This window comes from Mangifera indica, chromosome 8, assembly GCF_011075055.1.
Source record: "Mangifera indica cultivar Alphonso chromosome 8, CATAS_Mindica_2.1, whole genome shotgun sequence".
NCBI classification, from domain to species: Eukaryota; Viridiplantae; Streptophyta; class Magnoliopsida; order Sapindales; family Anacardiaceae; genus Mangifera; species Mangifera indica.
In genome coordinates this window covers 12511243-12583331 of record NC_058144.1, presented here as the reverse complement: position 1 = coordinate 12583331, position 72089 = coordinate 12511243, and the positions used below count along the sequence as shown (strand labels likewise).

At 33.1% G+C, this 72089-nt stretch overlaps 2 protein-coding genes and 1 pseudogene across 2 annotated transcripts; 1 reads left to right on the top strand and 2 right to left on the bottom strand.

The window, feature by feature from the left end:
• Positions 1–4335: 4335 nt before the first annotated feature.
• LOC123224330 (protein FANTASTIC FOUR 2-like) lies at positions 4336–5761 on the bottom strand. Its single transcript, XM_044647964.1, has one exon. The coding sequence runs from the start codon at positions 5480–5482 to the stop codon at positions 4532–4534; it is 951 nt and encodes a 316-aa protein (XP_044503899.1). The 5' UTR covers positions 5483–5761; the 3' UTR covers positions 4336–4531.
• A 12596-nt stretch (positions 5762–18357) lies between these two features.
• LOC123223990 lies at positions 18358–29519 on the bottom strand (annotated as a pseudogene).
• An 11755-nt stretch (positions 29520–41274) lies between these two features.
• LOC123222680 (NAC domain-containing protein 71-like) lies at positions 41275–44143 on the top strand. Its single transcript, XM_044645580.1, has 4 exons — positions 41275–42199; positions 42569–42849; positions 42946–43269; positions 43353–44143. The coding sequence occupies exons 1-4, from the start codon at positions 42049–42051 to the stop codon at positions 43626–43628; spliced, it is 1032 nt and encodes a 343-aa protein (XP_044501515.1). The 5' UTR covers positions 41275–42048; the 3' UTR covers positions 43629–44143.
• The last annotated feature ends 27946 nt before the right edge of the window (positions 44144–72089 follow it).

The window sequence follows — 72089 nt, the reverse complement described above, 5'->3', positions numbered from 1 at the left end:
AATTAATTCAAATTGAATTATGAATTTACTCTAAGCTAAACTTATGTGTATCTAGTGCCTTAATTATTTATGGGGATTTGAGAAGTTTTCCATTGACATAATGATAACAATATCTGTAGAATCAAAATTACTTTTTTTGTATTGTTTTTTTAATTTTGATAAAAAGAATAAAGAAACTCATTTTTTATTTTAATCGAACTTAAACCAACCTTAATTTTAGTTCAATAAACTTAAACTGAATTCAAATTGGATAATTTTTTATTCGAAACAAACTCAAACTAGAGATATTCGGGTTCAACCTGATATTGCCACATCATTTATTCATATTAATTAAAGTATTTTATGAAGTTGTAAATTTGGACAAAATCATTCATTCATTGTGAAACATCCAATAACCAGATGAGTAATTGTATTCATACGCAACTCCACCAGTCGAAATCTTCAAACTCAACCTATATTGACTAAAGCAACCATGGAGGTGAGTTCTGGTTGGTGAATAATTACAACTAGATTGAATACCAGAAACTTTACAAATCATTCTTTCAAAAAATCATACACACTCAACTAGATATATATTAATATTTAATTCTACAGATTATCCCAATTTAGGGTTCAAACTTGATTTTAAAAAAGAAATACAAGTAAGATGATTCTATATTTAAGTTTTACGTTACATGGGCGGGCAGCCATTACTAGCCATCAAGAATCCAGTAAAAGTATTAATCTTCGCTAGTTCGTGGCCATGTAGGTGCCAAGTTGAAAGAGATCTAATTCTATGAATTGTCTAAGATAATCAGTGAATTGATAGACATCCGTAAGAGATAAAGACATTACAGTATTATATATGTACCGGATTATCGAAAAGTGGTTCCCTTGAAAAGGATTGTTCCTGATATTTTCCAATTTCCTACCAATCACAAGGCTCTGTTAACCAAACCAAATTGCAAAAATAAACTTTACACCTCCAAATCGTTGGCAGTTGTACCCAACTCAGGATATTCCTCAGACAAAACGACACTTAACTACCCTACTGCATGTATCAACATCTTCTTTAATATTGAATCTCATCGATTTTCATTAGAATAAAATCTAAAGAGAGCATTTTAATTAAGTTGATGTGAATGTGTTGGCGAAGAAGTTTTCATGTAGTCGGTATTGTGTCATGGTGTCGGTTGTCAATCACCTTTTTATTATGTTGGTGTAAATATAATGAGACTTTTTCCTTCGTTTGTAAATGATGAACCAAAATAAAGTTTATTGGAATATATGTTATGCGTATAAGTATGAAAATTAAAAATTCATATTATATAAAACTAATTGACTTTGTATAATTTGAGTTTCGATTTTCACATTTATAAATCAATATATTTCGATATGGTATCAAAACACAAGCTAGACAGTATGTCTACTAACCTAAAGTATTTCTGGATACAAGTAACAATACACCGGTCTAAGAACAAACTTAGCCAAGCAACAAGTCTAACAATCTATAATAGTTACACTTGAAGGAGGGTGTTAGAAATTAAAAAGAAAAGAGTCATACACTACATCTAATAAAAATGAATAAAATGAGTGGTATATAAGTATGGTGGATTGGACCTTAACATAAGTTAATTGATTTTCTATAATATGAGTTTCAATCTCCACACTTTAAGGAGATAAAACTCTTATTCCAATTGTGATACAATTGAGATAGCTGTATGACACATCATACAATCAATCATTCCAAGTGCATGAATGGTTGTTGATGCAATATTCTATCAATTAACATTAACTCTGTGATTTATGTTTGAGATATTGGATAAGATATTGAATATGTTCAACAAAGGATAAAGTTAATCTCTTTCATATCACTCCATCATATTCTTTTTATAGGTAACAACTTGGGCCCTAAAAGAGATTAAATCTCACTTAAGTCTAACAATCTAATAGAGCTTGAAATCGTTGTCTCAAAGTTTTGATAGATTCGTCTTTATAACCCAATGTCTTTAGATTTCGTAATTAACCACTTTTGGGTATGACCCATAGTTTCTCCACTAATTGGTAATTATTAAATTAATGACAAATCTCGAATCCGTTCGTCATCCACATATAGACCAAAATCGGTTTCTAACAAGATATTATGACTATCTAAATGATAAAGTGTTAACAACAGAGAAGAACTTGTCAATAATATGGTTATGATACTATTGGATTTGAATGATAATCTAATCCCACTATAATTACAAATTTAAGTAATCGATGACATCTATACATAAACCTAAAAAAGATATATACTCTCGTACATGAGAGTAATGATTCATTTATTTATCCATCATAGTTTTGTTACATCTATTAATATAGTCAATCATAACATTTATTCTCCCCTTACAATTTACCATTTTAAAAATATTTATTTAATTATAAACATAAAACAACTATGAAAAATTGTCATTTTATTGGTATAAACATATACATATGCAAATGAATAAAGATACATCAACTAAATGATTAGTTTTAGAACACTTTATCAATATTAGATGTAGAGAATTCACATGATATGATGCATATGTTAGGATATTGCCTGTTGACATTTATAAACAAACCTTAAATGTATGGACACCCAATCTCCCCGATTGGACATTGTCCTCCTCTTTTCAAGTAATGTTTTACTACTGTTATTAATTTTATTTCGTTTCATTCCAACCCTATTTCTTTAATCTCTCTCTTGTGTTTATGGGTATTTTTCATTGATCACCAATTTTATTATAATCCTTAATATCTATATCCCTACCAATCTCACCAAATGGAGTTCCGAGAATTACTTCCACTTGTCTATTGTATCTAGGGTTGGACTCAAGCCGAACCGGCTCGAGCTGGTTCGGGTTGGCTCGGTAGATTTTTTTTAAAAATTTTTTATACAAAACGACGTCGTTTTGATCAATATATATTAAAAACAATATCGTTTTGATAATGAAAAATGAGCTAAATCGAGCCGAATCAAGCTGAACCGAAAACGAGTCAAACTCGAGTCGAGCTCGAGCCGAACTCGAGCTGTCCATATATGAACCGAGCCGAGCCCGAGCTGGCTGCGAGCTGAGCTCGGCTCGGCTCGAATCCAGCCCTAATTGTATCCATATATATTGTATTCAGACCTCACTCTGCTATGTGAGGTGGAAGGGGATGATATTACACAGACCCACATCAAAATTTACTCCAAACTTCACCATCTAGTGCAATGAGAGTTATTTGGTAATTGTGATGAAAGATGGGGCTTGGTCTTGCCTGCCCTGGGGACAAGGACCATTCATACCTATGAGTGAATGGATGATAAATTGGTTAGAATATGATGATGAGAGAAGAACAAAAGCACATGGATGATCATATGTGATGAGAGTAGAACAAAAGCACATGGATGGTCATGTGTGATCAACTCAGTAATGTTGCTCTCTTGGGACCCCGTCTTCATTGTTACGAGGCATTCGTACTCTGATAGTACCCCCCAACTTGCAACCCTGTTTGCCATTGCAGCACTTTTACTACCAAAAAGCCCACCTGATATATATCAGAACTTTCATCATAAAGTAAAAAGCGATAAACGGAAATTGATTTTCTGTACGTTCCTGTTGTGGGTTGTGGCGGTGGATTAACGTACACATATATTCTGCTACCAATCTCAACCACGAGTGAAGAAGGAAAATGCTACTACTCTTTACTTGGTTCACTCAAATATTGTTGAGGACTTAAATAAAGTAGAGTCTCACATCTAATAAATTTAAGTAAAATGAGTGATATATAAGTGTTGTGGATTGGACCTTAACATAAGCCAATTGGTTTTGTGTAACATGGGTTTCAATCTACACACTTGTAAGTTCAATATATATTTCTGATATGGTATCAGAGTGCGAGCCAAACGGCGGGTTTAATAGCCTAAATGTTCCTAGATACAAGTGACAATACACCCAGCTAAAAATCGGCTGAACCGAAAGACAGGTCTAATAGCCTAGGTGTTTGCATTTAAGCCGGGGTGTTGAAGACTCAAATAAAATAGAGTCCCACATCTAATAAATTTAAGTAAAATGAGTGGTATATAAGTGTTGTGGATTAGACCTTAACATAAACCAATTGGTTTTGTGTAATATAGGTTTCAATCTACACATTTGTAAGCCCAATATATATTTCTGACAAATATTCAAACTGTTCTCTCATCTTAACTTTTGCAGCTCAGGTGCATAAAAAGTGCTAATACTATATAATGTTATAAAGATATGTTTTTAAGGGTAGTTTAGGAGAATGATAAAAAATAGAAAAAATGAAAACATAAAAGCACATGCACAGCACGGAAGAAAAAGGAGCTGAGGGAGAGAAACAGGACCAAGTCCAATAACTATAATAACTACCATTAACATATTTTTAGGAAATTCATGGTACGGAATCTCCTAGGCTAAAATTATTTAAAAAAAAAAAGAGAGGAAAAAAAAAAACTAAAATGGGCAATGAGCAGCTCCATTTGGTGATGAAGGAGAGAGAGCCATAGGGTAGCTTTGAGAGTTCAAGTAGCCACCCAATATGGCTCCCAAGTCAGCAACCCTTTGTTTCCACGTTCGTCTTCCTTGCATCCGCTAGGCCTCCGTAGATTTTCACCTCCATTTTCATCCTTAATCTTTTTATTGTTTTCTTCGATGTCCTCACACAGGTCAGCTTCTTCTGCTTCTTCATAATCATAGTGTTCTTCTTCATCGTCAACTTCTTCCTCGCCGAAATCTTCTTCTTCTTCTTCTTCCTCTTCATCTAATTTGTCTCTTATCAAGCTGAGCCTGAGCCTTCCAGCTCTGCGTTCTGCATGAAAATAAGTGTGAGAAGAAGAGACGGCGACGGCTTCTAAAACTAGACGCCCTCCTTCACGATGAGGCCTCACTTGAAACCCAGACACAGATGTCAGAGGAGGAGGAAAACTGACACAACGATTAGTTCTTTTCCTCTCAAAGCTTAAACTCTGAGGCAGTTTTGGAGGTTCTTCTTTTGAAATGCAAATCTCAGGTTCTGCTTCTGTTAAAAACATGGAAATATCATCACCGTTTTGACTAATTTGATCACTACCTGTCTCGCTGCACAGACTCTCAGTGCACATTTCGAGACTCTTTGAACTAAGAGATAAAGCCGAAAGTTTGACAAGAGGATGAACATAAACTTTGTCAGTCTCAGGATTAGAAGAAACATTGTTGATACACTGGAGGAAACTCCAGCCGCCTAAGTCAACAATTTCTTCACTCAGGTCACAATCATGGCTGTTTGTATTTGCTGGGATGTAGGCGTTGTTATCTTCAGTGTGGGACTCATTTTTGAGGGTGTCAATTGGAATGAAAGAAGAAGAATTAGGTGGAGAATCTGATCGAGAAAAAATGGAATTTCTTGGAGCCAAATTGAGCCCCAAAACACGTGGTTCTTTGAAGCAAGGCTCAAGACATGATTGTAACCCTTGACAGAAACTTAAGGAGGACATTTTTGTTATCCAAAGAGAAAAAAAATTGCTTTCTATTTCGTGGAACAGAGAGAAACAGGGGAGAACAGGGGAGTTAGAATGTAAAAATACAATAAAACTTGGAAACTAAACAAGGGTTCAAAAAAAACCCATGAATTTAGCTTCTTTGTAAACGAAAATAAGTAGACTGAGATGAAGAGAATGGGAAAGAAGAAAGTAGAAAAGAGTTGGCACGAAAGAGAAGTGAAGGATTGGCTGCAAATTTATAGTTGAAAGAGGCCCCAAACAGTTCAATATGAGAGAGGAGAATTTTTTATGCCCACTAAAGTTGTATAAATTTAACTCTGCCACACATTATAAAGCCAAAACAAATATGAGCAAAGGCACATTTTTTTTTTTTTGTTTATTAAATTTAGTAAAAATGAAAAAAGTTTGGTTGGATTTAGGGTTTTCTGATCAGTTTCAATTCCTTGCTAAAAGAAAACCAAACAAACAGACAAGAAAAATCAAAAATTGATCTCTTTGATGATCTTCCATTAGTGGGGTTTGGCTTTTTATTTTTTACTTTGGTTACTTTGTTCTTTCTGAATTCAATAAAACTATTTGTATATATATTTGTGTATACACATTTCAATATACAACTAATGTGTCATTATATAATTAAGTAATTTTAAACTAAGAAAGAAATAACATTACTCATATGATGATACATCAATTATATATTCAAAAGTGTATATGCATAGTATTGCTTGAATTCAATAAAAGTGAATTGAACCCAAACTCAAGCAAATTGCACTAGAAAACCTACCATGCTTGCCCTGGTATATGATAAAATTGCCATAATTACTTAAAGAGTCTTTCTGTTCAACAAAGTGACTGATCCTTATTTCTCCTGTTTCTTTAAGATTACACATTTAACTTAGATGATTGTGTTTTACAAAGGATGAAGTGGAAACAAGTTACATAAACTAAACAAAATTACCCAGTAGACCATTTTCCAGTTAGCATCTCAGCAATTTTATATTGAGAAGGTCAACTTATATAATAATGTTGAGTGATGTAGGCAAAGGTTCCATTTCTAATTTAATATCAAAATGGAGGCACCCAAAGAAGCAATGATCCTCTAAATTAAATTATGAAGTTTTCAAACCGACCACAAATGAGGAGAACTCATTGGCTAACACTAGAATAAATTAAGTTTGGCTTCAATGTCTTCAAAGGCAAGAGGTCTCCCAACTTTTCTTTAATTCAACAATCATGAAGATAAATTATTTTATAATGAATTAAGTAATACAAATATATATATAAAGCATTCAACTTCATAGTTCAATGGTTTTCAAAGTGGAGAAGAAGCAGAAGAAGAAAGCAACATCTACTGAGTTATAGCTAGCTTTGTTTTTTCATTTCAAGTAAATGCCAAAATTGTACGGACATGCTTTGTTTGATTTAGAGCACTCTAATTTGACTGGTAAAATAAAAATGAACTGAAAACCCCTCTTCAAATTAAAGCAAATAATCATCTCCCACTAAATATTGTTGGTCACTGAATTACAATCTTTCTGTCAATTTTATTAAACATGAAAACCAAAAGCTCTGGAATGTTTGTATTGCACAGAAAAACAAAATTAGGGCAAAAGAAATTTTAAGAAAGACAAGTTTAGACGGTGACTTTAAATTAAAGATAAATTAACATCTAATTTCAATAATGACATATACAAGTATGTATCTGTTGTGTATTACTCAATTTAACAAATGCAGAGTATTATAACGTTAAAGGAACATGAGTGAGCGTGTGAGCATGACCTACACAAGCATCTTGTAATTGGTAAATGAATCCATTCAAACCACAAAAGACCACACTATTTCAGATCCAACTGTGTTGTATTGCATTTTTCAGAAAGTGAGACTGTAAACCACTTGCAGTTTCAAAGGACATCAAGTTGTTTAATGAAAATAATGGAAGCATAGTACTAATGAACTCTGTAGTGTGTCACTGAGCATATAACGTTCACTACTTTGCATTATTTCTCATTTATGCGCTATTGAGAGCTTATTGGAGAGCCCATGTTCATTGTACTATCTTACAAATATGTAACACGGGAATGCCGAAACACAGAAACGAAAATGACGAAACACATTTTCTAAAATATATAAGAGACAAAAACGCGGAGAAACATATAAATATTAAAAATATAGAGATTATTATATATTAAAAAAAAATACAAGGATGACATACTTTTCCACTTCTTTTAAGAATTATTTACAAACCTAAATTAATATAAATAAAATTCAAACCAATTAACATTACAAAATATATTCAACTTTTAAATTGAAAAAGAAAAATAAACTGCTTCAAATTAAATAAATAAAATTATAAACCCAAAAGAGACGTTTGACTTGGATAATGTTTTATTTCCAAAATAAGAAGATTATCTTGTAGATAGATTACTGAGAAGATTACTAAATATAAATTATTACTACGCTTGATAAAATTTGGTAAAAATGGATGGTATAAATAATTAATGTGTTTGGTTAACAGTAATAAAAGAATACTAGTAAATTATTTTACTTAAATGTCCTTGAATATAATTATTTTTAAATATTTTTTATATTTTTTTGTTATATTAATTAAAAATAAATTTATTTTTGTCTTAAAAAATTAATAAATAATAATATAATTATAATAAAATCAAGATTACCTTGGTAATATTTTAATACCTAAGATAAAAGTGGTAAATAGATTACTATCTATATTTCTTATCATATTAGCATTTATTAGATCTAGGTCCACCCATGACGAGTTGACCTGATCCGGTTTAATATAACTACCAAGGGCAATTATGAGAGGGAGTTGGAGGGCAGTTGAACATATATATAAATTGTTCAAACTGTCTCCTCATGACATAACACAATTTTTATCAAAAAAAAAAAAAAGATCTCTCCCCTCTTCTCCTACCAATGAAATGCACAGTTAACTTGTCTCCTAAATGAAAATCAATACGTAGGCAAATGGAGTCGTGGAAATACACTAACGTCAACATCTAGCGTAGTATTCGAAGACGCTTCATCGAAAATTGAAACGGGTACGTAAATCCTTATTTACAGAATTTATAGAATTTGATCTTGACATGTTTAATTATCCCCAACATTGGTATCAGAGCTTAGGATACGTATTTGCTGTGTTTTCTGTGAATCGTATTGCGTATATTGTGCAAATTAAAATCTGTATATTGAATTTTTGGGTACGAATTTAATTCGACCAAAATTGCATGAAATTGGTGTTAGAAAACAGGTTGGATGAATAATTGGAGTGGTATTACATGTTTTAAATTGAAAAACGATTCAAATTAACATCGAAATCAATGAAAATTGATCCAAAATCGAGACCCAACGCGTGTTCTTCCTCCTTGCCTTTTTGACAAATTTCGATGCCATCGGAGCCGGAACTTGGAACGATCAGCTTCGTCGTCGCCTGGCTTATGAAAGCCTTATGTTTTCGTCATTGAAAAGTTACCAAAAGTAGGCCAATTGAACAGAAGAAATTCTAGGGTTCATTGCACGATACTGGGTTGACATCGGGTAGGGAAAACCCAATTACTCGACCCATAGGTCAACAGGTTGATCAAGACCCATCGGTTAATGGGTCAACCCGTTGAGTCAACCGAGTCACCTGAACCAGTCAATGATCCATCGGGTCAGTTGATCGATCAATAGTCAAAAAGTTGACCATACCGTTGACTGGCGTGTAACGTCTTGGTCTGATGCGTGGAAGCGCATGATGTATATTAGCCGACGCGTTTGAGTCATTCCTGGCGCGTGGAAGTGCGTTGCAGACTCTTTACTGTGTGTGGAAGCACATGATGTATATTAGCCAACGCGTTCGACTCATTCCTGGAGCGTGGAGGCGTGTTGTAGACTCTTTACGATGCGTGGAAGCACGTGTAACATCAATTCAATGCGTGAAGGGGCGTATAAGCATATTTCGGCGCATGATAAAGCGTGAACATCCATTTCCAGTGCATTTTGGCAAGTGAAACCTGTTTTCTGGTCCTTGGAAGTTGTGTGGTACTCGGACCTAAATATGAGATGTGTTCCATGGGTCTTACGACATATAATGATATGTAATATCTTATTCTAACTCCCGAAAACACATATTGGTGTTTTGAAATACATGTTTCTACTTCATGCAAGTTTGTTGACTAGGGACAATCACATTGCATGTTGAAATTATTAATTCTCTATTGAATTCTCTTAATTGGAAAAAAGATGATAACTATGTATGAATATGAGCCTCGTAATCAATAATATTATTCGGGACAAGAATTTGAAAGTTTTTGGGACTGAGTGGATTTATTACAACTTGCTATAAAGTGACGTTGAGTGATGTACAAGAGAATATCCATTATTTTAACGTTATTCCCAAATTAATGTAATATGAGGTATTTAACCTAATGCAAATGTAATAGAGATTTTACCATGGATAAAGTGACTCATAGATCAATACGGGTTGATGAAATAGTCCTAGTCAAAATAGATGATGCATTTGTTGTATCATATATATTTGTTAAATGTGAGAATTTTGAGATTGATAGAATTTAGTGAAATTCTCATACAAAATTAATATTGGCGCAATTAGATTAAAGTTTAAAATATCGAACATTTGTGTCATAGAAGATGATTGGAAACATAGTAAACTTTTGATTATATGCCTTATGTGAGATATTTAAAATTTTAATATGTAATTACGACAATTGATGTGTATTTGATTGCACTGATAGCATTGTGTCTCATATATAGTGTCTGTGATCTAGTTAACCATAACATCTTAGAAAATGATGGTTGATTTGAATAAGAATAATACTGAATAGAAAGAATTACAATGTGTGGCATTTGAAATGCACAATATCCTAAATGAGCAAAAGGCTTTGAAAGCTGTAGATCAGGTTAAGATAGAGTTATGGCTGACTAAGGGATAGAAACCCAATCAATGTCTTACACAAACGTGTTGTGGATGCACATCATGCATGTAAAAAGCAAGACTCACTTGGTGTGATATCTTGATTAGTTTCATGGTTATTGATATGGTATATGAGTACCATTAATGTTCAATTACATATGCCATAAGTATGATTTTAGTTGAAAAGTTTGGAGGAACTATAGTCCCTAAATAAAGACAATTGATTATTGAATTTGATTGAATGTCAAATCTGATTATGAAACTAAAGTCAACTACACGTAACCTGATACATGAACAATAGGTTCATTTAGAAAAGCAATCTCTTCCCGATAGTGGAAGCGTATGAAGGTACATATGACCTACAGTAAGGAAAGAAGGACTTTTGTTAGTTGTTGTAGCCACATAGAATTAAAGAACAAGCGCCCTTAAGGCAATTGAAATTAGTACTCGTGCATACGTTGTAAAATCTACTTTTAAAAGTAAGTGGCTCAAGTCCTAATATAGAAATGAGATCATTTAATGCTCAAAGAATAAGAACAAGAAATCGAAATGGGAAAGTGGCAAAAGTACTAGAGGAAAAGACAAAAACAAGATGAATAGTTACAATAGAAGCAACAAGAATTATATCATCTGTGAATGAACGGAGCTGAAAAAGATAGTCTTGTTCGACATAAAGTGATGAAACTTTGTTTTCTAGTACTATGATATTAACTGAGTATTATCTTACGTGGATTATAAACTCAAAAGCCATCGACCAAGTAGCTCATAATAGAAGATCTTTTGTAGATTTCTATCAAATTCTGAATAAAGTGAATTGGATGTATATAAACAACAACACAAAGGTTGTAGTAAGAAGAATAGACACGAGCAAATGAGTTTTATGGTGGTTGAATCCTATACCTACACAAAATCTAATATGCTCCAAATATTCAACAAATCTTGATCGAAGTACTTGTTCTTCTTAAACTAGGATGTAATTTGAATTTTTCTGGGTGTTTTATTGAAATGCAATAGAATTGATTTCTATAGATTTGGTTTGTTGGTAGAATGGTTGTATGATGTTTGTCACCTTACATTTTGATAATGTTAAGTTTTTTATTATTTGCTTTTCCTATATGTATCAATATGAATGCAAATATATGACATGTTACATTAGGATATGTTGGCCTAGATGGGTTGAATAAATTAGCCTATGAAAGTTTATTAAGAACTTTCACATAAATAGAACTGTTCGCATGTGAGCATTGTCTAGCTAGAAAAACTTCTAGAAAACCATTTGATAAAGCTATAAGAGTTTGACTTCTTTTGCAATCTATATACTTAGGTATATGTTTTCCTATGAATGTAAAGTTTGAGAATGTATCTCATATTTCATTACTAGTGATGATAACAATGCTCGATTCGGTCTTGTCTACTTGATCTCTCATAAGTCAAAAACAGTAGACTACTTTAGACACTATATATAATTGAGGTTAAGAATCAATTAAACAAAATAGATAAGAGTTTTATGAACTCATCGAGATCTTAAGCATTTGTCCAAAAAGTTCGAGAAACTGAGTAATGAAAAAGGAATAGTATGGTAAATAGTAATTCCAAAACTTCACAACAACCAATGTAGCAAAAAAGAGCAATTGAACTCTATTGAAAATGGTTAAGTCAATGAAGGCGCAAGCAAAACGTCAAGTCACTTTGTGGTGATATGATATTTATTGCTGCTTGAGTACTTAACCGATTGCCTACTAATCCAGTTGCTTCCACTCCCTATAAGTTATGGTCAAGTAGAAAATCTGAGTTAATTGATTGCAACCTTAGTGGTTAGCAATGTCTATCCATAGTTTTTCCCATAAGTTTGAACAATTGAGACTGAGAAGAACTGAATGTATCTTCTTAGATACACTAAACACTCTAAAGGATATGTGTTCATTAGGGAGGATTCCGCTAAAAGATTAACTGAAATTGTATTAGAGATACTACATTCATAGATGATATTTTTCTTAATATGGATGATGTTGATAAAAGGTTTCATCTGAATGAAATAAGAAAAGAACAAAGATGGATATATCTTAATGACCATTAGTTGAGTCCTAAGATATAAGACCTATACTTGTTCTAAATAGTGGGAGCAAATACAATTGAATTTCAACCTATTTCGGATAGTGGGAGTAATGATCCTCAATTGCTTGTTTCGCTCATCTCTAGCTAGTTGGAGCATTGAGATTAAGCTTTAATCTATTTTGGATAGTGGGATCATTAATTCTGAATTGCATTAGAGTGGACGTCCAAAAGTCTTCAAGTGACGTTTTGAAGTGAAAACAAAGTTTTCATAACCACTCCCCAAGATAATGAAAAACCTAAAATAATTGTCTCATCCCCTAATAAGAAAATTTTGAAATGCATTGGAAGAAAAGATGGAATACAAAGAAAACAAACCAATTCTAGGTTTTGGTTGACTTACTATCGGATCAAAAATTCATTGAGAATGAATGAGTTTTCTAAATCAATCGTAAGATGGATGACTCAATAAATAGATACAATTTCGTTTAATAGCGAAAAACTATACCCAATAAAAAGGTATAGATTGTGTAGAAGGATGTTTTCATCATTTATGAGATTTACTTCAATATATTTGATTCTAGTTGTAGTAACACATTTGAATTTAGAATTACACCATATGAATGTCAAGACAATTTTCCTTAGTGGAAAACTTGATAAAGAAATCTATATGAAACGAGATATAGCTCTCATTGTTATAAGTTTAAAACGCAGAGTATGCGAGCTTCAAAGATGTTAAATGACCTAAAACTGTCATCCAGATACTGGTACTTGAAATTTGAAATGATTTTATAAGTGTTAATACCTTATGACTTTGAAATGATTAATCAAGACCATTATGTCTATGTGACAAAGTCTGATGACAAATTTGTAATTTTATCAATGTATGTAATAATGTATAAATAGCTAGAAATGATTTGAAGTGATAATTATTAAATGATGGTTGTCCATATTTTTGACTTATAGAATGTGGGAAAACAGATTACATATTGTGAATTTATATCTAGAGAAATTATTCAAAGAAACTTTTGACTCTGTCATAAAAACATAATATTCAAAAGCTTCTAGAACAATCCAATATGGTATACTGTGAACCCGTTGATATTCCTGTGTTAAATGACGAATTATTGAGCCAAAAGAGATATGTCTCAAAACTTAAGATAGAAGCAAAGAAATATCAAAGGTTACCTATTTAGATGCCATCAAATGTATTATGTACATGCCCAGATATTTATTTTTGTTATTGGGTTGGTTAGTCGATATAAGTAAATATTGAAAAGAGTACTGAAAAGCTATATGTAGAATTTTGATATTATTTTTTGAAAGACTTTGTGAATGATTGATTATGTGATTAAGGATCAAACTTACGTTTGAGTGGCTATTGAGATGCTAGTTGGAGAAAGAGTTTAGACCAACGTAAATTAAATTATGGTTATGTTTTCTTACTTCAAAAGGGCATATATCTTGGAGCGATAAGAAATAGAGATGCGTAGCTATATCCACATCGGAAGCCTAGTATATAACTTGTTCAGTAAATGTGCAAGAAACTGTTTGGTTAAGAAGATTCTTCATGAATTTGAGTAAATAAGACGATGTTGTCGGAGCAATAGTTGGTTATTGAAATAAAAAATCCTAAATTTTTATAAGACAACCAAACATATCGACACTAGACACAACGTAATAAAAGACTTCATTTTCAAAAGGGAAATGAACGTACAACATAATTCTACGCATTGTATGGTCACTGATCCTTTAACCGAGATTCTTTCAAGAAAAGTATTTCTTACACATGTTAAATTTCTTGGATTGCGTAGACTATGATTGATAAATGTTGAGCTTATATATTGTACTGGTGACACAATGTCGAAAACCATGAATTTAAGTTCATTTTATGTTTTGAACTTGCGTCCCAAAATTCTTGGGTTTTCACTGCATACACATCGTTTTTAGCTCAACAAGATTGTAATATCACACAAGTTAGAGATTGGCTCACTCACACAAGCAATCGCCTTTGACGTTGAGAGAGTGAGCAAAGATGAGACATTATTCTTGAGAAATGTGATGCTGAGAGAGCATATCAATGGGAGACAAATTTCTCAAGAAAAGTTTTATCAAAGTTAAAAATGTCGTCTTGATGATTGATCAAGATGAGATCATGAATAGATACATTTAAAAATGATCGATTTGGATTCTCCACGTCCAAATAACTTGTGAATGTCAGATGTGAGTTCTTAATATAAATAAATACCTGCAAGTATGAAGATAATTAGGAACTCAAGTTAGGCGTTGGGTGTAGCGACTGAACTAAAAGATTTATACAGTGTTGTGAATGACATTCAAGAAAATACACACTTTAGCATATGATTTATATCTTGTGTGCATAAATAAGACGACTAGTTAGAGTTGTGAGAGGATGAATCCCTGCTCTCTCACTGTGTGAGACTTTATGAGGATTACCTCATGTTGATACCCTTTGACTCTTTACTGTTGTTCGATATTTACTCTTAGTGTTGCTATTTTAGCTTAGAACCTATGGCCACGCATGATTCAGTCTATGAAATATGACTAGAAATGCAATTAAGTTTAAATTGAGAATTTCGAGTAGAAGAGGAAGACTTACATGTTATGTGTGTCCATTGGTTGGTCGATCATATCATTCATATAGAGATTGGACTTGATCATGGATACATAAGAAAATAACACAATGATAAATGAGAAATTAAAGAGAACTAGTGTTATCGAGTGAGTATGGGGTGCTGCGAGTTTAACGCTTTATTTTTGTTTTATTCGGGTTGAAACAACTATGCTATTCCTAACAAATGCATAGCATTTAGCTCCCAAGTGTAAGTTGCTCGCGAGGTCGCACGACACATTTGCAAGTATGAAACGTATTGCTATATAGGTTTTTTGTGGCTAAGTATTTGGTTCGCGTCTTTTGTCATGTGTGAGTGGGAGATATTGGATTCCGGTCCATCCATGAGAGGTCGACTCGACCAGGTTTAATATAATTGTCAAAGACAGTTCTGGGAGGGAGTTGGAGGGCAGTTAGACATATATATAAATTGTCCAAACTGCCTCCTCATGATATAACGCAATTTTTATCAGAAAAAAAAAAAAAAGATCTCTCCCCTCTTCTCCTACCAATGAAATGTACAGTTAACTTGTCTCCCAAATGAAAATCAATACGTAGGCAAATAGTGTCATAGAAATAGACTAACGTTAACACCTCATGTAGTATTCGAAGACGCTTCATCAAAAATTGAAAGGGGTATGCAAATCCTTATTTACAGAATTCATAGAATTTGATCCTAGCATGTTTAATTATTCCCAACAGCATTAGTAATAGAAGATTATTGTAATATTTTATTACTGACAAACCAAACAAGGTAATATGAGTAATAAAAGATAGATTACCAAGGTAATCTTTAAAACATTTCAACCAAACGGCCCCAAAGTGTTTTCCTTGTCTAGTGAATATGACGATCAATACCAAATCATAGATACCAATCCTAGAGAATATAAACAAAATATACGATAATCAAAGAGAGAATCAAATAGAATCGATAGTTTATGCTCACAAAGCAAACAGTAAGGTAATGCACATCAAACTAATAAATACAAAGGAAGAATTCAAGAAGCCGTTAAAGATGAACAAGCCAGGATTTGAGACTGATGAAGTGGTTGATGCACTAATGAAGTCGAAGATGCATTTGTTGAGACTTTGAGATATTAAGGATGGTCAGAATTCGACACACCGGTGACAGACAGATTCGAGACAACGATGGAAAGGAAATGGTTAGGTTTAGGGTTCTATACTATCAGATTTCAATGTAAAAAGGGAATAAATTTTGTTCTCCTATTATAGCAAGAAATGTGTTTCCGCAACAAAAACGCTTTTCTTATTTTTGTAAATTACTAAAATAGCCCCAAAACATTTCGCATAGGTTTTGGGTAGTTTCGAAAATGGAAACATTTCCAAAACACAGAAATGTACCATGTTGTGCATTTCTGTGCTTCCTAATCTCACAACGCCCGGCCAAAGGAAACTTGAAACGAAATTTCAACTTTTTGTTTCTGAATTATGAAAGGTTTTTAAAATAAAATGGTGTCAGCAAAGGGTTACTTCAACTGAAGGAATATCTCCGCCTGAATAAATTTTTGAGTTGATTTTGGTGCATGAAAAGAAGAACCAGAAGATCATCAAAATCTTATCTTTCATGTGCGTTCCGCCGCAGTCGGTCAGATTCTAAGTTGATTGAGAACCACTACTGTCTACTAACCTGATTTATCATTGCTCTGAGGCCAACACTTTTAAGCAAGAAAAATGGGTGCTTTTCTAAAACAAGTTCAGAATCTGCACATCATTACACCACTAGATCTTCAAAATCTACGTTTACCATTAGATGAATTAAGTCATGGTTTTTGTGTATGAGTTGTTGTAATGTGTGCCCTTATAATGTTTTAAATTGGAAGTGAAGTTTGCCACAGTAAAATTGACAGGAATATGAGTGTTTTTAAAACTCTCTCTAAGCCCTGGCCATCAAGTTTGCCTTTATTTTTTCCTTTTGGGATTTTTTAGATTTTGGCCACCCATTTGTGGAAAAGGGGGAATCTTATAAACCAAGAAAAGGGTCTCTATGTACAATCAACACTCTTTCTTGTTACTAAGAAAACCTTGAAAAAAGTTAGGGTTCTCTCTTGCATGTTACTAATTAATCTTGTTTTACCTATTTTTGTATTTATTTATTTATTGGTTTGTCTGTCTACTTTACAACCTTTCACTAAACATGGTGATGGGATGGCATCAAATTCATGCCTCACACAGAAATGCCAACAGGTGCAGAGTGACAACTTTTGACCTGACTTTTTAGCCCATTGTCCCATTGCACTTTTCTTAAAACAATTTAAAACATACATGTCAATGGCTGATTGGTTGCCCGATTTCCCCTTTGTTTAATTAAGAAGATAATTTAGATTATTAGTACCCTGAGACAAACATGTCAACAGGAAAATACAGTGCGATAACTCTTACCTTGATCCTACTGCCTTTAAGCCCATTGTCTCATTACCCATGTAGCATACATGCCAACAGGTTATTTGGTTGCTTGATTTGGACTTTGTTTGATTAGGAAGATAATGTAGATTATTAGAACCCTAAGAAAAACATGTCAACAGGAAAATGCAGTGTGATAACTTTTGACCTTAATTCCATTTTGGCCTTTGTTGCCGGGATTGGATTTAGCTGTTGTTTAATTAGGAAGATAATTAAGATTATTATTAGTAGAGCCTAAGACAAACTTTTATGGTGGGTGGTGAGAGATATCATTATACTGTTGAAATTCCACTTTCCAAATGTTGTTTTGAAGCTTCGTTGGAATCTCAACTGGCACTCACTAATATCATATTAAAATTATGATTAGTGCCATTGTTTTTGGTAGAACTATTTTCAACGTTTTATAAAATGAAACGTGTGATGATTATGAGGGTTCCTTTGTATGGAAAGTTGCTAACAATTTTAAATTTTAACCGACCAATAAGGAAGAAATTTGATGTCAAATGCTTGGTGCATCCAAAGACAAAAGGAATAAACTTTAACGGATTTTAATTCGTAGCTTAGGAACAACGTAATCAAAATGTTCATTGCGTTATTTTTTCTGAGTAAAAGATCCTCATCTACGTCGGCTAGAGAATGAGAAATAAAAGAGAAACTATTTGAGAAATGAATAATCTGTGTGAATGATAGGAGATCCTATAAAATTACCCAGTCTTGACATGATGCATTATGATTATTTATCAATGGCATGTATAAATTTCATTCTAATGGATTCAAAAACAGTCGTGAAAAGGGATTCCAATGAGAATAATAACAATGGTAATAATGACCGTGTCATGAGACATGAATGTTTTGGATTTCAACTCGCAGGGTTTGAAACTTTTTCTCAACATTTGATAGTTCATCTTGAATCTTTAACAAAATTTTCCAGACAACCAACAGTTTCCGAGAGATCTTTCTGCATTGCTGCTTCTATTTCATGCCAAAATCCATCCACAACTCTATTCACCTTTTCTATCAATCCTCGCTGAGATGGAAAATTGGCAAGGGCTATATACCTAACATTGGAACAAAGATTTTATCAGGTCCTAGGAAACAGTAAAATGATGCAAATAACATAATGAAAATAGGTGCATTAAAATACGAGTATCAAGAAAATGCAGAAGAAGTCATTTAGGTGAGGTAATGTGTGAATACCCTCCAGCAGAACAAAGGCCCAGAGAAAGAACGTCTTCTAAAGTTGCCGGCAGCACAGATGTTAAAAGTGAAGCAGATAAACCAGCTGCTCCAAGTCTAACAAAAGTCCCCAAGAACTGAAATTAATGAGAAAATATTTTTCTCATATTTCTGTTCTGAACAGGATACATACATAGACATGCATTTGAACATATTAGCATTAAAAGTCACATATGAATGAATAAAATTTGATAGTGTAAATGCAAAATGATGATTCAAGGATCTCAAGATGAGAAATAGACAGGATAAGGATATGAGGTATTGAAGACTCTCCAAGAATTCAATACTATGTGAACCATATATGAACAAGAATTAGATATTACAAGTCAGGGAATTTACATGAACATGTCTGTTAAGAGCTTAAAACCACCTTTCAAAAATTATTAGACATCTTAACACAAACATTGCATCACAGATTCATACAAAGTTATTAGTTCAAAGGTCATTGGTCTTCCCAAAAAAAATATTTGGACTTGAAAAGCATGACAATTTACTAGTTCCTTGCGGCTAAGACGAAAATATATTTGAATAAAGTAACACCAAATACTTGCAGAAAACTATTATATGGGAGAACTTTCTTTGTCAAAGAAATTGCTAAAAAAAAAGGGGCCAATATCTTGTTTAATTAGAACAACCCAGTTCTATAAATGACACTAGACAATTAAGAACTGACATTCAATTCTTTTGGGTAATCTGTATTCATCATCATAGAGTTTCGAACTCACATTTCATGTATTTCTTGCTCAAACAGTTTGGAAGTAGCACTGGCACTGAAGTCCTCCACAACTTTCAAGCTGACGTTGTCAACTTTTGTCACCAAATTGAATGTCTCCAGTTGCAGCTGAGATTTTGCAAATTCAGGTGAAGGCCATCTATTTTCAAACAATTCCTTGTACCATCTCCCCTCACGAGCATTGTTTGATTGTAACCATGTTATATATTCTCCAAGTAATTTCTGTATTACAAGATGATATTAACATGAAACTATCAATGCAACCCAAGGAAAATTTAGAATAAAGTAAGCTTCAGGAAATGAAATCACTAAAAAAGTGAAATTTTCCATTGAATGCATAATGGAGGTCAAGGGTCAAAGCCCAGCATGTTTTGACATCACAATATTAGGGATTCCATGAAATTGGAAGGACTTTATGAGAATTAATTGTTGCTGAATCTGTTCACAACCCTATCATTATGCACCACTCATCACTCTTCTTATTCTTCTACTCTATTTTCCTTGGTTTTTCATTCTATCCTGATTTTTCTTCCTACTCAATCATTCTTTTCTTCTTCTCAGTTTCTCTTCTTTTTTTATTTTCTCCCGAAATTCTGTCCTATCTAAATTTAAAACACTCACGAACCACCTCAAAGAAGCCCAACTGGCTGCTTTTGTTTGCACTGCTTGAAGCAGCTGAGTCATCAGCTGCTTCAAGTTTCCGATTTGGCTAACTTCGATTGGCATCATGTGGCTCAAATTCATGTATTAAATAACAATGAAACTTAAATGCACAAACTTTCTTCAATGTCAACTTCAACCAAAAACCAATTAAACAAAACTAACTCATGCATCTACAAGCGCAGGACCAACTATGCCATATTGAATCTGTGAGGTAGCTAGCATTGTGGCAGATTTCTCCCCTCTAAAAATATATGAACCAACAAGATCAAAATTTGACAATTGCAGAGTAGCTTCTCCAAGCTCCACAATACGTGTTTTCGTGGCATCAATCTGCAATTTCATGAAAAGCTAATTTTTGAACAAGCACAATGTAAGGAATATAGGCAATTTGCCTTGATGATTCAGAAAACTAGAATTCCTGAAACAATACCAGTGATAAAGTTTGTTTTCTCCAATTGATGCTCTCTGTTTCCATTTTCTTTGTATATTCTTTCACACTATCAATCATTTCATTTGCTGAGGTCAAATCCTGCTTGGCATATTGGCAATCTCATCTCAGAAGAGTTTCACAGGTAGAAAGCAAACTTTCCGTAATAGCAACAAGTGTTTCAAGTTTAAGCTTAATTCTATCCATTCTAGCACTCAATGATGCATCCGAAACGTTATATAAGAACTTTTCAAGTTCATCAAAGCTATTGCTCCAGTGAGACCCCATGACAGATAATTCTCCATGGTCTTTTCCAACAGCAGAAGAAGCTGGAAGTTTAGTTTCTAGGGTAGATCATGCAGACACTGGATATACTATTACTGGTGCATATTCATCCAAACATGCAACAAGAAACCAAAGAATCAAAAACTGTTTTTACTGTTCATGTGGTATGTGCAGTTTTTTTGTTCTTGCAATTTAACCAACCAAATCAACTCCAAATCTAATCGAATTCATTTCATCATAATCACAACACAATGAACTTTCTTTCAAGCTATGGACGTACACAATTGGTATAGAATAAAGCAATCATATCACAAGTAGAATGCAGTAGCAGAAATGATAATTATGCTGCAACTTTCTGCCATAGGATTGAAAACCCTTCACATGCATGCAATTTGGATTCTAAGGAGCACGCTAATGAAAACCAAGGCATAAAGGAAAGAGATCCACCAACCTTGGGGTCTTCCACCAAGATGATTGGATAAAGGAAAATGAGGAAAAAGCTTCAATGCTTTAATTCAAGTTTCATTCAAATATCAACCAAAAATTACAAATGAAGGCTTACCCCTTTATATAGAAGGCATGGATGGCAATGGTACACTTTGGTCAGCAAAATTAATATAAAATCAACTAAGGTCTCTAATGTATGTCAAGCCATCCATCATAAACTAAACCCATACCCAAATTAATAGTACACATTTTCCTTAAATGTAGGAAACTTGTTTCCCAACTAAGGCAACCATCTTCTCTTCTAGTTCAAAACTAACTAAAGGCATACTTTGAGTTCTTTGGACTTCGAAAAGGAGTCTTGGACGTTTGGACGAATAGTGGGCTTCAGAAGTTGCACTTTTGGATCAATTGGAGCAAACTATTCACTTGGACCTTGGGTGCATGTAATGAGATTATACCCAAAAGTGGTTTTGGGCCAAAAAAAAAGAAGGTTAACATCCTTAGGCTGGTGCATTGCTAGAAATTTATGCTCCTTAGCTTCTTGTGTGGTAAGTAGGCTTGGGGTAGTTTTGGAGACCGAAAGTGAAGAGGTGGTCGAATATGCATCAATTGCATATAATGAAGAGAATCCACCTGCAAAACAATACAAGGATTGAAACTGACGTTAGTAAGAAGTTTTGCTTCAAGATGTTAACTAATTCAAACAATGATGAAGGTCACACAAGTCTTTAGGATATTCACATATTAACAACCAAACCAAAAGCTTCTGCAGATATAAAATATTTTCCAAAGAATATCTAGAAAAATTAGTTAACTTTCCCCCTTTTTTGCCTTCAGGCTCTAAAATACTAATTGTAATGAGTCAACACATCCACCTTCAGGAACTTTTGAACTTCACAGTAGTTTCATTTCCAGCCACAGGTAAGGAATTTGAGCATAACTCAATGATGCTTTTATTATAAATAAACAAGGAATTCAACCATAGAAGCCATATATGTCAGTAATATCAATTTAAAGTCTTTCACAAGAATAAAATGTTTTATAGTATGCTATGCCACGTTGACAAATGAAACTAGTCATACCTCACTTTCAGTCAATGGTCGACTAGTAGAAATGACAAAAAGAATCAAATATGCTTGAGAGACAAATTCCTTAGTAAGGCGTTGTTGCCTTTGCAAAATCACATTAGTCCCAGGAGTATCAACAATAATCATCTGCTTTCAAAGAGAAGAAGTAAATCAATTTCATGAAGCAACAAAATTATTTTGAATAGGCAAGACGTATATCTCCAGTAAGCTACTACACTTAAGATAACAGATAGACAAATAACAAAGACATGGATGTCACTACTTTGGTTCACAACATTTATTACACTGATCAAATTATGTACGTCGTCCTCTATTAATACCAACCACATAAGAAAGCTCTAATATCTAAAGGTATATTTTCTTTCATGTATAATCAGTAGTATGAGTAGATACAAACTTGACCTACACAATTTTCATTAAGCATCTTTAAATTTTGGTGGTTCCATGGATCTTATATTTATAGCAGCTATACTCTATTCTATATGAAACTCAGTCTCCCTTAGCTCTAGAATCTTTAGTCTTTGCCCACTTATTGAAAAGTAACTTGATGTCACATTCAAACATTATACATATGTTAATAAGTGAAAGAAAAGCATAATACATGAACTAAATTATCTATCATATCACTTTAAAGACATCTCTGAAACAGAACAACTATATTAAAATGCTATGAAACAAGGTGTACTCAAATATGCAACTTCTTTTTCCAGCAACAACAAGCACACGAAAAAGAAGAAACTTTATGCACAAAACAGATTAATACATTATAGCATAAATCAAACCAACTACAAAAACAAAATTTAAGAGACGCATGCATTTTTGTCTGAGCATGACTATTACAAATAGATTTTGAAATGCCCAATATTTTTGGTAGAGTGTTTTAAATGAGAAATGATATAAAAATGAGTAATATTTATAGTAGTGAAAACGTTTGGGGTAAAATAAGATTAAGCAAATGTTTGGGGGTTTAAGGAAAAATTGTCATTAAAACATTAAATAAAGGAAAAAGCCTTCAGACTTACTTTTTCAAAAGGAAAGAAAGAAAGAAAAACAGAAGCAGAGGCGAGAAAGAGAAGAAGGAAAAGGGAAAGAAGAGAAGAAGGAAAAAGAAAAGAAAAAAAAAAGACGAAGAAGGAGATAGAAGAGGAATGGATGGGAAGGGAGAAAAAGGTATCCATTTTCCCCTCATTTTAGTTTTAGGTTTTAAATTACTGTTCAAATTGGGGATTTCCAAAATTCCAACATATTGCTTCAAATTAATGCGAAAAGGTGAGGAAGAAGGAGGGATTTGTAGAGAATTTCAACACCGGTTTTGGGTCTACTCAAATCTGTGAGTGGGAAACAAACTTTGAATTGAAATTTTATTTTATGCAAATCTTATATTTTTATTTTAAATCTCTAACAAATGATATTATTGATTTCATGGAATCTCTTATAAAGAATAGAATGTTATACATGTTGATTTTGATTGTGGGTAACCATAGAGTGAAAGACCACTTAATCCAATGTTGTGTATTATTATAAATTCTAAATGTTAATTTAATTAATGTTGTATGTGTAGTTGGGGTGCCAAAGTTGTTTAATTTAGTTATGACTTAATTGAAATTTGGATATTTAATGTATTGATATTTTGTGTAACTATAAAGTTGGAAAATATTTAATTCAGTCTGACGAGTGAAGGAAATCGTTAAGAGTTGATTGATTTGGTGTTGTGTGTAGTTATAGAGCTAAAAGATGTTTAGTTCAGTTTTATGCGATTAAAATTGCTAAATGTTATTTCAATTTATATATTGTGAGATTTTATAGTTAAAGGTTTTATGATTCAATTCCATGAAAGATTGAAATTGCTGAATAAATTGTTTATTGATATTGCTTGTGGTTGTAGAGTTGGATATTTAGTTTTGTTCTATGAGAGACTGAAATTTGCTAATATTATTTGGATTGATATTTTGTGAGGCTATAAAGTTGAAGGTTATATTACTCAATTTCATAGATGATTGAAATTGTTGAATAAATTATTATTAATATTATGCGTATCTTTAGAGCTGAAGAATCTTAATTCAATAATGAATGTGACTAGGCGGTTGGCCTAACTCAGTGATGGAATGGTTATATTGTTGAATGTTATCAAATTGGTGTTGTAGCTGAATGTAGAGTTAATGTAGTTAATTCAATATTGTGAAAACATGACTACTTGATAATGATTATTTTAAATCTATTAGTGAGTTATTGTACAATGAATATGGTATTAAAAGATGGTATCACTCAAATATTCTTTGTAAATGCATATCATGTGATAAGTTGTTCTGCCTGTATAGTGTTTTATGTTAGGTATGATAAATTTTAGTTGCTCTGTTTGTGCAGTGTTTTATGTCGGGTATGATAGATTTCAATTGTTCTGCCTTTATAGTGTTTTATGTCAAGTATAACAGATTTCAGTTGCTCTATCTGTGTATTTATGTCAGACATGACAGATTTTAGTGCTCTTCCCGAGCAAGATTACAAGATGTCGGGTATGACAGTTTTCTTTGTTCTGCTTGTGTAAGGAATACTCACCAGATATGACAGATATCTCCTTAAGAATATAAGTGGTGGTATACAGCTCAAGTTATTGTTTTGGGAAGGGGTTTGTATTAAGAAATAAATAAATATGAGTTGTTAATAATCAATTTTTCTATTTAAATATGACCTTCCCCAAGCATTTTTATCACTAGTGTGACGTTTCACAAAATTTTAATATGTATAGAACCATTGACAAATTTTGTTGCCATGAGTATGTTGCCAAAGGAAAAATAAGAAAAGAAAAATCTAGAAATGGCTACAATTTGGTTTATTTGTAATTGTAGCTTGAAAATTTTATTTGGAGAAATGTCATTGTAAATTTTTGATAAGAACTCCAACAGTAATTCAAGTACGATGTTTCTTAATAAAACTAAATTATCAACAATAAATGATTTTTATTTTAGTGGTGATAGTCGAATGCTTCTTAAAAATTTAACATCTTGGTTGGTTAATATATCATGAAACTGTTATATATTTCTTTATATATATAAATTCAATTATTCTAAAATTGTTTTATAACTATCCACTCGCTGAGCTTTTAACTCACCCTTATATAAATTTCCCCTTCAGAACATCTCCAAGGTCGTGACTCCACTCAAGGTTGTGCTACAATAAAATATCTTCCGTAGGTGTCGTATTTGTTGTGTATGTGGATCTTGTGAACTTATGCAAAAATTGAATGGCTAGAGGCCTAACAAAAACTTATTCTCATGTTGAATGGAAATTAAGATGCATTTATATATGTGTTTTGTAGAATATTTGAGCAGCTTTGCAGGATACATTTCGGTCTCCTAAGTCTCATGAGGGTATTCTGATATTACGAGTTTAGCAGGTCAAGACGGTCCTGTCAGATTTGATAGCAAGCTTAAACTAAAAATTAATAGCCAGCATACAAATTGGATTGAACACCATAGAGCTGAATTTAGAAGCATAATAAAGATCACTTCTTTAAGAATTGGAGAAGGAAGGTAGCAGATGTATTGACCATCTACATGCCTTTCACAACGTTGCTGCTCCTCACGATCCAGGTCAGAATAACGTAAGAAAGTGATCTCATTAGTCGTGGGAACAACCCTCTCCTTGAGATACCTTTTCCCTAGAAGTCAAGTAATAACAGTGATTTACCGGAGTTGAACTCACCCTGGCACCATATAGAAAGATAAAAAAATCATAGGAGAATTTACAAAGATATTAAGTTCTGTTGGAGAACATGGCATAAATAACAAAGAAAACGTTACATAAGGCTCAATAATCTCATCAAGAAAACAATTTTCTATTTTCAGTTAATGAACTTTCTTGTTTGAATCTTTTTCAAAAAATGAAGAAAAACCACACAGCATACATGAGGGTTTAACAATAGATTTTGTTTGCTTTATTAACATCAACCATATGAAACTCTTTAACATTAAATCTTAATTGGAATTTGATGGGACAGGGGAGACTTGTCCTTATCTTACACATTAGGTTTTATTATAAAAAAGATAGTTAGGGTTATAAAAGAAGAGGAAAAAGGACGAACAAAATAATGGTTTACAATAGTAGTTGTTGTAGGCAATCTTAGGGCTGATTGTAAGAGGTCTCCAATGCCTTGAATGGTCGGAAATGGGAAGCCCCAAACTTCTCATATTATCCTGTTTATCCATGTAAATATCCCTTTAATATATAAAATGTTTTTTTTTATTTATTTTTTGGTTATTGTAGGTGAAAATATGGCTACATTTCTAACAAAATGATATCAGAACGGTTGGAATTCAGGTAAGGGAAGTACCAGAAATGGTGAGGAAATGGAACAATCTCTGATTGAAGGTGGAAAATAGCTGGAATGTGCTTTTAGAATGAAATCGGCTCGGGATGTTGATGGTAAGGTGAATCGGAAAAGCGAAGGCCAATTGACGTCTAAAACAGGTGGTGGGAGGAGAAGAGTTGTTAGAAAATGGAGAGAAAGTCGAAGTCGAGGCTAGATTGACAAATGCAACGATAGAATCAAGCCGAGTATGGGCAAATTTGGTAGGATTCGAGGCAAAGAGGGGTGCAGCAGTCATGGCTTTGGTAGAATTCAGGCCGAACGTGGACGAAGCAAAAAAAAAAAAAAAAACACAGAAGAAGAAGAAGAGCAATGCCGGAAGGTGAACAAAAAAGAAGCATTATATTCCAAAAAAAACATCCAAAAAAAATAAAAAGAGAGGAAATATATCTATATATTCCAAAAAAAGATAAGAAAAAAAAAAATATATATATATATATATAAAAACATACTCTCCCATATATAAAAGATAAGGTGGTTTTCGAAAGGGTAAATAATGTCTAGATTCTTACCAAAAATTTTTAAGATTTTAAATAATAGTTCTGATCAAGGAAGGTTTCTAATATCCCAAATTACCAAAATTATGAGATCTTGTACTCTTCGAATTATTTAGTTTGTTAATGTAAATACCCTTCTGATCAATAATATTTTTTCTTTGGTTTATTTGTCAGTTATTTTGGGTGAAAAATGGCTAGATTCCTACCAGAAATTTTTTTGAAAAAGCATAATAAAAGATAGCATTCTCGTTCAAAGAACAGAAGGTAAAACACTTTCACAGGACAAAGTGGAAAGATACTTCTGATACAGTGCATGAAGCTTAAAACAAAAATCATTTAATAACCACAATAAAACAAAAGTGACCAGGTGAATTAGACATGGCAATGGGCTAGGCCGGGCTAGCAGAGTTGGCTCTGGCTCGACCTACTAAGCTTATGGGTCAAGTTGGGCTCAAGGTCTATATAATAATGAACTTTCGAGTCAAGTTGGGCTCAAGGTCAAGTCGGCCTTATACATAAGGTCACGTTGAGCCTTAAATAGGCAGTTTGTTAAACAATTTTCTTAATTTAATTAAAATTTTTAAATACAAATTATTTTTCAATTATTATGGTTATGTGATAAAAAATATTATAAGTTTATAGTATAATATAAATATAGATAAAGAGTTTATGAAAGAAAATAAGATTGAGAATATAATGAAATTAAAGAAGAGATGAATTGGTCTATATGGGGAAAAATAAATAAATTTGAAAAAAAAAATAAACTTAAAAGGCTTTCGCCTTTGTGGCACAAGCTAGATAATTCTGCCACAAAGGCAAAAACCAATGACTTCTGTTTTGGTAGAAGGGCAGAACCTTTTTTGCCATCCATTCTCTGTTTTTTTTTTTTTTTTTTATATAGTAATAGGTTAAATCAAGCTAGTCCATAAACTTAATATTAAAGTCTATGACCCAATCAAAAAGGCTTATGGGTCAGATCCGACACGTCATAATATTGAATTGGGTCTTATCGGATTAAACTTTAAATTCGTGTTTTGGGTCGAGCCTCCAATTGACTCAGTCTAATTGACGTATCTAACGTGAATTGATGGAAAAATGTAAGGATCTGTCATTTGTTGATACATGTTCTCGTAAGCATGGTGAAAGGCAGAAGAATGCTTGTGACAAGACCCCTTGATAATTAAGCTATAGTCCTACTAAATTCAACTGTTTATGATATTTCAACAAAAACATCAATGAAACTGATCCCATGGTTTGATCTATGGGTTATGCAAAAGGAAAAGAGCTTACTATGTGAGATATGAGAAGCAGCACAAATAGGAGGCATACGTTCAAAACTCCATTGTTTCTTAATAAAGCATGGCGACAAATAACAAGGTCTATCAGTCCTAGATCCTTTAAAATAAAGAGAAAGGATTTCTTTGAAATTCAGAGCAAATACCAATGTATATCCGTGGAAGCAGAATTTGTTGAAGTTCAGCACACAATTACCATTATAACCAGTAAAAATGGCTCATCAAGTTGAGAAAGTGCATCAATGAGAGGTGAAACCTCCTCCATCTATCATTCAAAAAACAATTTCACTGATTCAAGGTCGAGTAATTGATTAAAAAGTAAATAAATATTGAATTATCTGAAACAATTAACTTGAACTACCAAATATTTTAATTAAAAGATCACCAGTGGAGCAGCTTTCTGGATAACATTTATTGCTTCAAGAAGGACTGATCTCTCATCTTCTATAAGCTGTTTTTCTCTGTCTTCCAATTTAACAAAGCCAGCCACCATCTCTTTCCTATGAACACTATCACTTGCATCCAACACTTTGAGCTTACTGAAGCTTTCAAGCTCATTCTGAGGTTTCTTATTTATTGCATAAATGGGATTAAACAATTGGCCCGGCACATCATCAGTAAACAAATTCGACTCCTCCAATGAAACAACCAAACCACTTGCACCTGATTTAAGAAACTTGGACATTTCCACAGCCTATGATGTGGCCTCTACACGCGATGCATTTTTGAGAAAAATAGGTTATCTTCACATTAGCAAACAAAGAATTCTCAACCACATCAGCAGCTGTCTCCTCTCCTAAACCACATATAAGAAAATCAGCACCTTCAGAACTAGTTGCATTTAAGGCAGCGTCCATGCTTTGCACATTCCTACCCATTAGAGGTAGAACTACAGATTCAGACCTCGAATCCAATATTGTGTTTCTTGCCACAATAGCCGGAAGACCTGGCACAAACATATCAAAAGTTATTTAATGAAGATTTCAAGTAACAACTACAAAAATACTGAATGGCCAAATACAGGCAAAACTACAACTGAAAATCCAAATTTCGTTAGTTAATATGCTAATTATCAGATTTTGTCATTCATGAACCAAAGTTTCCGTCAACAGAATTATAAATAATTATCATAAATCCATCCAAATAAATAAATCTAATTCAACAAGTTTCTATCAATATTATAAATAAGGCCAAAGGACTATTTCCCACCCAAGTTTAAATGCAATCCCAAGTCACACTCACGGAGTTTGAAAAACCCAAAGTCACACCATGGAATTTAAAAAACCGAAATCCCACCCATGATGTAATTACCGTTAACATTCTTTGTTAGAGGTAGAGGTAAAATCGTTATTTTATTAATAATATTTAAAAAAATATTAAAATTCATTATATTTTCTCCTCTAACTTTTAAAAACTAACAACTTCACGCTACATAAAGTCTTCTAACTTTGAAAAGTCTCATTTTCCCCCCAAATTTTTTCTTCACCTCTTCGGTCTCCATCTCTGGTGTCGACGACCTCCTCTCTCTACCCTAAACAATTGGTCGATGCACATAAATAAATTTGAAATAGATCTCTTTGTTAGAGACGAAGAGATCCAATGAGATCAGGGTGAAGAGATCCAAAGCCTAGATCTCTTCATTGACGAAAAGGCTTCATCGTCGTCCTTTCCATATCACCAAAGAAAGTGGCCAAAATGGAAGAAAAAAATTCTAAGGTTTTTTTTTTTTTTTTTTTTGGGGGGGGGGGGGGGGGGGGAGAGATGTGACGTTTCAAACAACCTTGGAAGGAGTAAATTGTTTAAATGGAATGCCTGGTACCAAGTTTTACAGCTAAAGGTCAACCTCGGTTAAAGTTCCTAATGATCGACTTTAAATGCTTGTGCCACACAAGGAATGGACGGTCTGCCTCTGAAATAGGTGGCTTCCACTTCAAGTCTTTAAATTTTGAAAATTTCATGAGCAAAATTCTTCGACACAGTTGACATTTCACATATGATCAGGATATCATACGACTTGATTAAAGTCGTGTCTTTGTGTTTGGAACAAGCGAACATTCTTCAACACGGTCAACACACCCAATCTTGACTTTACTGTCTTTGACCTTTGACTTTGATCACGTCCAACTTGCTTGCACGATGTTTTTCCTCGACTTCTTTCTTAAATGATCAAGCACAAGCGGCTGCTGGGGTGGAATGACTACACATGACCATATTCAACTTTGGCTCAAATTCCAAAAGCATGCATGACTGAGGAATGACTTGGACATGACTTCATGACTAGTTTAATTTTCTTCATGAGTCAGGCGTGTTGCTTCTAGAGCAAGTCATAGGGTTCAATTCTGTAACTTTTCACACTTTGTTCATTTTGTAATGTTTTACATTATCTTTGGATATGTTAGCACTTTTAACTTATGTTTTTATCATCATCAAAACACTTAGAGGTCCAACAAAATACAAATATAAGAAAATTGTATTTGACAAAATTTTCCAAAAAGCAATTATCTGTACCAATTTTTTTATATATATTTTATCATTTTCTTTAGATATTTATTGTTTATATTAGATTTGGTCCACCCATAATGTGTTAACCCAATCCATTAGGGTTAAAAGACATTATTATTAACCCTTTATAGTGAAAATAACTTTTTTGCCTTTGATAGTTATTGAAGTTAACTCCCTCTCTCTTTTTAATAAAAAATCACATAACTTCTATTAGGGAAATACGTAAGTTCTAATTTTCATAACTCTCAAAACACGCTCTCTCCACTGCTTCTCCTTTTTACAATAATTTCACAGAAAACAAAAAGGGAATCAAACAAATTATGTTGTGGATTGTTAATTTGAACACGTCGAATCACCAATCATCATCAGAGCACAATATATCAAATCCATGTCTGTTTTTCTATAATCCTAGAACCTCTTAGTTTCTACTAACATTGGTTTTGAAGCCTTGTTTTATTTATGTAATTGTGATATTTGTGATGTAAGCATGATTCCTAAGCAAGGTTAGAAGTTAATTGCCATGAACAGTGCTTATTTTTAATATAAATTTGTATAGACCCGTATTCCTTTGTTAATGAATTCGTTGTAATTTTGTAAACTTGGTGTCTAGAATCATGTTAGGACAAATTCTATATATGAGATGCATGTTTAGTGATAACAGGTTACATCACATTCACCTTAAATTGACCAAATTTCAGTGACAAGTTTTCACCCAAAAAACCGTGATATTCATGCATTATATTTGCCGAAATTCAGTGACTTTTTCATTGAAAATTACATGGGAATGAATCTTCGAGTCACGGGCTTCAAAAACCTTATCAAATCGTCGTCGATCACTGATCAAAAGATGACAATTTTATCATTGAAATTTCTAGGGTTCTTACTATGTCACAAGTTGCAATCAAGTTGGAAAAACCCAATTGTCTGACTCGTTGGTCAACAGGTTAGTCAAAAACTTGTCAGTCAATGGGTCAAACCGTTCGATCAACTCGGGTTTGACAACTATACATTGAAGAACTCTAAAACAGGAAAATAGGATATAAAATTCGAAAACTAAACCTTGAAATGGTTTAGAATAATAAAAACTAAAAAATTGATCTAAAATTAAAAAATTACATCAAAAAAAGGCCTAAAAAGCACAAAAATAAATAAATAGATCTAAAATTTAAAAACTACATATTGAAGAACTTTAAAACAAAAAAAAACAGATATGCAATTCAAAAATTACACGTTAATAAACCCTAAGAGTGAAAAATATCAAGTTGTCCCCTTATATATTTTCTACTCTCTTCCAAGTCTTATATTTTTTTTGTCCCCTTATTAATTTTATCTTCCAATGATCCTATAGTTTCAAAAAATTAATTTTTCCCCTACACCCGAATTCCCTCCAATTCTTGAAACACCCCCAGGCTTACTGTTCAAAATATCCCCTCCCCCGTGGTTTCCCCCAATCTGCCCCGAGCCCCCGAGTCCTTATTGTTTCAAAAATCGCATTCTCCCCCTTCCCACATTGTGTTATTCCAACTTGAGGGATATTTTATTCACCTCAGGGAACCTCGAGATCCCCTAGGTGGATCTTCGAATAAACTAAGCCATTTTTGGCTCAAAATTTGTCATTTCAGCCTCAAATTTTAACAAAAATCAAATATACACATCCTATAACACAATAGCTTTAAAAAAATTCAACCAAAACAAGCAAGAATCAACATATTTTATACATTATTCAAAACCAAAACCCTAAACATTCAATGCTCAAAATCTTTATGAAATCAGAATAATCCTAACAACAAAATGATTCAAACAAGAGTAGAAATGATGTACTAACCTTCTTTATCATTTTTGTTGCCGAAAAATACAAAACATATTGAAAAATTTTTGAAGAAGTGGAATGGACGCTAAACCCGTGGGAGACTCAGGTTTCATCTGAATTTCAACAATGAATTCGGGGGAAATTAGGAGGGACATGAAATTTTTTTTGTTTATATAAGGGCATTTTGGTCATTATAGATAAATAGGACATTTCTACTTAATCTTTAACTTTTGGAGCAATTTTGCTTAGACCTCTATTGGTTAGGCTAATTTATTTCATTTCCCTTACTTTTATTGTGCGTTGGTGATAATATTTTTATTACAAAAATGAAATATCACTACAAATTATATTATCTAAAAGATTATTAGGTACAAGTTATTATTATATTTGATAAAAATTTATAGGTATAAATAATTATTGTGTTTGATTAAATATAATAAAATAATACTAAAATATTATTTTACTTAAATATTCTTGGATATAATTATTTCAAAATATATTTCATATTATTTGGTAATTTAATAAAGATAATAATATAATTATTTCATATTATTTCAAAATATACTTCAACAAAACACCCTCATAAGGCCAAAGGACCATTTCCTACCCAAGGTTTAGTGAAAAGACAGATTCCCACCCGTTAACTTTTAAAAACCCAAATACCTACTCATAAATTAAAATTCATTATTGAAATTAAGGGTAAAATGGTTATTTAACTAAAAATATTGAAAAAACTAAAAAATTATCAGATTTCGCCTCTCTAGGTTTAAAAACCAACATTTTCCCCCACCAAGGGTTGAAAGTTCGCCATTCCCCCTTAGGGTTTGGAATTTTTTCCCAATTTCTTCTGACAAGCTTCTCTATCGTTGTCTCCGTCTCTGTCTCCGTCAATCTCTTCCTCCCAGCACTCTCTCCCTCACCGACACTTCCTCTCCCTCCAAACATCATCGATTTCCATCGTTGATGACTAACAACTTTAAAACCCATGAGTGGGTTCCAACCCTAACGACGATCAGTGACGCACAACGCTAGGTAGACCAAATGTCGACGGAAGAGATGCTGGCGAAATGAATCGCACGATGACAACACTGGGGAGATGAATCACGTGACAATAGAGACATTAGGGAGACAAATTGTGCGATGAAAGAGACACCAAGGAGACGATCGCTCGACGTCTCTAGAGAGATGAATAGTGCGATGACAACGTCGAGGAGATGCTTCTACTAGTGGTTAAGATCCGTTGTCCTTCTTCTTTGGTCGCTGACGGAAGATTAATGAGGAAGGTCGGCTTTGCTCATCGGAAGAAGCAGGAAAAAAATTCCCTAGAGGGGAATGGCGAATTTTCAAACCTTGGGGAGGGGGGGAATGTTAGTTTTTAAACCCAAGGGGGCGAAATATGATAATTTTTTAGTTTATTAATATTTTTAGCTAAATAACCATTTTACCCTTAATTTCAATAGTAGATTTTAATTAATAGGTGGATATTTGAGTTTTTAAAAGTTAACAGGTAGGAATTTATACTTTCACTAAACCTTGGGTGGGAAATAGTCCTTGGCCCCTCATAATTTAGAAAGGGGGAGAAGATGCTGCCAACTGGCTAATTTTTATCTCTAGTTATAATGTTGTACATGTCACATAACTCAAACTAAGAGTCAAGCCTTTGAATAATATATCGAGTTATGTGATATTTATGAAAAAAAGAAATTAATGTTTAATTTTGGACTTATATTGTTAAAATTTTAAAACCTGGGCTTTTTTATTCAAGGGTGAAAATTTAAATTTATTTTTAATTTTTTATAAAATAAACTGAGTCCATTTGTAGTTGTATTTATAATGTAAAGAAGTCAACCGTATTTATTTTTTTCGATTAATCATATATCCCAATAATATTTTTAAAATATATAGGTTGAAAAATTACCATTATTAATAAATTAATTCAGAGGAAAAATTATGGAAAAAAAAGTCAGAAATTTGAAATTAAAATGAAAAGCTAGTTGGGTTTGGGCTTTCAACTTTTGAGTCATATAGTGAAGCATTAGCTCAACATTTCCCAACGTTTGACACAAACATTTTGGGTCATTTGGCCCAAAGAGAATTTATGAATTTTCTTATAAAAAAATTTAAAAAATATAATTATTGACAAATGTTATTTTTTAATTAAGAAATATGCAAATAGATATATTAATTTGATCTCTTTTTTTTATAATAATAATAATATTAACACAGTAATTTTTAGTTTTTTATTCCAGTAACTTCAACAAGAATCCTTAAATTACATAATAAGTTTTAGAAGAAAAAATTAAAAAAAGTAAAAATAATAAAATTATACAACTCTTGACTTTCCAACAAAAGGTTTAGGGGGTAGCTTATGTCTGCCGAGAGAATTCAAAAGAGGAGAGAAGTAAGCGACAAGAAAACAATAACAACTCATTTATCACATTTAATTTTAATTTTTTCATCTTTATTAATAATATTAATATTAATATTACATTTTCACCAAAATGCAAAACCATATAAAATATATATATATATATATATATATATATATATATATATATATAATTGCATCAAATGTCAAAAAAAATAAATCCTATCCTTATCTATATCTGATACACCAAATTCAAACTTACAATAATAATAAACTTTAATCTTAAGTATCAAATTTTTGGTCCAATAGGCAAAATTTGACTATTTAAAAGGGGTCAAATACAATTTGGTCCCAGAGGTTTAGTATCAAAACTTTGATCTAATAAAATCTGAAAATATTACTTAACTCTTTATTAGTTGATAAATCCTGTTAATCTTTAATATTGCCACATGAGATAAGATTAGGGTTGTCTTAGTATTTTGGGGAAAAAAAGGGGTTTAATTACCGACAAATGATATAAATGTTATTTTCAGATTTTATTGGACCTAACTGTTTTATATATAAACCTTAGGGAGAAAAAAAAAATGAGGCCTGTGTAGAGTCATAATATAATCGAATTGAATCGAAAATTCTGAAACCTGCTGTCTGAGACATGTCCGGTACATGAATCTTAGTGTGTTTGGTGATGCAAATTAAAGTGGCGAATGGATAATCTTCTAACATAATTATGATGGTAGACAAAACATGTTTCTTAATTGAGAGAGATTAGTGTAATAAAGCGACCATGGAGATCAAGTTAATGTTACGAATCTGATTTGTCTTATTTAACTTTTGTGAATAGTGATTGGTGGCTGGCTGCTACCCTTTCTAGTTTCTAAATGACAACCAAATGAAATTATTTGATGATCGTAGCCAAAGGATCATTGATTCTCCTTCTACTTTTGTCATCGTCACTCAATCTTCAAGCATTTATTTTGTTGCAGAAAATCACTAAGACGTTGTGTTTTGAGAATGTTCAATGTTGTATTTGAAATATTAAACGGTAGAAAATGAAGCGCAGAGAGAGTGAGAAGAGAGGGAGGGAGGGAGGGAGGAAGGACAAAGGGGCCGAAAGCGCACGACAAACAGCGAAAAGGATGAAGTGATGATAGTCATCTCATTTTCCAAGTCCCCATAAAAAAGACTGGAGACTCACTAGCCTTCGTTGTGTGTGGCTTAGTTAATAATTCTCACCCAAAATTAGACCAAAGCCTGTCTCTTTTATGATGTTGCTTTTTCACACCAAGCTGTATTGCAACAACATATTGGCTGTGAACCACCTCATCATCAACTTGAAGCTCAACAAACTTTGGTGTTTGATGGGTTGTTGGGTCAATTTCATGTTCAAACCAACCGTCCACATTTTATTACATTTCAATATCAATGGAGAAACTCAGCTCTCTCCCATGCGCATTGCTCAATTATTATTATTATATAAATGGCCATTATAATGCACCAGTTATTCATTTGTACGTATGTGCATAATCAGCAATCTTAATAGCTATATATTATTCAACAAACCATCTTATGATTCATGAGATTGTCAAACTACACCACCAGTCTCTTAATGTAGAGTGTGATAAGGTCACTATAGACTGCAATCATATTGTAACATTGAACTCGCATTATTTTTCATGTTTTGATTATTTACATTCGCTTGTAAACTAGGATGTGACATGATGATTTTAAAATAAAGTTTAATTTTCTTCATATTATTCATACTGTCATAAACTTAAATATGATCGATCATAAACCCTAATTCAAGATTATATCCTAGTTAGTAAATACTCATTGTAAACGTTTATTATATATGTTTTCTATATTTTATCGTTTTAATCATATAATAATATATCATTGTTGATACTCAAATTAATATTGATTATAAGTGTATATAATTTTATTGATTGAAAAAATAATGTTTCAGTTTCAAACAGTGATACGAAGAAGCTTTTTCTTACCCAAATTGGCATGTACAATTTTCAATAGGCTATGACCAGTAACTAATAACTAGTTACAGTAAATGTGTCTCCTATTCGTTAATATTTTAGGAGTGCAAATAAAGTTTATACTTCAAATAACGAGAAGAATTTTAGAGGGTAGTATATCATTTCAATATCAACAAAATAATTTTTATATTCTTTTTTGTACTTACAAGAAAAACTATCTATTTTTAATAAATTTGTATTATATTGTTAATGATATTATTCTATTTCAATTTAATTAGAATAAAAATAGATATTTAAGATTCAACCTTGAATTAGGAATATTTAAATTTAATTATATATAACTTCTCCTTTTCGTCTTATAAATATAAATGACTTATATGTAGGGAAAGGAGAGAGCAATTATAACATTTCATATACAAACACACATAAAGAGAGTCATTATTATGTAGAGTAGACTTGTCAATTGGGTTGGACAAACTTGAGGCTCTATTATTTGGCCCAAAACAATTTAGTTTTGGGTCGAAAATAATTTGAGTTTCAAGCAGTCTAAACCAAAAAAATTGTTTATTAAGTTATCAAACTCTAGTTTGAATAAAAGTTATTTAAACTTGAGGCTTGATAGGCTTAAATATTTGTTATGAGAGTGGTGTATTTGTTAGGTTTTCAAATTTACAAAGAAATTTAATGGCAATTTTGAATGTTTTTAAAGTTACGAAACAAACCTAAAATAGTTCTTAAGTCAGAAAAAAAAAATTTTTAAATCTGGTTTGAATAAAAAGTCTATGGCCCAAATGGGTGGATCCAAGCTCAGGCTCAAAATTTTTTATTGTTTGAACAAACGATGCCCAATTTTGTAGGTTTGATTGACAATCTACATGAGAGTTATTCTCAAATAGAGTGAAATTCTCTAAAATCTAAATGTCATCTTAAAAACCCTTATTTGAAGTTGTATCATTCTTAGGATATATTTTATTGTATCATCAACAATTAATAATATGTAATGAATGTAAGTTTCTAATTATCGGTTCGAACCAAATTAAAAATTCTTTTGAGTTCTGTTTTTTATTTAATAATTATTTTCTCCTATATGGTAGTGAATATAATAATTAATTATCTAATTTTTACTACTATTATTATAATCTATATTACATAAAACTTTAACTTAAATATATTAGTTGATAACTATCATCATGAACAAAATAAATATTTCATCCAAAAGTTCGATTAAATTATATGGATTTGGATGAGAAAGATAATTTGACCATATCTATTTTTTTTTCTTTGTTTGTAATGTGAAAACTAAGAGGTCCACTACTAATTTAAATTAGCCCAACTAAGACACCATTATCTATGTGGAAATAAATCCATTAGAGGATTGATGAAAAAAATCGCACTTAACCCCACAAAGCAGCCCTATAAATTGTCTTTTATTCCCTTTAGCAATATTGCACAACCAAAAGGACTTCAAGTATGCACTTATATAGTTACTTTCCTATACATTACGTGAGATGGACCCACTTGATAAGCACTTAAGAGAAGCACTTTTCTATCTCCATTGTATGTGGATTCAAGTTAATAAAGTAAACAAAGGCTTCCCACCACTAAGGTGTGTTTGGTCATTTTTTAAAGGGAAAAGGGTAATTTCTCACCCAAGTTTTAGTCCAATTTTAAAATTATATCTATAACTGATAAAAAATCTAAACACTCACTCATGAGTTAATTGCAATCCAAAATTTTAATTAGAGACAAAAATAAAATCATCATTTTACTCATAAATATTAAAATCTTAAAATTTATATAAATTTATCTCCTTAGTTTAAAAAACTAACATTTATCTTCATGATTAAGCTTTGCAAAATTTTACTTTCCTCCCTTTCTCGATTTCATCTCCAACAACTTAAGGTTAGCCGGTGATCGCAAAGAAGCGATGGTATTCTCTAATGAAGAATGACCCTTTATCGTCTAGATTTAGATGACAAAACGTCGTCTAAATCAAGAAGGAGCAACGAAAGACAACGCTTCATCATCCATCATTGTGTTGTTTAGACACAATGATGAAGCATCGTCCTTCATCATTTGGAGACACGACGAAGGACGATGCTTTATTGTTGTCTTCCATACGATGCTTCGTCATCTATTGTTGTCATGGGTGGTTGTCTTTGATCATCGTGGGTGGCCGTTCTTCGTTGTCTTTCATGGCCAAATTTAAAAGATGGGTGAAAAACACTAGTCATTGATCAAAATGATAGTGGTTGGAAAAGGAAAACAAACTTTATGGATAAAATCTAAACTTTTTAAACTTTAATAATGAGGTGAAATATTAGCCTTTAAAACTTGAAAAAAATAATAAAATTTCAAGGTTTTAAAATTTATAGATAAAATAATGATTTTACCCTTGTTTCTAACTAAAAATTTGAACAATAATTAACTTATAGATAAATGTTAAATTTAAACAAAAATTTAGGTGGGAAATGGTTCTTTTCCATTCTTTAAAACTCCAAAAAAAAAATAATAATAAAGATGACTCATTAAGCACTTTTTGGGCGTGGGGTTCTTTCTCTTTTCTCGACGTGTGTCCCGCTTGATGAGAGAATCACTTCCCTTCAATCAAATTAAAGAAAAGTGATTTTGTCTGACTCAGTCTGAGGTGGAAGGAGGTTAGAGTACAAGCACTCAATCCTTAATCAAATCACACCTTTGACTAAACTGTTCTTAAAGATCCCTCCAATGGCTTCAATTCTTTGAAGTTTTAGTCTTCTAGATATGCATTTCTTGTAACAAAATGTCACAATGTTTAGGTCAATCAAACTATTATTTTTGTATTCTAGTAATAACTTCCAATACTTAGACTATTAGAGATAATATTTGAATCACACTTGTCAAATTGAGCCGTATTCTACGTATTATAATATATTATACGATATGATAAATTTTTAAGAAATAATAATAATGTTTAATTATTAGGTTCACCTTCTTTCAAAATATCAAATCCCATAATTATTTTTTTTAAAATATATTAATTTATTAATTAACACTGACATATTATATTACATAATATACTAATTATATTATACAAATTTTTATTACATTTTAAAATATATATTATTTTTATCTACATTATATTATAAATAAATATCATATATAATATAAAACTAATAATTTTTATTTTGATTTATAGTGATACAAGGTCCAAATTAGTGTTTTAGTAATATATAAAAGACAAGACTATGGTATTGTTGATTTTTTATAAATTGATTTTTATTCATGTTTAAAATTATATAATTATAAATTATACATTAAGAATATTATAAAATTAGGTTTGATTGTTTAAAATAATTATAAAATTTAAACTAAAAGGGTAGAAGTTTTCAAACTCACTCACCATAGTCATCAACTAGGAAAATAGTGAATAAAAGTAATGGGTCAAAAACCATTATATAGTATTTTAATTTTTATGATAAGATTGTCTATTATTTTTTAATAATTTTAAATTAAAGTAAAATAATATTCAATTATATAATGATATACATAAATATATATCTATTTATATAATAAAAACATGTATAAATAGTATCACTCATTTAATTAATGATAAAATAAAACTTAAATATATAATAATACATTATCTATATACATATTTATGTATTTAAAAGTGTATACACATAATATTGTTATAACATTTAACCTAGTTTACTACCATATTAAATGGTTCCTTTATATGAATTATCTCATCATTAATCTCCAATTAAATAACCATAAATATTTGATATATATATATATATATATATATATATATATATATATATATATATATATATATATATATATGTGTGTGTGTGTGTGTGTGTGTGTGTATGGTAACGGGAAACTTTATCCAAATAAAAAATCAGATAAATTAAAACTTTAATTAAGATATATTATTAGAAGAAAATTAAATTCATAGTTTTTTATATATTAAATTTTTTTTTATCATTTAAACTAAATATTGCATAATTTTAACGCATTACTCAATCATGTAAAAGTTGGAAGAAAGAAGCAACGGCCGAGCTCAAGCATGAAGATGGCGGGAAGAACTGTTGAAGTGTGAACTGGTTTAAGCTTTGTGGGCCACTTGTGGAATTTTGGGAGAGGCTGAGACAAAGCAATCTCTGAACTTTCGGTGTGTGTTTTTAAGTGTTTTTTTGGACTATCGTCTTCTCTCTTCCTATATATATCTCTCACCATACTCCGCCATTTTTACTCTACCCAACCAACTTCTCTTCTCTTCTCTTCTCTCTTCTTCACTGCCACCATATTTTTCAGCCAAATACTATTAGTCCCCATCCATTCATAATTTTAACAACTGGGTACGGTAAAAGATTCCATTTTTGGAAGTTTTGACCAGCTTCTGTATGCAACTTTTTAGTCTCTTGTGGAATTCACTACTTCATCTTGGCTTCTGGGTATAGCTTAAGTTTCAGTTTTTCTCTAGTTTTAGCAATTTTATTTTGGGATTAAAACATTGTGGGGGGTGGTAGGGTTTGAAATTTTGACAATAAGAAGAAACTCTTTCAGAACAATGATCTTGATGTTCAACGGGTGCATTCTCTGGAGGTTGCACTCAATTCTTTACAACAAGTCTAGTGTTGATAAAAGCTTCTATTTTTGGATTTTCCAGATCTTTAATAGATACACTTTAGGGACTTAGCGAGAGAGTCTGATACACACAGCCCTCCTGCTCTGTTTTGCTCTGTTATTGTTTTCTCTCTGGTTCTTCTGTCTTCGGTTTCTTTTTACATAAAGTGTCCCGGGGAAGTAAATAGATTTGGCTGGAGAGTGTAAAAATGGCCTCTTTGCCACCTGGTTTTCGGTTTCATCCAACTGATGCGGAATTAGTCGGATATTACCTGAAAAGAAAAGAAGAGGGGCTTGAAATTCAGCTTGAAGTCATCCCTGTCGTCGACTTGTACAAGTTTGATCCTTGGGAGTTGCCAGGTACTTCTACAAATCCATCTTTCTCACCTCTCAATCTTGATAATTATGTATTTTCCCTTTTCTTTTGCATATATACAACTTCAATTCATTTTGTACAAGCCAAATGGCCATGGGAAACTGATAATGATAATGTCATCAGCTATGAAATAAATTCAATGCCAATGCGAACAGATTTTTTATTTTCAGTGCTAGAAAGCACTTTTTTTGTTTGTTTTGTGTATTTTTATTTCTTTTTACCCTTTTGCCTGTCCTATTACTAGATCTTTCTCATGGGCCTTTACTATTTTTTCCTTCCAAAAGCCAGTTCTATCAGATTCCATGTCTCTCTAGTTATATGAATGATCTGAGTGGGAAGCTGTGAATTTGCAGATAAGTCATTCCTTCCAAAGCGAGATATGGAATGGTTCTTCTTCTGTCCAAGGGATCGAAAATACCCTAATGGTTCAAGGACAAATAGAGCCACCAAATCGGGATACTGGAAAGCCACTGGAAAAGACCGGAAGGTTGTTTGTCAATCTACTTCTGCAACTGGGTATCGGAAGACCCTTGTTTTCTACCGTGGGCGTGCTCCTTTAGGAGACCGGACTGATTGGGTAATGCACGAGTATCGGCTCTGTGATGATCTTTCTCGTGGATCACCAAATTTTCAGGTAAATTCAACAAGTGTGATGATGTAGTTCACAAGTATGAAATGGCATTTGGCAGTTTGTTTTGAAGCTTACATATGAAATGCAACTCCTTTCCAGGGGGCTTTTGCTTTGTGCCGTGTTGTTAAGAAGAATGAAAATTCACAGAAGATGAGTCATGGAGAATTGAAAGGCAAGAGGGTTGGAAGCAAATCGAGCTTTGAGGATTTAACCTCCGCAAGAGTTTCTAATGAGCCTTTGAGCATATCCAGTGACATTTCTTCTCAAGCAAGCTGCCTGTACAATGAGAGTCGCTATTCAAGCCCTAGGACTTCTCCTTCTCCTTATGAAGTCACAACAATACCCGAGCCTGTGCCAGCTCCAATGGATTCAAATCCTGCTACTATCTGGGTCTCACCAGAGCTAATCCTTGACTCATCAAAGGTAAAAGCTCAAGAATCAAAGTTGAATGGTTGGTTACATTATTTGTGAGATATCTTAATAATTTTCTCATTGTCTTGTTGCAGGAATATTCACAGGCCCACGAAGCTGCATCCATTCCACAGAATGAGTTTCCAAGCTCAATGACTCCATGTAACTCATATGAGCACAAGGAATTCTCCCCAAGTTCATCATACTCGAATTTCAATGGAGAAATTGAATTTGTTGAAGATCTCAGTCGAATTGGCTGCATGTCACCATACTCAGGACATGTAAATTACTCGAGTTTTTATTGTAATGAAGATATGTCCTATGATGATTATGATCAAACCAGTTCGATAAATTACTCAAGCCTCTTCTAGAAATCACAGGGAAGATCATTCTTGCTCCTTCTTTCTCCGACGCTGAGTTCAAGCAACCAAGTAAAGCATAGAATTTTATTTTGGCCTTTGGCTGCTATGTAACAATTTGGCTATTGTGATTTAAGGAAGGGAGGTCTTGTATTGGGATTTGTCAGTTAGTGTAACTTGCATCTTCGAGGGGTCTCCGAGACAACGCCTTTTTAATGTTAGATCTTGGAGAGGAAAATTATGAGTAAATCTCCTTATATGTTAAGTTATGGTTTCATTTTTCTGTCGAAGTCCCAGTTAAGTGGTTATGTTTACTGTATTAAGTCGGATTAGTAGTCGAGGGTTGGGTTGGTCTGGTTTTATGTTTAAATATTAAAAGAACCCACAGGTGGTCACTTTTATCGATTTCACCTGGAGATGAAATGGCGGATGAGTCACAGTTTGTACTATCTCTATCATCATAGAAATAAGCTTCTTTCAGCATATTGTATGTTAACTTCTGATATATGCTACAAAGGTTTGTGCTGTGTCTTTCTCTACATATATATATGATTTCTTTTGGATAAAGAAGACTGAATGGTGTCAGAAAAAAATTTTCTTTTTAAGGCATCAGGCATTTGGCGCTTTCAGCTCGAGTCTTGACAAATTGATTACATATTGGATACAAAATTTGCTCAATTGTTGCTGCTTTAGACACATCAGCAAAATGAAACTTGTGCAGTTTGCTTATTAATTAGTGTTAAAGCGGCTGATTAATTCTAACTTAGTTGACTACTGACAAGGTTAAGCACCCTGACTCTGAGAACTACAAATGTTATAGAAGAAGATTGTGACGCCCGGCTACTTATCGCGGTAGGGTGATTCCAGCATCTACATCAGAAAAACTTGATTTTCCTGCAGTGAGTCTGTATAATTGAAAAAAGCACTCAGGATTATGTCCAAGCCTCAGCTGCTTCCACATCAAACACTCAGTAAGGCTAATGCAGAGATGTTTTATCAGAAAATTTCCCACTTCGCATATCTAAGTTTCTGGATCATTTTATTAGTAACTATTACAAGAAACCACACAGTTGAAGTAATTTCCAAAGATGTGATGTGGACATTGCTTAGCCTGAAGGCCATTCAAAAGAGAATTTAAAAAGTATCCGAACTCCACCCAAATAATTTATTCCAGAATAAGCGAAATATATAGACACACAAATTAGCCAAGAAAGGAATTCACTGAGTGGTGTAAGAGGCAAGTAGCATTTAAAAAAAATATTTTTGTCAACTTCCCATCTACAAAAGTTGTTGCATTATCTCTTTTCATGCAAATTGTTCCCCGCCCATTCTTCACTTTGGAAAGAATATTGACAAAAGAGGGTCACTGATGTGACTAAAGAGTGCTTTTCTGAAAAGCCAATTATCCATAATCTCTTTTCAAGTAACACATACTTGATACTCTTTGCAAAAATCAGATTCTCCAAATGCCCGTTTGGCTCCTTAGTCTCCTCCAACATATATTTAATGATATCCTTGTTTAACAAATCTCTACCTTAGTGGGAATATGCTCCACTATTTGAACTGAAAGTGAAGTTCTAAAAGAAGTGCAACGTTCAAGTTCAGTGGCTCCTGCTGCATAATTCAATTAATTATGTTACAATCAATTGTATAGTTCATAATAATAAAAATTATTCTGAACTTAGTACAAACTTGCAATGTGAGGACTACAAAAGACTAACACTTCATCACCCCTCTCCATCTTTTCTGTGGGCATTTGACAATCCCAATCTAGACTTCCCTTGCCTCAGATCCCACCGGAATTGTTGTCGGGTCAAGCGAACCCACCAATGACCGGCACAAGCGGGGGCCTAATGAGGATCCCATCGGCCCGAAACTGAGGCCCACCTCGAGCATAACCAAAAAGGGCTGCAGGCACCACTGTCCCCAACTTTGGGTAGAATGAATAGATCAGTCTCGTCATTATTTATCCAATAAGAGAGAAATGGATCAAACTTACCATAATAATCATCAGTACTTCTATAGCCTTCAGGATTAAAAACTCCAAACTTGAATGACTTGTTTGTGTATCAGATTATCACACATGGACCCTTGAAATCAAAGCAGCTGTGGAAATTACTTTTACAGAAACCATCAATATTGGCCATGTAGCAGCACTTTAGTTCTCCACCTGAGCATAAATAGTAAATTTCCTGATGCAAAAAGCATGAATTTTACATTGGTTTTTGTTTGAAAGGTAAAAGTCACCTCTGATAAAAGGTCCACCAGAGAAAGAGAAAAAGGGAGATCAATGTCGTGATGATAGTTAGGCTGTGGAGCTGTTTGATCATTAATAATCTTCTGATTCATTTAATACTGCCATAAAATACCGGATACATAAGCAGCACCCAACCATTCAGCATAGGAGAAAAATATGATATACTCTGAGTTTTAACCCATATTATTTATACTTTGGTTAAAAATTAAATCGGCCTTTTGTTGTAAAAACGATGTCTAAATCATGTCCAAATGTGGAGAAATTTCAAGGCATGAAACATTAAATGAGTTTAACCACATTATGGTGTAAATAAGCCCTTATCCTATTTCAATTTTCGTAGCTCAGTGGTAGAGCATCTGCTGCAGATCAAGAGATCATCGTTTCCAACCTGGTTGGGCGGGTGGTAAATGTAATGTTAGGTAATTGTAGAGGGTAAAAAAATATTTAAAAAATATAGGAGGTATTTTGAAATTACATAATGCATTAAGTAAATAAATAATAGGTTAAGAGTGGATAGATGTTTTTTTGATACAAGAGAACATAAAATGGTGTTGAATGAAATTTTTGGTAATTATAAGGGTTTATATGAAATGTTAAGAAAAACATAAGGGTATTTCGATATTTCATAATATCATGAAGGATTTAAAAACATGTTAAGAATGAATAGATGTATTTTGATAATAGGAAACATATGAGGGTATTAAATGAAATATTAGATAAGTATGGGGGCTACAAAAATGTTAAAAAATATAGGGGGTATTTTGATATTAAACATTGTAAGAACGCTTTAAATGAAATGTTAAGAATAGATAGATATATTTTGATACAAGGTTACATAAAAGGTTATTAAAAAATTGTTAGATAAATATAGGGGGTTAAATGAAATATTAGAAAAATATAGGGGTTTTTTATATTAAACATTGTAAGAATGTTTTTAATGAAATATTAAAAATAGATAGATACATTTTGATACAAGATATTATATAGAGATGTTTAATAAAATATTAGATAAGTATAGGGGCTTAAATTAAATTTAAAAAAAATATATGGGGTATTTTGATATTAAACATTATAAAAACGTTTTAAATGGAACGTTAAGAACAAATAGATGTATTTTGATACAAGATAATATACGAGGGTGTTATATAAATTATTAAATAATTATAGAGGGTTAAAAAAATATTAAAAAAATATGAGGGGTTTTTTGATATCAATAATTGTTAGACTGTTTTACATAGTTATTACAGATTTTTTGTTATAAATTAATAATTATTTTCAAAAACTTGTCATGCAGGATTGATAATTAAAATGGATGGTTATGCATCGGTTCGTTACCAAGGAGAATGGATTCAAAGTGGCAACAACACAATGAAATATGTTGGAGGATTCAAACAATTGATTAAAATTCCTTATGGAACAACATTCGAGGGATTTATTGAGCTTTTGAAGGAGTCTTGCGGTATTGATCCAATGAAAAACTACTTTCAACTATCAATGAAGCCAAGAAAAATTGAGCTCGACTGCCCCGTATAGATCCAAAATGATGAAGATGTCCAGGGTCTTATTGATATATCTCAGTACTTACAGGAATGTATTCCTGTTTTTGTTACATGTACCCCTATTGAAGGGCAGGAGGAAGAAGATGAAGAAGAAATTAGTGGGGTAAAAAAAGAATACGATTTGGAAAACTTGATTGATTTCAGTAATGATCTGTTGTACATTGCAAACTCATGGGCTTATAGAGAAAAAGATAGAGTTCCCGACTGGGGTGACTTTGATGGAAATGATATGCTCGATATTCCTTCTGAAGATGTAGAGTCTGAGTATATGACATCAGTTACCTAGGGTATGGATAGTTTGTAGCTTGAAGATCCTATTTCAGGTGGTAGAAATTATTCTGGGCCCTTTTTTTGACAATATCCCCACTGATTCATTTAGATGGCTTCTTGATTTTCCTCCACAGCCATCAACATCATCAGATGGTTCTACATCGATTAGAGAGGAGAATGGTGTAAAGGTTGGTGATATTTTTCATAATAAAGTTCAATTGAAAGACACTGTGAAGGAATTCGCCTTACTTAAAGGATTTCAATTCATGGTAAAAAAGTCTGATAAGAAACAATGGGAAATTAAATGTAAGGCTAAAAATTGTGAGTGGTATATACATGCAACCAAGTCCACAATCAATGAAGTGTTTCAAATCAACTTTATGAATCCTACCCACATATGTTCAGTTGATCAAATCATGTCACATCACAGACAAGCTGGGCCCCGAGCTTTAGGTCAATTAATGAGGTCAAAGTTTGTGATGATTAATCAAATTTATTGGCCTAAGGAAATTATTGTGGACATCACCGACCGATATAAAATTGATATTTCATATTCACAGGCTTGACGGGCAAGAAACTGGGCCATAAATTCATTGATGGGCTCACTGAAGGAATCATTTATGCTTTTACCATATTATTGCTATAATCTACAACGTACTAATCCGGGCACCGTTACTGCTATTGAAACAGATGATGACCATCGATTTAAAGAATTTTTTCATGGCATTAGAATGTTCCGTTCGTGTATTCAGAGAATATCTCTACCCTTTTATTTACATTGACATTGTTTTCCTTAAAAGTCGATATTTAGGGCATTTATTCATTGCGGTGGCTCTTGATGATAATAACCAAATATATCATATTGGTTTCAGTGTCGGCAAAAAAGAAGATCACGACACATGGTGTTGGTTTCTCAAGAGGATTAAAGAATGCATCCATGACCTCTCTAAACTGGCAATAATCTTAGATCAACATCATGCTATATACTCGGCAATGGTTGAAGTCTTTCCAGATGTCCACCATGGATGTTATTGTCATCATCTTTTGTGTAACATGCAGGCAAAGTATAAATGAGACTCGAAGGTATAGTGTTTAAACAAGTAATTAAATTTGTAACAGTTTATCTTTTTCATACATTTTGATTATAATCAGTTCTTATATTTTTTACCACCTTACAGGTTACAGATGTATATTGGAAAGCCGTAAAATCATACACGGAATCAAAATTTTGGGTGATGATGCAATCTCTTGACTCGATAAACCCTCAAGCTAGAGCTTATCTATATGATGTTGGATTTGAGCGTTAGAGTAGAGCATACTTTCCAGGACATCGATACAACATCATGACCACTAATATTGCTGAGTCATTTAATGCCCTTGTCAAACATGCACGGGGCCTACCTATCATAATGCTCTTGGAGTTTATTTGTGGTACCATGTAGTGATGGTTTTACGAGAGGAGAAACCATGCAAGTAAGTATCAAATCGTTATTAATTAAAAGTTTTTTCTCATGTATTTTTTCCTATTAGTTTTGGTTATTACCAAATGTGTTGTTAATATTTTTTCAAATTACAGATGAATATCCTAACTTTGTCACCCCTTGGGCAGAGGAGAAGATCAGTCGTCTGTCAAAGTTTACATGTCTAGAGGTTCGACTGATTACACCTACTCAGTATCAGGTTGTCGATTTTAGTAGATTCATGGGGTTGGTGGACTTTGGTGAAATGTCCTGCACATGTAGAAAGTTTCAGCTTTCACATATTTCGTACAAGCATGTCATTACCGTTGCATGACATATGAGACTCACGAATGTCAATGCATGGGTTCATCCATTCTTCCGGACCGATATCTACCATGCAATATATCAGGAACCTATCAATCCTCTTGGAAACCAATCTGATTGGTTGCACTCACCAAAAGAAATAGTTATTCTGCCCCCCATCCTCGATAGTCATCGTCTGGGTTACCCATCCAACAGAAATCGACGTCCTTCATAGGGAGAAAATGTTACATCGAGAATTTATAGTCGTTGTCATGAACTAGGACACATACGAACCTAATGTAAAAGCCCAGCACCCGTCCCGAGCTTCGCCCTACAACGTTCATCTAAAAAAGGCAAAGGGACAAGATCTTGACATGCGGTGGAATCAGTTTTGTTAGTTATATGATTTATCATTGTTGTACTTCAGTTATATGTAACCGATGTATTTTTATTATTGTTTCAAATGTGTAATTGTATTGATATGTGATGTAATAACTTTAGTGCAAATAATTTCTTCATTTTATATTTGTTAGAATGAGTTGTTTGAGTATTTCTTTATTTCATCTAACGTTTGATAGTAATATCACTCAAATCACATATAATTATTTTCGTGACAAGTTATTTAAAAAATAAAATCAAATACATATCTATACATAATGACAGATAAAGTATATATACAATAAATATATACATAAGATCATATGAAGAAGGATAAATACAAAACGAGTTAACTAAATATACACCCATGAGCTATTCGATACAGTGAAAATATAACTGCAACACTAAACATCAGCGTATGGAGGTAGACGACTCTTTAGGAAAATCGACACTCCGTGACAATACCAAACACTCAAAAAATCGTAACATAAAAATGCCACAGTCACCGGAGCCCTCCCTCTGCTGAGGGACATCCGTCACTCAAAATAACGTGAGGGGATCACGTCGTAGAGTCTGCCTAGAAGATGTCCAGAAGCTCATCACCTCTAATAATACGAGTATGAATGCCATGTATGGTCGCATCCGCTGCTATATACACCCTATATTCCCTGAATATGATTCCTCTGAATTGTACACCATAATCGATCACTCACAAAAATCTATAACCCTGGCCACCCAATGTGCGCAATCGAAGTTTATAGGAATGTAAACCTATAAATAGTAACAAAATACAATTGATTATAAATTAATTCAACGTAAAATGTTATGAAAATACATATATACTATATCTTATCGACCATCCCCCATGGTTTGTAAAACAATCCCGAGGTGTACACTACCTCAACCATCCTCGTGAAAAAGGCCACAAACTCGAACTCCTTATACGGTGTGGTCTGCTAACTCTTCCAGACCATCTCAATATGGCCTCCGAAGAATGTGTGGGTAGTCATCCAATGTTGTGAAACAATCACACGATGATCGTCCTAGTGTCGACGTAATACAGCCAAAAAAGAATCTGCATGCTAAAATGGTATAAACAACTTCAAATGTGTTAGTTATTGACAAATATATCAAACTTTTAATCGAATTTTATAGTATAGATAACTTACATCGTCGATCAGCCACTGACGCAAATCTACCACAAGTCGCCAAAAATTGTCCTTCGACTTTGACCCGATGAAGTAAACATCATGTGCGTCAGAAGCCGTAGCTTTGGTGTACCACGTGAGGAAAGATTTCTCACGCTCTGAGGCAGTGGATGAAATGGTCCTGAGTTGCCATTTCACCCTCCCTCTGAGTGGATTTGTATAGGAGGTGTGAACTAGCGAACCCTTCCAAACGATCCGACTGTATGTTGTACGAATCAGCTGTAAGTTCCAAGAAACTAATAATTCATTATTTCATCCTATGTAGCAATTAGACATTTATCGATTAATGTTACCTTCTCCATGTATGCGAGAGAAGGTTTGGCTGGAGAATCCTAAATGAGAGTCAAGTCCACCGTGTGTGCTCCCTTGACAGAATGCAAAATTGTAATTTTGTTCATTCGTGACCAATATATATGAATATTTCTATACTAATTATAAATACTCGATACCTCAATGTGGATGGCCTCAGAAACGTTCTCCTGAAAGTCCTCTTCCAGTGAACTAATATCCACTGTCCTTTTGCTCGAGCTCAGGATATCAACAAGTAACCATAGTTGCTCGTCCTGAAAAAGAGACAAAACATCATTAAATAAACATTATAATTGGAAAGACAAATCGATCAATGGCATTTCTTAAAAAAACATAACCTCAACTTTCGGGGAAGGTGTTCGGGGAGAACCCCCGATCGATGATATCTTAATGTGGGTTTCCTACATACATAAAAAAGGATAAAATGGTAAATGATATGTAAATATAAAATATAATATCTACAATAATTTTCATACCTCAAGTGGATGATCTGAAGCAATCAGAGATCTAATCGAAAGGCCTTCATAAGGAAGACCTTGTACAAATATATAAAATAAATTAATCGATAACAAAATAATCATAAAAATAAAGTTTCATCGATAAGTGACATACCTCAACTCGGACAGGTGATACAATAGAATGGCCAACCGGTGCCCCCTTATGACGACTACCCTAAGGTAATAGTAATAATAACTTAATTAATGACATTTCATCTAAAACAATATTATTATTTAATAATAACATTTAACATTAAATATAATTTTGAAATTACATACGGACCTCATGTGGTTGATGGGATGGTATTGCGATATCAATGGGGGAGGTCATCCCGAGATCGTCGTCTCTCTCCTGTACGAATATAATTATAGTTATCAGAATAATAACGAAATACAATTTTTAGAAGTAATAAACTAGAAGTGGTTTAACAACTTGAACGACGGGGGTTGGACATGTATGCGTGACGATGTCCTCTAAACGAGTCATACGATCTTGTAATCGAGCCATATTATTGCTTAATCGAGTCATATGTAAATCCACATCGTCACGTAATCGAGTCATCTGTGAAGACATATCGTCACGAAAACTCAAAATCTCACATAAAATTGTAGCACCCCAGTACGCCAATGTAACATCTAATGTGAAAATACTAGGTGATATAGATGGGGGACACTCCTCGGTGGCATGATGGGTAGTACGGTCCTCTACTCCAGGATGGTCTGTGGTTAGTGGGCTCTGAACTACAGGGGGGACATAGAGGCTACTCCATAACAAGAGGCTAAATAGACTTTTCATGTGTCTCAGAAGTCTCAACGGGTATATCTGAAGGTCTTGAGGTTGGAGAAGCCTTGTCTCCTATCGCGAGAGGAATTGAAGATGATGAGGAGGAATCAGCATCCGGTAAACCAGTGTACTCACGAATCTCAGTATACCAAGGTAAACCCTCCTCCATCGGTGATGAACGAAAGGGGAATGTGACATCCTCCTAATGATGAAGATATATAAGTCAAAATAATTGCAACATTCAATGAATTAATCAACTTATTAATTAACGAGTACATACCAGATCACTAGTGAAAATATGACCTATATGATCCAACTAGGGACATTCCGCGTACGCCACCTAAACATCCGTCGGGATGCATAGATATCAGTAAGGTCAACCCAATCGTACAACGTGTCTAGAGTCTCATATATCTAATACTGCAATATAATCATTTACAATTTAAATAAATCAATTCATATTTTTGCCAATTAATATATATAATCAATAAATTAAAACTACCCTGAAATGCGAAAGGAAATCTGTAGAGGTCGTATTTACGTATTTTAGGCATCCGTCCGGAGCACACTCTGTCACTCGTTTGTGATATAAACTCGTACGTCATCTGCCACACGACAACGCCTTAAGGGTAGGAATTAAACCGTCTAGATGATCAACCAATTGTAAATATTCTGGAGACACCTTCTTTCGTCGATCATTCCCCAACAAAACCATGTGAAGAACATATAGCAAGGCCATCTTGACGACGTCAATATTGTCATTCCCCCATGGCCTTGATAAGAAAACACGCTCTAGGTTATGATACTACACCTTCGGACAACCTCAAAAGTACGTATCCATAATCCTATGTCCAGAGAAGCGAGAAATATATGAAAAGATATCAATGCATCGACTAAACGAAAGGCCCATTACCAGAGCAAACTTAAATGGGCTAAATCTCACATTAACCCCGCTAACCCTAAACCAAAACTAGTCTCTAGCAGAGGGCTGATGTAGCTGTCGTAGTAGAAATGCATGAACCAATATCCCAGAAAATTTGGTTTCAGGTAAACAAAGGAGATACTCGAAACATATCCTCTCAAATAGTCATAGCTGATCCGGGGTCAGTGTAGAAGTAATCCTAGATAATGCGGTGCGTTGTGCATGATATATTAGGTCTGCCCGAAAGTGTCTGGACTCATCGGGGATTCGCAGCTCGCCTTCAACACGTTTTCTTTTGCAAGAAATATCTTGTAACAATTTTAAAAATTCATAAAAAGCAAATATTTAAACAAATGTCTTCATGAAAAAAACATAAAAAGATGAAAATAGAAAACAATAAAAAAGGAAATGACAAAATTTTAAAAATAAGATTTAAGTATCTTAAAACGGTGAAAATAAAAAAACGAAACTGAAATTCAAATTCTATACGTTGAAATACCCTAAAATGTCAACAAACAAAAAATCATTCAAAAATCTGGAAAATACGAATCGATATATTCTAAAACAGTGAAATTCGAAAAAACAGAAATGAAGTTTGAATTTTATACGTTGATATACCATAGAATGTTAACAATAAAAAAATCAGCTAAAAATCTTAAAATATTAATTGATATATCATGAAAGGATGAAAATCGAAAAAACGGAACTAAAATTCGAATTCTATACTTTGAAATACTTTAAAATATCGATAATCAAAAAATTGTTTGAAAATCTTCAAAATACGAGCTGATATATCCTAAAATGGTGAAATTCGAAAAAATGAAACTGAAATTCGAACTTTAAATGTTGAAATACCTTAAAAGGTCAATAATCAAAAAATCGTTTGAAAATCTAAAAAATACGAATCGATGTATCTTGAAAGAGCGTAAATCAAAAAAATGAAACTGAAATTTGAATTCTAAATGTTGAAATACCTTAGAATGTCAATAATTGAAAAATTGTTCGAAAATTTGGAAAGTATGAGTCGATATATCCTAAAACGGTGAAATTCGAAAAAACGAAAACGAAATTCAAATTTTACACGTTGAAATACCATAGATTGTTAACAATAAAAAAATTAGTCGAAAATATGAAAATATGAATCGATATATCCTGAAAAGACAAAAATAAAAAAACGAAACTGAAATTTGAATTCTATACTTTGAAATACCTTAAAATGTCGATAATCGAAAAATCATTCGAAAATCTTGAAAATACGAGTCGATATATTCTAAAACGGTGAAATTCAAAAAAATGGAACTAAAATTTGAATTCTAAACATTGAAATACCCTAGAATTGCAATAATTGAAAAATCGTTTTAAAATCTAGTAAATATGAGTCGATATATTCTAAAACGGTGAAATTCGAAAAAACGGAAATGAAATTCGAATTCTATACGTTGATATACCCTTGAATGTGAACAATTGAAAAAAGGGAATTGAAATTCGAACTCTCTAAGTTAAAATACATAAGATGTCACTAATCAAAAAAATCATTCGAAAATCTGAAAAATATGAATCGATATATCATAAAATGGTGAAATTTAGAAAAACGAAACTAAAATTAAAAAATACCAGTCGATATATCCTATAACAAAAAAACCGAAATATTGAGTGAAATTTGGTCATTACATCATAAAATGTGTTCGAAAGGCACAAAAATCAAAAAACTGAATCTCCAATTCAAAAACTACAAATTGAAAAACCCTAAATCAGAAAAAACGGATATAAAATTCGAAAACTGCACGTTCAGAAACCCTAGATGTGAAAAATATCAATTTACCCCTTGAGAAAATTTCTATTGTAAACATGTCTAATATTTATCCCTTGCCCCCTTAGTAATTTTTGAATCTATTACCGCCCTTACAGTTTCAAAAAAGTAAATTTTCCCCCCAACCCACGATATTCACGGCAGTAGCCCATGTCACACGACAAATTTCAAAAACGCTCGCAGTGGACTAATCTATGATGGCTAGCTCCCCAATGTTTTAAAAAAACCACTTAACCTCCTAACCCACGGTCGATGTCTCTTGACAGTGGGAGTGTTCGTCATGACTGTGGGATCCACTGTTCCCACGGTCGGACTGTCGATTACTTCGGACATATTTTTCAGTCAAAAATCTGTCATTTCGGCCTCCAATTTCAACACAAATCAAATCTACATAGGATACAACACAAAACCCCTCAACAAATTCAACGAAAACAACCAAGAATCAAAACATTTTAAGCATTGTTCAAAATCGAAACCCTAAAGTTTCAAACCGTAAAATCTCACTCAAATCTTAATAATATGAACAATAACTTGATTCAAACAAGATTACGGAAGATATACTAACCTTCTTGACCATTTTCAGTCATCGAAAAGCAAGAAAATCGTCGAAAATCTGCTTGACCGTGGGATGACAGTGGGACAATGGAGAGAGCGCAATTTTTCTTGGGATTTCCACAGTGTACCGTGGCTATTTATCGTGGAAAATATGAAAATTTGCGTTGTTTATATATAGGGGCAAATTGGTCATTTCACAAAAGTTAGGCATTTTTGCTTTAACCTGGTTGTTTTAGGCAATTTTACTTAGACCCCCTTAATTTTGGCCTTTTATTATAATTTCCCTTTCTTTTATTATGTAGGCTGTGAAGGCAAATGATTATCCATTTTCGATGGCTATTCACAAGTCACAATGATGATGATGGAGACATCATCAGAGTATGGAGTCATGGTGTTAATCCACTTCAAATACCAGTATGACCAATTATAAAGAATTGAGTCAAGAAGTTGCAACAAACCTTAAATGGACTCATGGAAGAATTTTGGTCCAAGTCAAGTATCATGGAGGCCGATTAGGTCAAGGAAGGCACTGAAGGACTAGTTAATTTAATCCAGTTTTAGTTCAAGGAAGAGTAGAGGAATCGACCAAAGGGGATAAAAGCCCAATCCAAGTGAAGCATGTCATATTCGATCATCAATGAAGCATTCAAGGGAAGGCGTCTAAGCACGCCTTGATTAGGCCTAGGATTATGTTATCATTATTTTTTTGTAATGGGCTAAAACTTTTTTTATTAAAACCTAAACTTTTATTTAAGTTATGTGTTAAGTAATGGACTATTTAAATTAGTTATTTTTAAAACCCAAATGTCATGTTGGTTTTTAACTTAGGTTATTGGACATTTAATTAGTTAATGGGTTTAGGTAAATGGGTAGTCCATTGGGTTAAGGTCAAGTTAGGCCTTTAGGGTTTGTAGACACCATTTAAAAAACAATTTTTTTGGAGGAATGAATAGTAATCGTAATGAATAGTAATCATGAATTTCAACCTTGTTTCAAAATTTCAACTTCTTGATTCAAAACTATTAAAAACTTATCAAAGTTCATCCCTTGTGGCGTTCTAATCACTAATCTATACTAAGGTTCGTATGAATTTCATTTGTATTAGGTCAAGATGGAACTTGCTTCAATCCTGAACATAGATCCATTCTTGATTGGGTTTCATGCATCGTCGTTGAAGTTCACATCAAATTTGGTATCAGAGTAGCGTTGAATTAGGTTCTTGTTATTCTTTTCAAAAAAATTTGTTGTTCTTATGTTTCTTGGTGTTAACAAAAATTTGTTGGCTATTTTTTTAAGTCTTTTCTTCATTTTTGTGTGAAATTCTTGTGTTTCCTTCTTTTCTACATCTAATCCGATCACCTAAGGAAAACTTTAATTAAATTTTACCAAATCTTAGTGAATCTTGATCGTGCCGAATTTAGGATTTAGATTCTTGTTTTATTTTTTAATTTTCTTGTGTCTTTTGTGTTAATTGTCATACTTGGTTTCTTTTTCTTTGATTCCTAGAATTCTTGCTTGAAAAACTAGTGAAGCCAAATTCTAGGTTGTGTGGTGTCTAAATTTGTTTTTGATTGATCTTTGATAAAAAAAAAAAAAGGTAAAAAATAAAAAATATAGAAAAAGAAAATGAAAAAGAATTGGTTATAGCCGAATAGGTGTGTTGCATTCGGTTAAGGTTTGATTGGTTTATAATCAAAATTTCAAACAAACTTTAGTGTTTGTAGTGTGAGCTGAATTGGGAAAGTAATATCTTGGGTGAATTTTGTTTTATGTTGATCTTGAAATTCTAGGAGAAAAGTTTGTTTGCGTAGTTGGGAAAGTAGTTTCTTGATTGATCTTTCTTGTTTTGTTCCTGAATTCTTGGGAGAATTTTAGGTTGGCTGAGAGATATTATGAATTTGTGTTGAATTTTTTTAATTTTGGGAAGAAATCTTGAGATTGCCAAAATTTAAAGCTTGAGTCTTGGCTTATTTTGTTTGAGTGCGTGAATCTTGTTTGGGAAAAAAGGTGTGAGTTTGCTAAAATTAGGAAGTTGTTGATTAGGTCTTGTGTGAGCCACTCAATTCTTGATTGAAGTTTGCTTGCAAGTCATAAAAGAAAAAAAATAAAAGAAACTAGTGTAGTGTAAATTCGGCAAGGAAGTTGTTAAAAACAAAAAAGGAAATAAAAAAAGAAAAACAAAAAGATCAAGGAGAAAACTTAGAATCACTTACCTCCTTTGAATTTGTCTCTTCATTCTTGTTATCTCCTTCAAGTTTTCTCTTCTTGATTGTTTCATTCTTTTATTTGCTTATTTCATTTGTTTGTCTTCATTAGTGATTATGTTTGTCTCAAGGTTGTTCTTGGTTGGTGTTTTTTATAAAAATTCATATTATAGAGTGTGTGAGAACATTAGAGTGAAAACACGTGTTGTGGAAGGTTCAAGTAGTGTTCTGAAATTTTAGACTTGGTAGATCCTAAAAACACTAGTGTTGTGGAAGGTTCAAGTAATACCAAGGGTTTTACAATATTAGCCATCTAACAACAATTTGAGTGCCTTTTTAATGTGATAGGAGAGTGTTAATGATAAGTTGGATAGGTTAGAAAAGCAACAAAGTGATAAAGAGGGATCTAGTAGGAGTAAGGGAAGAAGAAAAACACCTTTAGAAGGAGATGAAAATAGAGTCAATTTTGATAGTGACGGTGACGAGGGTAATGTAGGCAAATTACTTTAGAGAGCAAAGAGGGATGAAAATGGTATAAAAATAGTTTGTATAGAAGAGATAGATAGGGTGATAGTAGCCTCAGTAGTATTAAGATAAAAATTTCACCATTTCATGGTAGAAATGACTCAAAGGCCTATTTAAATTAGGAATGTAAAGTTGATCAAGTTTATGACATTCATAAGTATACGAGGGAGAAAAATATTAAATTAGCGGCTATAGAATTCATTGATTAGGTAAGTATTTGGTGGGATAAGTTATTAAAGAATAGGCGTAGGAATTTGGGTAGACCTATAGATATTTGGGATGATATGAAGAATGTGATGAGGTAGTAGTTTGTTCCAAGCCATTACCATAGTGATTTACTTCAAAAACTAGGTAAGGGACAAAAAATGTAGAGGACTATCACATAGAGATAGAGATAACTATGATTAGGGCTAATATAAAGAATGATCAAGAGACCACTATGGCTAGGTTCTTAAATGGGTTGAACAAGGATATAACAAATGTAGTAGAGCTCTAACATTATGTAGAATTAGAGGATTTGGTGCATATGACGATGAAAGTAGAGAAACAGTTACAACGAAAGGGTAAAAGGGATGTAAGGTCCTATTCTAGCCTTTGGAAACCAAGTATGTCAAAGACGGATGACAAACCACCTTATAAGCCAAAAATCAAACACTTTAAACCTAGGTGAGAAGGACCTAACCGAGAGAAACCTAATACCAAACCTAAACCACCAAAAAGAAACAGTGAGATAAAACGTTTTAAGTGTTTGAGTAAGGGTCACATAGCCTCTCAATGTCCTAACAAAATAACTATGTTGTTGAGGGAGAATGGTAAGTATGAGATAAAAGAATTGTCGAGTGATGAGTCTATGCCACCATTAAAGGATGCTAGTGATAAAGAGTTAGAGTATGTAGTAGAGGGTGAGACATTAGTGTCTAAAAGAGCTTTAAATTTACTGTACAAGAAAGAAAATGATGAGCAAAGAGAATATTTTTCATACTAGGTGTCATGTGAAGGGTAAAGTGCGTACTTTGATCATAGGTGGGGGTAGTTGAATGAATATAGCCAGTACTGAGCTTGTAGAAAAACTTAATTTACCTACACTTAAACACCCTAGACCTTACCAACTTCAATGGTTGAATGACAGTGGAGAGATTAGGGTGATTAAACAAATGGTGGTGGTTTTATCTATAGATAGGTATCAAGATAAGGCTTTGTGTAATGTATTACCCATGCATGCCGGTCATATTTTGTTAGGTAAGTCATGGCAATATGATAGAAAAGTGATATATGACGGGTTTAAAAATAGACATTTCTTTATGATAAACAATAAGTTAATAACCCTTGTACCTTTATCACCAAAACAAGTTTATAATGATCAAGTGAGGAGGAGAAAGATACTTGATGAAAAGAAAGAAAGTGAGAGTGAAAAGAAAAGAGAAAATTTGAGTAAGGATGAGAGAAGAGAGAGTAGGGTCGGAAGGAAGAAAAAAGAAAAAGAGAGTGAGAAATTTGGCCTTGAGAAAAGAAGAGGGAGAAAAAAATGTGTGGGAAAAAAAAGCTTTTATACAAAAAAGAATGATGTGAGGGTAACCCTTATGACTAAACAATATTTATTATTATTGGTCTACAAGGAACAATTTTTGTTTTCTACTAACGCTGACCATTCTCTTCCTAGTGTGGTTGTTTCTCTTTTGCAGGAGTTTGAAGACATATTCATAGAGGAGATTCTAGATGGATTGCCACTAGTTCGTAGGATTGAGCATCAGAATGATTTTATACCTAGAGCGATGATACCCAATCGTCCAACCTATTGAAGTAATTCCAAAGAGATGAAAGAACTTTTAAGGCAAGTGGATTAGCTATTGAAAAAAGGATATTTGAGGAAGAGCATGAGTCCATGTGTCATACCGGTGATTCTAGAGTTTAAGAAGGATGGGTTATAAACTACCATGTAACTTTTAATTTGATTTGAAGTTAGGAAGCTTGAATCACTAAAATAAGTTGTGACACCCCTAGGCAAATCCCACATCGACAAGCTTGTAGCGAGTAAAGTGCTATATATGAGTAAGGCCCCCATTACCAGGCATGACGCGTTTTAAATCCGTGCGGGCCAAGGGTTGCCCAAAGCGGACAATATCATGCAGGGGGGCAAAGGCCCAAAGTGTTGCTCTGATACCAACACTTTGGGCCCTTGCCCCCCTGCATGATATTGTCCGCTTTGGGCAACCCTTGGCCCGCACGGCTTTAAAACGCGTCATACAGTGAAAACGAGTGGGCCCTCACTCAACTGGCATGATATTGTCCCCTTACGGCCCAGCCTTTTCGGGGTTTTGTTTCGCTTCACCTCGACCTTTTGGGCCAGGTCCCTCACGAACGCGTCATGCAATGGAAACGAGTGGGCCCTCACTCAACTGGCATGATATTGTCCCCTTACGGCCCAGCCTTTTCGGGGTTTTGTTTCGCTTCACCTCGACCTCTTAGGCCAGGTCCCTCACGAACGCGTCATGCCTGGTAATAGGGGCCTTACTTATATATAGCATTTTACTCGCCACAAGCTTATCGATGTGGGATTTGCCTAGGGGTGTCACATACACCCCCCCTTACGGGACTCAACGTTCTCGCTGAGGTTTGCCCCACCACCGCTCAGAGGCTTGGGCCGGGCTCTGATACCAACACTTTGGGCCCTTGCCCCCCTACATGATATTGTTCGCTTTAGGCAACCCTTGGCTCGCACGGCTTTAAAACGCGTCATGCCTGGTAATAGGGGCCTTACTCATATATAGCACTTTACTCGCCACAAGCTTGTCGATATGGGATTTGCCTAGGGGTGTCACATAAGTGATCTCTTTACTTGCACCCTTCAAGGAAGAAAAATGGAAGCTTTCCCAACAAAAGAAGAACAAGAAGAAAAATCTATTATTTTTTTACATTTCTCTCTCATTTATTAAGCTTAAACTTGATATTTATCAAGTTAAGCATGTGTCCAATTTCTATTGGTTTATAATTAAGAGTAACCAATATTTTGACACATGTTGATTAATTTGTGCTCAAAATTATATGTTCCACTTTCTAAACAATTACAAAAGTGTAAAATGATAATTTTGCCCCTCTTCCGAATCTTATTCGAAAAGTACCATTTTTTTTGAAAAGTGCTAGCTAACCATGGATAAATATTTTCATCTTCATAACACAATTTTCTTCCTTGAAATATAGGTGTGACCTTCAAGGTTTATAATGACATAATCGTAAACCCCATATCAAATGACACATTTCATTAAATCACTGTATAATCCAAATTGTCGTTAACCGATATACTTCATTTTCCGTTACAAAACGAAGCTCCCACTGATGATGTGGTGTCATCTAGCAATGTCTCATAACCCCTACATCAAAATGAAGTACAAGCTTCACATAATGTTAAATCAACCTTCTTACTCACACTTATCATATAGTTCAATCCATTCGTCATTACATCCTGATTAAACTTGGATTCATGGAATGTCAAAATCCAATATTTAATCTTTTTGAATATCAAGTCATACCTCATAACGTGTCACATCGAAACTCTTTTCATATGGACTTTTATCTATACCGGTCAGTGTCTAAGATTTTCATATTTCTTTATATTCATATGGGAATTCGGGAGCAATCGAGCTGATAGATCCCTGTGTGATCATCACTTGTCCTCTCGCTCAAGCAACATATGATCAAAGCGGCTTCTAAATGAGACATGATTAGCCTCGTGGTATATATCATATGAACCATATGTTCCAGAACGAAGCACAACTGTGATATCTTAAGTTAAAGGATTTATACACTAGTATGATTTATGATGTATCATTGACTACATATTAATACCTATGTGATCATCGTTCAGTGGTCACGTTCGATAAACAATATAATATAATAACCTTTGATCAGTTCTCTAACCATCAAACGGTTTTATTGTTTACTTATATGTATATCCACCATGTCTAATATCATCCACTAATATACTGTGGTGATATAACACACACCCACTATGTAATACTATTACCCAAAAAGATTACCTATGTAGGGAACGATTTGATGATGTTTATTAAAACTCATCGGGACGTTTCACATGTCATATGCATGTAGCTAATATGGATGTAATATACAATTGCAACATAAATATAAAAATGATGCAGAAAACATGTGAAGTATGACAAAACTCTTTTTTTTTATTAATAATGTATATGCAAGATATATAACCCTTGAAACCAACAAAAATGATTGGTTTTTAAGGCATATTCTAATTAACAAGAACTCTCACTTGCACTAAAGTCAATCGTTGTAGTACCTAATGCCTATCCTCTCTAGATGTTGGTCTAACAGTCTTTACGTCAACGCTTTAGTTAGTGGGTTTGGAAGATTGTCCGCCGAGGCAATCTTCTGAATGACAATATCTCCAGCTCTAACGAATTCTCTCAAAATATGATTTTTTCGTTGAATATGCTTTGACATTTGATGCGTTCTTTGTTCCTTTGCCTGTGCAATGACACTAGTATTGTCACAGAATATAATTATTGGTTGATTCATCTAAGGAACTACACCTAACTCTGTGGCGAATTTACGCATCCAAATGACCTCTTTCGTAACTTCTGAAGCAGCAATATACTTAACTTCTATAGTAAAGTCTGCAGTAGTTGATTGTTTGACATTTTTCTAACTGACTGTGCCTCTATTATAGACAAAAACAAATACAGACATAGACTTTCTATCGTCTACATCCTTTAAGCATCAACTCTGAACCCCCATAACACAATATCAACTCTTTAGTCCTCTTTAAATATTTCAGGATAGCTTTTACTGTTGTCCAGTGTCTTTCTCTAAGATTTGACTAATATTTGCTTATTGCACTAACTACAAAAGCAATGTCTGGTCGTGTACATAACATGGCATACACGAGACTACCTATTGCCAAAGCATATGACACCTTACACATTCGTTGTTGCTCCTCATCAGTCTTTGGATACATATCTTTTGATAGATGTCTTCCATGAGGAAACGGTAGAAGACCTCTCTTAGAGTCTTACATGTGAAAACATTTCAACATTTTCTCTATGTACAACTTTTGAGATAAATATATTAATCCTTTTGCTCTATCTCTATATATGCGAATACCTAGAATATAGGTTGCTTCTCCTAGATCTTTCATGGAGAAAGATTTCGCTAGCCAGAGCTTAACCTCAGTCATAGTGCCAATGTTGTTTCCAATTAATAATATGTCATCTACATATAAAACTAGGAAAACGACAATTTTATCCCTATCCAATTTATAGACACACGACTCATCTAGATTTTTAATGAAACTGAATATTCGAATTGTTTCATCAAATCCAATATTCTAGCTTCTTGAAACTTGTTTCAATCCATTTATAGATCAATGTAGTTTGCACACTTTATGTCTCTCGATAGTGGATACAAAACCAATTGGCTGCTCCATATAGATATTTTCCTCAATGTACCCATTAAGAAAAACAGTTTTAACATCCATCTATCATATCTCATAATCATAGTGTGCTGCAATGGCTAGTAGGATTCTGATGGATTTAAGCATTGCGACTAATGAAAAAGTTTCCTCATAATCCAACCCTTGTTTTTTAGTATAACCTTTAGCTACCAATCTAGCTTTATAAGTTTCAACTTTTCCATCTTTGCCAATTTTCCTTTTGAAGATCCATTTACTTCCGATCGAAACTATTCTATTAGGTGGATCAACGAGTGTCCATACTTAATTGACATTCATAAATTCAATTTCTGAATTCATTGCCTCTAGCTATCTGTTGGAGTCAATATCCAATATTGCCTCTTAGTAAGTTTTTAGATCCTCTAGATGCTCAATTTCTCCCATTAGAAGCGATTCACAATCCCCTTCTGTCAGAAATCCATATCTCTCGGGAGGTTGAGACACTCTAGCAGACTTTCTTACTTGAGTCGTTGTAGTTGGTATAAGTGATTGTATACTTAGAAGATTTACTTGAATAGACTCAATTACTGGTTCTTCAAACTCTTCTTCGAGCACAATTTTTCTTTTTACACAACCTTCCTCCAAGAACTTTTTCTCGAGAAAATATGCATTTCTACTGACCATAATCCTTTGATCAGAGTGAAAGTAGAAATAATATCCTAAACTTTCTTTTGGATACCCGATGAATTGACCCTTTTCTATTCGAGACTCTAATTTATCAATTCTAACCACTTTGACAAATGCTGGATATCCCCAGATTTCAGGTAGTTTACACTTGGAAGTCTGCCATATCATAATTCGTATGATATCTTTTGAATGGACTTTAATGGTGTTTTATTTAGCACATGTAGTGTTGTCTGAAAAACATATCCCCATAAATGAATTAGCAAGTTAGTAAAACTCATCATAGATCGTACCATATCTAAGAAAATACGATTTCTCCATTTATACACACCATTATGCTGTGGTGTGAATGACAGAGTCAACTGAGATAGTATTCCTTTGTCTCTTAAGAACTCCTGGAATTCTGTACTCAAGAATGTAAAGTTTTAATATTCTTTTCAGTTTAGTTTTCTACTTCTTTTTGGAACTCTCTAAACTTTTCAAAAGCTTCAATTTGTATTTCATCAAATACAAATACCCATATCGAGAATAATCATCAATAAAGGTAATGAAGTATGAAAAACCTCCTCGAACCATTTCATTAAAAGGGCCACACACATTAGTGTGTATCAATTCTAATATATTTTTGGCTTGCTCCCCTTTATTCTTAAATGAAGACTTGATCATTTTTCCTCGAAGACAAGATTCACAAGTTGGATAGGGTTCTAAACCCAATGAACCTAAAAGTTCATTTTCTCCTAATTGTCAAATCCGATCCTTTTCAATATGACTAAATCTGTGATACCATTGAACTATTAGATTTATATGTTCTCTTATTCTTTTAGACGATATAGAAGACATGACGCTTTGTAAATCAAGTCCTACCACATACAAACCATTTGTATTAATAGCATTTCCTACTAATCTATTTCCAAAATAAATTAAACATTCATTTCCATTAAAAGTAAATTGATAACCATTTTTACACAAAACTGGAATAGAGATGATATTCCTAGTGGCATTAGCAAAATACAAGGTTTTATGCAAAGTTATTACATGCGTAGTAGGTAACTATACCCTACATACACCTATAGCTTTGGCGGAAACTCATGTCTTATCAGCCAGTCTCAGTGTGATCTCATCACGTCTCAAGGTAGAATTATTCTATAGATGCTATAAGCAAGCACAAACATGTGAAGTTGTAGCAGAATCCAATATCCAAGAATCAATGTTTGAATTAACATTTAATTCAAATTCAATTACATAACACCGATATGTACCTTCTTTGCTTTTTCTCAGATCATCAAGGTATAGAGGGCAGTTCCTCTTCCAATGCCCTTCTTGGTTGCAATAAAAACAATTGCTCTTCTCCTACTTCTTTTCTTTTTGTGGAACAAATAGTCGTGGAGGCTGAGAATGTGATAACTCAACGCCATAACCCTTTATCCTAGAAGGCCTGGTAGTGGTTTTCTTAAAACTTTTTTTTTTGTACTTTTGGTCTACCAAATCCCATTTGTGAACCTCTCATCCAAGGCTTTTGAGATTGCCGTTTTTTACCTCTCGTGGCAAAGGTAGCTAGCAACTCAATTAGTGTTTTCCCTTTCTTCTCATTATTGTAAAATTCTTGAATATCATTGAGAAGCTTAGGGAGAGTGCATTCAATCTTATTGAGATTATAATTTGTAATAAACGGCTTAAAAGTTTGAGGGAGAGAATGGAGAATCAAATTCACTCGTACATTATGCGACAGATTTGTGCCTATAATTTGTAACTCCCCAGTCTTATTAATCATTTTAATAACATGATCATCTGGGAAAATGCCCTTCTTAAGCCACATGTTGAATAGTGAAGTTATCAAATTATATTCCTTCACTCGAGCATTTTTACTATATAATTCTCTTAAAATAGTGATAATTTCATACGCACTCTGCACGTTCTTAAACCGAGTTTGAAGTTCAGAGTTCATTAATGCAAACATATAACTACAAACTCGTAAGTCGGCATCTACCTATTCAGCATAAGCCCTTTGCTCTTCCTTAAGAGCGTCAGGGTCCACTACTACTAGTAAAGGTGCCTCTAAGACATAAGCTGACTTTTCAAGATTAAGAACAATTGTTAGATTTCTCAGCCAATCTTTAAAATTGGGACCAATAAGCACATGAGAGTCCATCAATTTCAGGAGTATATTGTTTGCCGTTGACATTTTGAGATTCTATATCACAAGAGAGAATGCTACAAGAAATAACAAATTCATTAGTGATTACCGATAAACCTAATCTTATTAACTTCCACTATTTTATTCAAATCTTATACTTCCCCCATGAAGATTCGGAAAGTTCATTGGATCACTTTCTAGTGGAGAATCAAGTTCTTATCAAACTTGACAAACCGCACATAATAGATCTAAGTCCGTTAAGCTTAATAAGTAGGAATCAATTTCTTTTTACATTTCAAATGCAAGCTATGATTCATGTGAGCCTCTAGCTTTGAGCACCACACACAATAGATCTAAACACTTTAAACTAGTCAAATTCAACCCATCATGCTTTCTAGATATAATACCTCATCACTTCTGCACATAATAGAATCTAAGGAATGATAGAAATAGTACTTTAGACACCAATCGACTAATTTTACGCCGTATGACATAGTATCCGTCACATAATAGAAATCTAGGATTTCCAGCTTTATGACATAACCCTAATCGACCTATAATGGAAGACTCGAATTTGATATCGAAAATTTGGGGAAAATTTTATTATTATTAAATAAGTTCAGTTTATATCTTGAGTAGTCTAGTATATATCTTTGGTTACGTATTTGTCACCCAAGACATATTACTAAACCATATTCTTACAATTTATGTCATTAAAAACTTTTCTAATATCCTAAATGGTATTGTAAGAATATTTCATGCCTAAAAGTTTTAGTTCTCTAAAACACAAAACTATGTATTATATGTCATAAATAAATTACATGATAATATAAAACATAAAACTTAGACATGTTATTGAACACATATCAACTATATTATTCAATAATCAAAGAAGTCATATTTTCATATAACTTAGCATATCACATATCTAAAATGTACACTAGGTTAATCTTGCATATAAGAGATCCAATATCTTATAACTTAATCCTAGACTAGCAAACTTGAGTTTTTATTTATGTATCTAAGAGAACAAACATATCCAATATGTTAAGTCCATTTCAATTTAGCATACATAATGTTAAGCATTTAGATGCATGATATTTAACATGTCATAATGTCTCATATATAACATACACATGTCACACATTAATGCTCTCATATATACCTATAATAACATGACATTGTAGGCACCACATTAATATTTGTAACACCATAGTCAAATATTTAAACTTAAAAATTAAAATTTTAATTTGGTAAACTTAACAAATAATTTACCATACTTTATGCTCTTTGTTCAAGTTTGCTAAAACACAAACACATCCAATGTTTGGTGTCTACAAGATCAAATCATAACAAGCATACAAAGTAATTAAACCGAAATTTTATATTACATTTTTCTTGAAACCAACCATGAAACGCCAACTCTTAATGTTTCCAAAACACATACCAAGTTCACCAAAATCTCACTAAACATGTTTCAATTCATACTTAAACATGAATAGATTTTGGAATGACAAGTTGTAAAATAAATACATAACACATGCCTAATGTGAGCCAAATTCACAAATGTCATGCATTTCACCAAATCATGACATATATGAATCATTCATCACTCAAACATAATACATCTCACCATATAATAATTATTCAAGCATGAATATGGTTACTCATAATGTAATTTATCCAATCCAAGCTATCAAGAATTCAATTTTCAATCAAACCAAGTCAAACACTAGTTTAATGAATTGATAACAATTCAATCAACATTGAATGTTTTTTCCATCAACCAAACACATGGAAATTATGTCAACTTGTTCGTGCCCTTCACCAAGTCACACAAACTAAGTTTTTTAAAAACACATTCCCATGTAAAGTCAAGATTAAAATTCATGTGTATATCATGACAATCATGTATAAATCATGATTAAACCATTAATTTCAAAAACACCCAAATTTCTAAAATTAGGTTTTTTTTTTTATGTCAAAAGTTATCTAACACAATTTCAATAATTTAAAACTTCTCAAATGCTATTAAGACATTCCTAATAACATATGTACACTTGGTTTGAAACAATCATATATAACAAAACTTATATCTTAGGTTTGGATCACTAATACTTCCAAACACCTAAAATTATGGCATGTTCTTATCATTCAAGGATCAAACTCTTGTTTTGATACCATTTGTAGGATTTTGACAAGAAAATTAAAATTTTTAGATCATGTTCATATCATATGTAACAATAGTAATATAAAATTTACATGTTGTTTTAAGAAATAAAACATAGAAACATGTAAACTACCTTGTACCTTGCAATTTGATTTGAAGTTAGGAAGCTTGAATCACTAAAATAAGTGATCTCTTAACTTGCACCCTTCAAGGAAGAAAAATGGAAGCTTTCCCAACAAAAGAAGAAGAAGAAGAAGAAGAAGAAAAATCTATTATTTTTCTACATTTCTCTCCCATTTATTAAGTTTAAACTTGATATTTATCAAGTTAAGCATGTGTCCAATTTTTATTGGTTTATAATTAAGAGTAACCAATATTTTGACACATATTGATTAATTTGTGCCCAAAATTATATGTTCCACTTTCTAAACAATTTCAAAAGTGTAAAATGACAATTTTGCCCCTTTTTCGAATCTTATTTGAAAAGCACCATTTTTTTCTTCGGAAAGTGCTAGCTAACCGTGGATAAATATTTTCATCTTCATAACACCATTTTCTTCTCTGAAATATGGGTGTGACCTTCAAGGTTCATAGTGACGTAGTCATGGGCCCTATATCGGACAACACATTTCATTATATCACTATATAACCCAAAATTGTCGTTAACCGATATACTTCATTTTTTGCCACAAAACGAAACTCCCACTAATGATGTGGTGTCATCTAGCAACGTCCCATGACCCCTACATCATAATGAAGTACAAGCTTCACATAATACCAAATGAACCTTTCTTACTCACACTTACCATGTAGTCCAATCCGTCTATCGTTAAATCCCAATTAAACTTGGATTCATAGAATGTCAAAATCCAATATTTAATCTTTTTGAATATCAAGTCATACCTCAGGACATGCCACATCGAAACTCTTTTCATGTGGACTTTTATCTATACTAGTTAGTGTCTTAAATTTTAATGTTTCTCGATATTCATATGAGAACTCGGGAGCAGTCAAGCTGACAGATTTCTGTATGATCATCACTTGTCCCCTCGCTCAAGCAACATATGATCAAAATGGCTTTTGAATGAGACATGATTAGCCTCGTGGTATACACCATATGAACCATATGTTTCAAAACGAAGCACAACCGTAATATCTCAAGTCAAAGGATCCATACATTAGTATGATTTATGATGTATCATTGACTACATATTAATGCCCATGTGATCATCATTCAACGGTCACGTTCAAAAAATAATATAATATAATAACCTTTGATTAGTTCTCTAACCATGAAATGGTTTTATTGTTTACCTATGTATATAACTACCATGTCTAATATCATCCACTGACATACGGTGGTGACATAGCATACACCCACTATGCAATACTATTGTCCAAATAGATTGCTTATGCAGGGAATGATTTGATGACGTTTATTAAAACTTATTGGGATGTTTCACATGTCATATGCATGTAATTAATATGGATGTAATATACAACTACAACATAAATATAAAAGTGGCACAAAAAACATGTGAAGTATGACAGAACTCACTTTTTTTTTAATTAATAATGTATATGTAAGATATACAACTCTTTAAACCAATAAAACGATGATTTTTAGGGCATATTCTAATATCTTTTCCAAAATTGATTTAAAAGGTAAGTATCATCAAATTAGAATGACAAAAGGTAATGAATGGAAAATTGCCTTTAAAACCAAACATGACTTGTATAAGTGATTGGTAATGCCATTTCGGCTTACTAATGTACCTAGTACGTTTATGAGATTAATGAACCATGTCTTGCATGCATTTATAGGCAAGTTTGTAATTATTTATTTTGATGATATACTTTTTTGTAGTCGTAGTCTAAATGAACATAAACGAGACGTGCGTGATGTTTTGCTTGTGCTTAGGAAAGAAAGATTGTTTGGTAATCTTAAGAAGTGTTCTTTTTGTACTGACCAGGCTGTGTTCCTAGGATTTTTTATCTCATTTAGAGGGATTAAGGTAGATGAAGAGAAGGTCAAGGCTATTCGAGAGTAGCCGACGCCTACTTCCATTATCGAGAATATAAGTTTCCATGGTCTAGCTAATTTCTATAGGAGATTTGTGCAAGACTTTAGTATATTAGCTACACCAGTAACTGAAATAATTAAAAAGAATATAAGGTTTAAGTGGGGTGAGGAACAAGAATGTGCATTCGCTTTGATTAAAGATAAGTTGAGTTGAGTATTGTACCTTTACTTGTTTTGCCTGATTTTCTAAACTGTTTAGAGTTGAGTGTGATGCTTAAGGTATAGGTATTAGAGCTATTTTGATGTAGGAAAACAGGCCTATAGCATTTTTCAGCGAGAAACTCAACGAGGCCACCTTGAAGTACCCTACTTATGATAAGAAGTTATACGATTTGGTGAGGGCGTTGGTGATGTGGTAGCATTCTTTTGGCCACACGAGTTCATCATCCGAACATATCATAAGTCCCTAAAACATTTAAAGGGACAAGGTAAGTTAAACAAGAGACATGTCAGGTGGGTTGAATTCATAGAAACTTTTCTTTATGTCATCAAGTTCAAGCAAGGTAAGGAAAATATTGTGCAGATGTGTTATCATGCATGTATACTCTAATCTCAACTTTAGGTACTAAATTGCTTGGGTTTGAGTATATCAAGGATTTGTATGTAACTAATGTAAACTTTTCTAGTATTTATGATGCTTGTGAGAAAGTTGCATTTGGTAAGTTTTATAGGCATGATGGATATTTGTTTAGGGAGAATAAATTGTGTATGCCTATGAGTTTCTTGCATAAATTGCTTGTTAGGAAAGCATATAGGATTGGACTAATAGGTCATTTCGGCAAAGCTAAAACCTTAGGCATCTTACAAGAGCATTTCTTTTGGCCATATATGAAGAGGGATATTGAATATATTTGTAATAAATATGTTAGATGTAAGCAGACTAAGTCAAAAGTTTTACCCTATGAATTTTATACTCCTTTACCAATACCTAGTAAACCTTGGGTT

Excerpts from the sequence above, each read along its gene's own strand:
- LOC123224330 (XM_044647964.1), bottom strand. The coding sequence starts at position 5,482 with ATGTCCTCCTTAAGTTTCTGTCAAGGGTTACAATCATGTCTTGAGCCT.
- LOC123222680 (XM_044645580.1), top strand. The coding sequence starts at position 42,049 with ATGGCCTCTTTGCCACCTGGTTTTCGGTTTCATCCAACTGATGCGGAA. Across the intron at positions 42,200-42,568 it reads TGATCCTTGGGAGTTGCCAG|ATAAGTCATTCCTTCCAAAG; the intron begins GTACTTCTACAA and ends GTGAATTTGCAG. Across the intron at positions 42,850-42,945 it reads GTGGATCACCAAATTTTCAG|GGGGCTTTTGCTTTGTGCCG; the intron begins GTAAATTCAACA and ends ACTCCTTTCCAG.